The 72,089-nt window shown below is 42.5% G+C and overlaps 1 long non-coding RNA gene across 1 annotated transcript; it reads right to left on the reverse strand.

Moving 5' to 3' along the window:
* Positions 1-16,314: 16,314 nt before the first annotated feature.
* Positions 16,315-33,953, reverse strand: LOC141134658 (uncharacterized). The gene is made up of 3 exons (XR_012243262.1): positions 33,733-33,953; positions 22,722-22,890; positions 16,315-16,607 (listed from the first exon to the last, which is right to left on the reverse strand). It is a non-coding gene; the product is annotated as an uncharacterized lncRNA (long non-coding RNA).
* Positions 33,954-72,089: the final 38,136 nt, after the last annotated feature.

The raw sequence follows: 72,089 nt of genomic DNA on the forward strand, positions 1-72,089 counted from the left end.
AGCCAAACCATTAAATTTAGCGTTTGTAAGGTAGGATGGAATACCGGACCTTGTGAGAGAAGGTCTGGACGTGGTGGTAGGGTCCATGGTTCCCCTACTGCCATTCTTATGACCTCTGCATACCAGGATCTTCCAGGCCACGTTGGGGCCACAAGAATCACCGACTTCCCTTCCTGCTTGACCCTGCAAAGAAATTGCAGAAGCAGCAGAATAGGAGGGAAAGCACAAATCAGTGAGAACTGATTCCACGGGAACACCAAGGCATCTGTTGCATATGTTAGTGGATCCCTTGTTCTTGAAACAAAGTTGTCGATCTTTTTGTTGAACCTGGACGCAAACAGATCTACGTCCGGGATCCCCCATCTCCGGCATATTGCCAGGAAGACACAGGGTGAAGGGCCCATTCTCCTGGGAACAACTGCTGGCGACTCAGGTAGTCCACCTGCCAATTTTCTATTCCTGGAATGAAGACTGCCGATAGACAAGGTACATTGTTTTCTGCCCAAGTTAAGATATGATTTACCTTTCTCTGGGCCGCACGACTTTTCGTGCCCCCTTGGTGATTGATATAGGCCACTGCTGTGGCATTGTCGGATAGGATCCTGACAGTACAATTCTGTAACCTGAGCGTCCAGGCCCTCAGGGCAAAAGGTGCTGCCCAAATCTCTAGAATGTTGATGGGCAAGGTCATTTCTGATCTGGACCATTTCCCTTGGACAGTCACCTCCTCCAGGACTGCTCCCCAACCTGAAAGGCTGGCATCTGTTGTTACCACCTTCCAGGTAACTGGTAGGAAGGATTTTCCCTTCTGCAGATTCTTGGTTATTAACCACCAACTGAGGCTTCGGCGAACCCTTGGAGGCAGACGCATTGGGAAATCTAACGCTTGGAACTTCTTGTTCCAAGCCATTAGGATACTGTTTTGCAGCAGCCTCAAAAGAAACTGAGCATAAGGAACGGCCTTGAATGAAGCCGCCATCTTTCCCAACAACCTCATGCAAAGTCGAATGGAAAGATTTTTCTTTGCCTTGACCACCTGAATCAGTTCCTTTATGGCACTGATCTTTGCCCGGGGCAAGACTACCTTTTTATCTATGATCAGACCCAATTATTCTAATCTCCTTGATGGTTTTAAGGAGAATTTCTCTAGGTTGAGAATCCAACCTAGATATTTCAGGTAGTTGGCTGTGGTGATCATACTTTGGTCTAAGTGGGCTACCGACTGGTCTATCAAGTGTAGATCATCTAGATACGCTATAATCGCTATACCTTGGGTCCTTAATCTGGCTAGAGGAGGGGCCAGGACCTTTGTAAACACTTGAGGTGCAGTAGCTAGACCAAAGGCAGAGCTACAAACTGAAAATTAAGATTCTTTACCTCGAAGCGTAGGTATTTCTGGTGAGCGGGGAAAATTGGCACATGGAGGTATGCATCCTTGATGTCGATTGACACCAGAAGTTCTCCTCCTTGTAGGATGGAGACTACTGATCGGATTGACTCCATGCAGAAAGAGTGGATATTCAGGAACCGGTTTAGATCTTCAAGATTCAGAATGGGCCTGACATCCCCATTTGGTTTTGGCACCATGAAAAGCTTTGAATTAAACCTCAATCCCTGTTCTTGCATGGGGACTACCAAGATCACCTTTTGAGACAAAAGACGGTCCAATGCTTGAAAGAGAGACTTCTTTTTCTCTGGATCTTTGGGAACGTTTGATCTGAGAAAACGAGGAGACGGGGACTTTCGTAACTCTAGCTTGTACCCTAGAGCTATTGAATAAGTCACCCATTTGTCGCAACACTCTTCCTGCCAGATCCTTGAGAACTGCAGAAGTCTTCCCCCCACTCGAGCGAGCGGGGGTGCCCCTTCATAAGGAGGCTTTAGTATTTTGTTTTGTAGGTTTCCTCCCCCAGGACTTCTTTCGTCCCTGGGGTTGACCCTGAGGTTTACCTATTGAACCTGACAGTGGAGGCCATCGTGACTGCCTGGAGGCTGATGCCCCTGGCACTGGAGAAGGAGCTTGTTTAAATAAAACATGTTTACTCCTCTTCCTAACTGGCAAAAGAATACTTTTTCCACCAGAAATTCTTTGGATGTATTTATCCAAATCATCCCCAAACAGCCGTTCACCGTGAAAAGGAACACTAGCCAGGAACTTTTTGCATGGCGCCTCGGCTGACCAATTTTTAACCATAAGATTCTACACATATGCACCAGCCCAAGCGTAAGGCGCGAGACCTGAAGAATAGAATCTTTCATGGCATCTATTGCAAAACATAACACTGCTGGTAGTTCAGCTAAATCCTGGGCCTGCTGATCAGGAATAACCTTGAGCACCTGTTTAAACTCGTCTCTCAAGGATTGATAAACACCAATTGCTGCCAGCGCAGGCCGAGTCACTGAACCTGCCAGAGAAAAAGTGTTTTTTAATAGGAATTCCAACTTTTTGTCCATTGGATCCATAAGCATTTGAGCATTGTCTACCGGACAAGTCAAACTTTTATTCACAGAGGATATACCAGCGTCAATTGCTGGTATCTCCCACTTTTTAGTGAATTTTTCCTCCATAGGATAGAGTGTTGAAAACTTTTAGGAGGAAAAAAATGCTTATCTGGGTGATCCCACTCAGAATACATAAGCTTTACCAGCAATGAATGAACAGGAACGGCATGCACAGCTTGAGGAGGCTTTAGCGAACACAAACAAGAAGTGGGCTTATAAACCGACTCAGTTAAGGGTAGCAAAAATGTGGAACAGACCATCTCAGTAAGAGATTGCACCAACAATCTATCACATTGTGAAGCTGATCCTTCCGCATTTGACCCCTCAGAAGAGGAGTCATCAGTCTCTTCATGGTCCCCTGAGAGAAATTCATCTTCCCCCGCCCTGAGATCCTCAGTTTGAGAGTCCTGGGTAATGGAAGGGGACCTGTCGCGTTTCGTCCCACACTGGGGTGCGATTAAAGCCGCTAACCTATCTTCCAAACCTGCAGAAAAAACCTCTTCAGTAATATAGACAGGGGCTGCAGTGTTGGAAACAGGTGCAACATTTGATGGCCCTGATGGCTCACTCTGAACAGCTACCTCAGATCTCTCGGTGGAGGATGTCATTGTAGAGATGAGTTTAGGCTTTTTAGAGCTTGAAGAGTCCCTCTTGAACCCTTTTTTGGGGTGTTTCTACCTCCCCTTCTGACCATAGCCCAATGCACAAATGTAGAGGTACTACCAGAAGAAATTGCACCCACTGCTTGAGCAAATAGTCCAGCAACTGCCGCTGCTATTAGTGCTCAGCCTGGTGCTTTAGTAAATGTGCCAAGGGAATGCCTGTGTCACCACTTACATGCCCCCTTTTTGCTCTTGTGTCCCTCCGACAGTTTGCAGACAGCAAAATGGAGCTTTTTAACAGTTCTCCCATGCTGGACGTTGCCGCACGCCAACGCTGCGTTAAGCCACACCCCCTCCATATTCCCACCGTGCCCCCTCCTCTTTTTTTAAAAAAAAGAGCATTTCCCACGAGAGCATGGGCCTCCGATCTGAGGGGATCCGGGTGTGTGCGTGTGTGGGGGGGCTGCAAGGAGGCTGTGACAAACCACCATGCAGGTGGTGGAAAATGGATACGCAGATTGTTTCTGGCTTCCCCCTCTATCCAGAGAGAGGGGTAGAGCTTCTGTTCAGGTGGGGGGTGCTTTTTAGGAAAAAATCCCCCCCCCAACACCTTACCAGAGACCTGGGACTGCACGCTGGAGGGAAGACTGCAACTTCTGCTGATTACAGAGTTATCTGAGGAAAGCATGATAGGTACATGCTCTATACACCTCCCAGTGGTGGCTTTTACTCATGACAACATTTACTTTTTAAAGGAGACAATTAATAAGAGAATGTAAAATTCCTTAGAAATCTCCACTCACCTTTCCCGCCGCAGGGATTCTGTGGTAAAACCAACAGACCCAATCTTCACCCTTCATGGTGGGCTCCTTTAAAAAAAACCTTCAGGAACCGGGGCCCCTTTTTATCGGAGGATCCACACTCCTGGACCCATAAAGCACTCTGCCAGGAAACTTTATGGCTAAAAAAAACAAAGCACTGGATCCTGGGGTCCAGCTCTCTAAAAGAGAAGTGTTACAGGCTAAACATTGTTTCTTCTGCAACGAGGCCCGGATACCATTCAAAGTGTCTTTTCAGGCCGAATTGAATGGATCTGGTTGCATAGCCTGCCCCAGCAAGGAATATTCCAGTGGAGCTCAGCACAGCACAGCACATCTTTACTTGTGACTAGGGATGAGCCCAATGTTTGAGTCGAACGTAAGTTCGACTCAAACATCGGGTGTTCGCCGAATAGCGAACAATTTGGGGTGTTCGCGGCAAATTCGAAAGCCGTGGAACACCCTTTAAAAGTCCATGGCGCATTTTTCCCGTGTTTAGAACAGTCCCTACAAAAAATGACATTTCTAAAGGAAAAAATGTCATTTAAAACCACTCACGGCTATAATGAATTGTCAATGGGAGAAATCAAAACTGCTAATTTTAAAGGCTTATATGCATGGTATTGTCATAAAAAGTGTTTGGGGACCTGGGTCCTGCCCCAGGGGACATGTATCAATGCAAAAAAAAGTTTTAAAAACGTCTGTTTTTTCGGGAGCAGTGATTTTAATAATGCTTAAAGTGAAACAATAAAAGTAAAATATTCCTTTAAATTTTGTACGTGGGGGGTGTCTATAGTATGCCTGTAAAGCGGCGCATTTTTCCCGTGTTTAGAACAGTCCCTGCACAAAATGACATTTCTGAAGGAAAAAGGTAATTTAAAACTACTCGTGGCTATAACGAATTGTCAGGTCTCGGCAATACAGATAAAAGTCATTGAAAAAAACATCCCTTTGGGTCTGGTATGAATATTAAGGGGAACCCTGAACCAAAATTTAAAGAAAAATTGTGTGGGGGTCCCCCCAAATTCCATACCAGGCCCTTCAGGTCTGGTATGGATATTAAGGGGAACACTACACCAATTTTTTTTAAAGAAATGGCGTAGGGGCCCCCCTCAAAATCCATACCAGACCTTTGAGGGGTCTGGTATGGACATCCTGGGACAAGTTCCTTGAGGGGTCTGGTATGGACATCTTGGGACAAGTCCTTTATTAAAAAATAAAAAAATTAAAATGTCCCACAAAGTCCATTCATCTTCTTCTCTCACTCCGCCAATGGACCGTAAAAAACAAAAAAGATCCGCCTCCATGGGTGGCACCCGCCTTATGACGCTTCAGCTCCATGACAGTTCTGTTATAACTGAGGGTGGGGTCACCTGGTGACGTACCCGAGTGACCCTGCCCCCCTGACACACGGGGACTTCCCAATGGCTTCCCCATGGAATCAGAGGGGGAGGGGCCACCCATTTATGTACCTGGGTGACCCCACCCCCTCTTACGCAACGGGGAAGCCATTGGGAAGTCCCCGTGCGTCAGAGGGGGCTGGGTCACCGGGAAGGGCCTGGTATGGAATTTGGGGGGACCCCCACACATTTTTTTTTTTTTTTTTTTTTTTTGGTTCGGGGTTCCCCTTAATATTCATACCAGACCCAAAGGGCCTGGTATGGAGTTTTGGGGGACCCCCGTGCCATTTTTTTAATTGACTTTTATCTCTATTGCCAAGACCCTACAATAGCCGTGAGTAGCTATTTTTTTTTCTTTAGAAATGTCATTTTGTGCAAAGACCGTTCTAAACATGGGAAAAATGCACCACTTTACAGGCATACTGTAGACACCCCCTAGGTACGAAATTTAAAGGAATATTTCACTTTTATTGTTTCACTTTGAGCATTATTAAAACCACTGCTCCTGAAAAAACGGCTGGTTTAAAAACTTTTTTTTGCATTGATACATGTCCCCTTGGGCAGGACCCAGGTCCCCAAACACTTTTTATGAAAATAACCTGCATATTAACCCTTAAAATTAGCACTTTTGATTTTTCACATTCGTGTACTGTAGACTTTAACGGTGTTCGCGTGTTCAAACAAATTTTTTGCCTGTTCGCATGTTCTGCTGCAAACCGAACCGGGGGGTGTTCAGCTCATCCCTACTCGTGACCAACACCTAAGACACTGGCAAAAAAACTTAGGTACTCCCAGTAGTGGGAGGGATTATATAGGACTTCTTGTCTTAGGGTGTGCCAGTGTCCATCACCTGAAGGTGGCCTATAACCCACATAGTAATTACTATGGCTCTGTGTCTCATGATGTACGATAAAGAAAATGGCCTGGTCGTGAAGGGAGATAAATCTTTCGGTGGTCAAGTTGTTAAACAGACAGGCTCTGTACCATAGGTGCGCGCAGCCTATTGCATTAGGGTGTGCACCCCAAAGCTCAAACACGTAATACAGATCACTCATGATGAAAGAGAAGGGGCCGGTAAGTTACATATTTACCACCCCCTTCCCCTACTCATCCTAAAACATCCCCACAGCAACAGCCAGAGGGAGAGGAGAGTTGGGAAGCCGGCAGCACTGCGAGGGGAAGGAGGGGGGAGCCAGGGCAGTAGGGGGGATCTGTGCTGCACAGTGTGATTAGGGTGTGCCTGGGCACACCTGGCACACCCTGTGCGCACGCCTATGCTCTGTACTAATGTTAAAGTAGGTACTGTGAAGTTTCAAAGTTACAGCCTGCACCAAACTTCAACTTTCTTCTAAAAGTGCACTTGAACATTGCAAGAAATTATTTCATAACCAACTAATCTTTGTATGCCCAAACACCAACAGTAGAAGGAAAATGCATTTTATAATAGATAACTGCTTAAATCACATGAGTCACTGCCATCTCTGGTTCATATGTTGCGACAAAGGCTTAATGTATACAGTAATCAGTACAGCACTATGAATTCAGATTCCTGTTTTATGAAAGCTTTTTATCTTCCATACAAAGACTGTCATAGCAAAGCAATTTTAGCCTAAGGTCATTCACTTTTAAATTAGAGCTGCTCAACAGTGCTCATAAAGAAATATTTGAATTGAACATTTGAGCAAACAATACATGAGTAAATTTAGGTTATATATATATTATGCTCTACAACGGCAGTCCTCATATAGTGACGTGTTATGTGACTACCTGAAAATCTATTAACAGCTATAAATAATGTTTAAAGCAAAAAAAAAGATAAATGCCATGTTAGTGTACTTACACCTAGTGGGCCCCAATGCCCTTCACCATAATCCCTGGCATACCACATACTTACCTACCTCTACTTCACTGAGATTTTTGCTATGCGGCTTGTTTTGTGCCACATAGCCTCTTCCCAGTCGGGCCCTGCACATCCCACACATGGTCACCACACTCTTCATTCAATGGTAAGTATTGGAGAAGCCCAGACACACTCCATACTGTGTTTGGAGCTCTAAACTTGGGGTCTGGAAGACCCGAATTGGATAATATTGTTCCACTTGTGCAAGTTGAGGAATGTTTGCCTGCATACTACGTAATCACTTCAGCACAAACTTTATTAAGCCACTACTTACATAAAGATTTTGGGGCACATAGGGTTCCTTTCCTCAGGCAAACAGTATGCAAGCACTTTACTAAAGCAATTAAAGCCCACTTCAGCTCCGGAACGTTTATCCCCCTTTATGACCATGCCATTTTTTGCGATACAGCACTACGTTGCTTTAACTGACAACTGCGTGACCGTGGGACACGCTACCCAAATAAAACCTTTGTCCTTTTTTCCCACAAATAGAGCTTTCTTTTGGTGGTGTTTGATCACTTTTGCATTTTTTTATTTTTTTGCGCTATAAACAAAAAAAGAAAATTTTGAAAAAAAACTATATTTTTTACTTTCTGCTATAAAAAAAATGTAAAAAATCGAATTTCTTCATCAGTTTAGGCCAATATGTAATCAGCTACATATTTTTGGTAAAAAAATCCCAGTAAGCGTATATTGATTTGTTTTTACAAAAGATACAGAGTCTACAACTATGGGATATTTTTATTTCCCACAGTTTCTACACTGCAACTCCAGCCAAAGTTTACTGCAATGACAGCACACCCAAAGCCATGCCCCCAACATATTTCACCCACAGCAGGGCTTAATATTAGGGGTGAAACTTATTGGGGGAATGACTTTAGGTGGGAGTGAATGGTATGCTGTCATTGCAATAAACCTTAGCTGAAGTTGAACGTCTTCAGTGTGTGGCCCATTATTTGGATGGACAATCAAACCTTTGTTATGTGTTTACCTGTATGTTACATTGTGGTTTACGGTTCTCACTCTTGTCTTGCCGTGCACGAGTCCCAGGTTCAGTTTACAAAATTACACTATCTTCAGGGAGTTTTTGTCTACAAAGCCAAACCTAACTATCTGGCACCCAAGACTAGACGCATGCTTTGACAGTTTTTCCATTCATTATTAAATTTCAACTATACTCTAGAACTCACTCAAATAGAACTCATCTTAGCCTTTCTCCCAACCCCTTACATTATAATACCCCTACTTCACTCTTCTCGGTTTACCCTATTATTCTATAGCAGTGGCTTACAAACACACTTCTGAAATAAATCATACTAATAGGCTTTGCTGAAAATTGAGATGACATGAGTATATCCTTTAAAGAGTAAGTCCACTTTTGTTGAGAAAAAAAAACAAGAATTTTAACAAACTTTTGTTGCAGATTCCTGCCTTTTGTCATTCTGAAGAACTAGCTGTTTGTTTGTGTCTATGTGGGTTAAAAATGTGAATGGGAGTTATTTGATAATTTTCAATCAGCTGCTGCGCTTGCAGGGTTCTAATGAGGAAAATGGCAGGGTTTGCATTAAATTCTTTTAGAAGTGATTTACCTTTGGGGGTATCCCACCAAAATAAAATTTTTGTTGCAGGGGATGCCCAAACTTTCACATGCATCTTAGTGCAGACTTGTGGAAAAATCAGTGAGCCAATCACACAAGCAGGAAAAGATGTTTCTGGGGAAGTTCTGTACATCAACAGTGTATAGAAACATAGATAAGTGACGGCAGAAAAAGACAGAGTAATCCTTTGAGTCTGCCCATTTTTTTTGTATGGATCTATGTTTGTATGGATCTATGATTGTCCCAAGCATATCTGAAGCCATTTACTGTTGATTGTCTCACTACCTCTGCTTTTTTGCAGACATTGGTGCACTCGCCCCTGATGATGTGGTAGGAAACCACGAAACGTGAGTCGGCCAAGTTTGATGCGACGTTTCTTTTTTTTAGATGTTTTTATTTCATCCACTCTCAAGTTACCCCACCATGTTGCTTTTCAAGCGATTGTGTATGGCCAACTGTCTTATACCTGAATATGTCATCTCTAAGTTGCTATGATTGTTTTCATGAATATCTGCTTAATAATATGTGATTGATACAGTATGCTTGTTTACCATGCATGTACTCATTTTGCTATCACATGTTTTTTTTAATGTATTGAATAAAACATGTTTTCTTACATTGACTTATCTTTTAGCCATGCTAGACCTACCTCATTTAAAATCCCAAACCCTCTTTTTCTTGCATATAGATTTAGGCATGGAGATGTGTGATCTCACACACCTCATTTAAAGTCCCAGACCCCTCTTTTTGTCTCCGCTGGAAGTTTATTCCAAGCACCAACTACCCTTTAAGTAAAATAATACTTTCTAGAATTAGTTTTGAACTTTGCTCCAGTTAGTTTGAGGTCATGTCCCCGTATTCTTGATTTCATATTAAAAAAACTGCCATCCTAAACCTTATTCACCCCGTTGATGTATTTAAAGGTTTCAATCATGTTTCCCCTTTTACTTCTTTCCTCCAGACTGTACATATTAAGTTCCTGATCCTGAAGTTGCTCTGGATATGTTTTATTCCCCAGACCTTTCACCATTTTTAGTACCAATCTCTGGAGTCATTCTGTCTTATCAATATCTTTTTGTGAGGTCTCCAGAACTTGACACAATATTCTAAATAAGGTCTCACTAAAGATCTACAGTATATAGAGGAATCAGAACGTCCTTCCTCCTGCTGGTGATCCCTCTAGTGATGCATGCTAGAATTCTATTCGCTTTTCCCATTGCCTTGTTCACTTTGCAATCATCTGAAATAAGTACCCCCAAACCTTTTTCTTCTGTAGTGGTGACCAACACTGTACCCCCAATGTTGCACTCTCTCAAGGGATTCTTTTTCCCTAGGTGCATTATTTTACATTTAGAAAACACTAAACTGTTGAAGTTTCCACTGCTTTGACCAATCTTCCAGCAATGCCAAATCATGTTACATGTTACAGACACCTCCAGGGATATAAACCCTTTACACACCTTTGTATCATCAGCAAAAAGACATACCTTGCACAACAAATCTTTAGTTATATCACTTACATAAAGATTAAATAGAACAGGACTAGTACAGAGCCTTGTGGTACACCACTAGTGACTGGTCTCTGTTCTGAGTGAACCCCATTTACAATCACACTATGGTATCTATCCTTTAGCCAACTGCATATCCGCTGAACCATCCAAGGGTTAAGTCCTAGCTTGTACAACTTTTGTATTAGATTATTATGTGGAACTGTATAAAATGCCCTGCGCAAATCAAGATGTGCTATGTCCACAACACCACCCTGGTCCAAAACATTGGTAATATAGTCAAAAAATTCAGTCAGATTAGTCTGACATGACCTGCCCTCAATAAAGCCATGCTGCTTTGGGTCCAGCAAGTTGTGTTTTTTAGGTGATCAATGATCCTTCTTTTAAGGAGTAATTCCATTAACTTCACTACAACTGATGTTAAACTCACTGGCCTGTAATTGCCAACTTCTACCTTGCTGCCCTTCCTGTGGATAGATACAATATTAGCTGTCCACCAGTCATGTGAAAATTCTCCTGTTAGAAGAGATTGATTAAAAAGATCCATTAATCTTCAATCTTAAAGTTGATAAAGAGAGCATAATTTGTTTCCTATGTATCCTACTTTTTAAATACCAAATAATTTTTTTTTTGAAAGTTAGAAAAAAAAAAAAATATCGATTAATGGTCCAACAACTATATCACAAATTCTCTTATGCCTCGTGCACACGATAGGAATTTTCGTCGGAAAAACCTTGGATGGTTTTTCCAACGGAATTCCACTCAAGCTTGGTGTGCATACACACGTTCACACAAAAGTTCTCTGAACTTTCGACCATCAAGAACGCGGTGACGTACAACACTACGACGGCGCTAGAAAAGGGAAGTTCCATACGAAGCGTGCCCCCCTTTGGGCTCCTTCTGCTAATCTTGTGTTTATCTCGTGTTAGTAGAAATTTGGGGAGAGGCGATGCGCACTTTTCAGCCTTCATTCTTCTAGCATTATAAAGAACAAAATAAAGCACTGCATTAAAAGATCCAAAAATTTAAAGCGTGACTAATGTGCTATCTCCATTATGAACGTTAGTTTTACCAGACCGAGCTCCTCCGTCTCGTACTTAATTCTGAGCATGCGTGTTTTTTTGCACGTTGGAATTGCATACAGACGAACAGAATTTCTGATAGGAACTTTTTCCAATGGACCAAAAGTTCACATCGGACTTTTGCTGGCGGAATTTCCGATCGTGTGTACGTGGCATTAGAACTTTGGGATAAATACCATCAGGGTCCATTGCTTTATTATGTTTTAACCAAGCCAGTTCCTCTGCTACCTTTGTCTCCAGAAATCCTAAAAATGAGCCATCATTACTAGAAACAATATGATTCCCCAACTTGTTATTGTTAGTGCAATTTATTTCTGAGAAGGCTGAACAGAAATAATTTTTTAAATAGTTTGCTACATCCAGGTCTCCCTCAACATATGTGTTGTGCCCAGTTTTCATTTTAGTGATCCCATTGTATGTTTTCCTTCTATCACCAATGTACCTAAAAACAATTTATTTCCTTTCATAATAGATTTAGCAATTTCCTCCTCTTTCTGTGCTTTGACAGCACTGATAATGTGTTTGGCCTCCTTTTGTTCATTTTGAATTTATTCTCGGTCAGCTACACCTACAGTTTCTTTGAATCTTCTATATGCTTTTAAAAAGCCTTCAGGTTGCCATATATAAATTGGGGGTGATTTACTAAAACTGGTGAGTGCAAAATCTGATGCAGTTGTGTATGATAGCCAAGCAATCTCTAACTGACGAAGCTGATTTGTTTCTATGCAGAGCTGCATCAGATTTTGCAGTCTCCAGCTTTAGTAAATGAACCTCATCATGTCACAATTGTATTCACTATATATATATATATATAGTGAATACAATTGTGACATGATTATATATATATATATATATATATATTTTATTTCCTCCCCGATTAAAGTGGAGTTACCCTCTTAAATACACGTACAAGTGAATAAGGGGTGACCACCTGAGTTGGTATTTTTTCCATGCTTGAGACTATTTTTTGCATTGTCTGTGTTAAACGCATGCATGACAATGCTTGACAGAGTTCTGATGTAAAGTCCTATAATGGGTTGTTCACTCTGGGGGGTTTATTTACTAAAAGCAAATCCACTTTGCACTACAAGTGCACTTGGAAGTGCAGTCGCTGTAGATCTGAGGGGGACATGCAAGGAAAATAAAAAACAGCAATTTTGCTTGCACATGATTGGATGATAGAAATCAGCAGAGCTTCCCCTAATTTTGATCTTCCCCTCAGATCTACAGTGACTGCACTTCCAAGTGCACTTGCAGTGCACTTGTATTGCAAAGTGGATTTGCCTTTAGTAAATCAACCCCTATATCAGTTGAGAAACGTTGATCTGCACCAGCCTGCACTTGTTTTAGCATTTAAGGCTGGTGTAAATGAGCTCTAAGTGTTATGACACCATTGCTCTTCATACAATAACATCATTCTCATTTTAATTGCTTATTCTGCTTATGCTTGTCAAAGATCCTGACATTGTAGAAAAGTTTTTAAGTGGCTGGAAGGCTTACAAACCTGCTAACAGGAAGGCCAGTCATAAGTGGCTGCCCCCTTTTCCTCCCAACGGTGGTCCTAACTTGAACTTTTCCTGTGGTTTTCTTATCATGTCCTGTTGCATGCACAGGGAATGAGCCAATTTTTGCTAAAAAATATGGTACTTTAACATTCTTCTTCTTTCATATATATTGCCAGATTAACTTTGCTGTCAGCTAAACTGTCACATAAAATCAAAGACTTTGATTAAATGATTATTCAAAAAAATAACATACCCAGTTAAAACTAGGTTACTGGGGGAAAACCACAGTAAGCTCTTCTATTCAGCAAGTGTCTCTTCTCACTGGCATTTTCACAATAGACCGGCAGGTTCAATTAAGAGTGAAATTGTTGAACTCTCTGCAAGAAGAACCCATGTCATGGTTTGTTACCTGCAAAACACTGCAGGTCTCTGTAAAGACAGCGCTTGTGCTTTATTATTTCGTAGTCTTCAACTTCCAGCCCTGACGGGATTGGCATTTGCCAACAAAGGTCTGAGCTGTAGGGTGCAGGGAGAAGCTGTGAGATGACTGCGGAGAGAGCAGTTATATCCGGAGGGAACACAAGTTACCAGCCAGCAAGGCAATTCTACATTCTGAGCATCTGCTGCTTGCAATGAGCTGAACAGATAAGGATCCTAATCTCGGTGAAGTTTGAAAAAGCCTAAGAGTTTCTTGTATAGTTTTTAAATTGCCGACCTGGTTTAGATCATCGTGCCAGTTTCTTGTAATGGACATATTATACAGTAAAATGTGATGAACACATTCAGTTCTTGTGAAACTCTGGCCACTGCGTAATTTATGGCCTCAGCTTTTCTATTGTGATAGCATTACTGCAAACATTTAGAAAACATTTCATTAGCATTTCACTCCCTAGTCTCTGTAACTATGAGCAATGACAAGTCGCTGGGCAATGGAACACTGCTTGTAAATGATTGTTGATTATTGTGATAACAGATTGCTAAGAATAAGGTTTTAGATTGAAATAAAAATAGGATTTTACAGTTATAGCTAGTCAGTAAGGTAGAGCTTAAAAAATGTGACAGTCCCTGCAAATTTGTGTTAAAGTAAACCGCTGGCTTTTTATTTTAAACCTGCAAGGCAAAGTCATAATGTGCTAGTATGCATTGCAAACTAGCACATTATGTCAAACCTACCTTATAACGAAGCCCTCCGGTGGTGTGCTGTCTCTGCTGAAGGCACTTCCATCTTCACCAGGCCTTCCTTTCGGGTTTGCAGATTCTGACTGTGTGAGTGGCCAGAGCCGTGATGATGTCACTCCACGCAGGACCCTTTGTTTACGCCATAGGACTCTGAAGGTGCGGCACGGGTATACCGTTCCTTCAGAGCACATGCACCGGTGACGTCAACAGGCTTATCTACAGTAAATATCTCCTAAACGATGCACATTTAGGGGATATTTACAGTACCTATAAGTAAGACTCATTATAGGCTTACCTATAGGTAAAATTCATGTGTGGGAGTTTACTCCCACTTTACCTAGGTATTGTATTATGCAATATCTTTAAACCAGAAATAAATGATTTTGCCAATTACTACATGGCTGGGTCCATGCATCTGCAACTATTCGTTAACCTTCTCATGACCAGAAGTCACTAATGTCTAAGTGCCAAGGCCAAATTTAGTGCCAGCATTTACATACTAAATGTACATAAATCAATTTACATACATCAATATATATATATATATATATATATATATATATATATATATATATATATATATATATTAGGATATACTGTGAAAGGCTTTTATTTTTTTTCATATAAGACTCACTCTGTTATATTTATTATAGGCTGGAAAATTTAAAAACAAGCAAAATATTTTTATATTATTTAATACAGTGATCAGATTTGACAGTTACAGTATTTAGAATTGAATGCCACCTATTTTAAGCTTTAAGCCATCTGCAGGCTTAGGGCTTATATGTTAATGAAGCAGGCTTAGGGCTTATTTTGTCAATGAAACTTCTAGCCTTCCTGTGATCAACTGAGATAGTGACCACATAATGGGTAACCATTCTGATTGGTTTTAGTTGTCAGTGAGGACTGAAACTGTCAGTGACAGCCCCAATTTAGAACCACCAGCTGTGTAAGATGCTAGTTTGTGGCATTCATTTTCCTTTGAATGTCACAAACTGGCATCACGGGGCATTGTGCTGGGGATTGTTAATATACAGATTGTAGGCAGTAAAGGGATACTCCATAGCAACAACCACATTTTGCTGGTATTTACATCTCATTGATCTTGCTGGATTCACATCCTTGTGAACAGGAAACATGGCCCTTTGTCTTTACTACTAAACATATAAGCTGCAATATTGGATTCACAAAGCAATGTCTACTTGTAGCAGGATCTTTGTAATGTTTAATTTCAGCATGGGACTTGCTATCAGAACAGAGACTCCTGGTGCAGAAATAATTAAGCATGCCGATTTAAAAGTGGTTACTTTTTAAGCCTTAAATGTTATCTTAGACTGGTATTATGCTCACTGTAGGAAGTATGGTTAGAAGTGAGTTAAAGATGGTGATTTTGTTATATTCCTAGTACAATGAAATCACCATTTTAAAATCAAAATGTCAAAACATTTAAGAATGTAAGCATAATGGTTGTTGGGGGGGTGGTATTATCAAGATTGGAACAGACAGAATCTGGAGCCTCTGTGCATGGTAACCCATCAGTTTATATGTATTTTGTATATTCTATGTTTTTTTTTTCTTTTTATTTCTCTAGATGTGTAAGTATTGCCTAAGCCTTCACTTATTCATTTCATAGGAATAAGATTTTTTTTAGATGTTTGTTACTTGAATTTGGTGGCAATGATGCAGATTCTAAGCTAAAGCTTTTAATATACTCAGAGAAGAAAGTTTAGGTTGTTTGCAAACTTTAAGCCCTTGCAAACTCTGCTAAAGGAAAATAATTTCAGCTGACTTTCATTTGTAATCAAAACCAACATCCCTTGGCACATAAATGTGATTGGAATGGGGGAGCGGAGAACATTACTACTCATGAGATCCCTTGGTCAGGTGCGGGGATGTGTTTAAATAAATGGTTGGTGCAGTAAGTGACTACATACATTAACAAACAGCGATACATTTACTGGGTATAGAAAAGGTTTAGATTGAGGTTGGAAGTTTCAAAAGTTAAAGTCTACGTCAAGGCAAAATAAAATAAAAAATGTATATGTTTGAGAAATTCCCAAATAAATGTGTACCTGAAAACAGGGTGACACTGTAGGTACACAAGTAGCAATGTGACAATGTCCTGATATTGAACTTATGAAACCTTATCAACTAAAAAATGGACTTTGAAGGCACACAGGTATGCTATCTATAAAAGGTAAAATGGTTTTATTTGGGTATGGTCTACAAAGAATAAGAACAATTGATGCAAGTAAATACATAGAACAAAAAATATTAGCATATAATTAGTATTTTCTACCCTACAAACAACCAGGACACCACTTCATGTGATACAATGACGCATCCAGAAACAAGTGAGGAACAATTCCCAAGCAGGTGTTCCGATTGTGGATGTAAGTAAGCAGGTTGTGGGTCGGATTGTTGGTCCGGGTAGATGTATTCTTAATAGCTTGACATGTTGTGCGTATGAAAAACGCTTCTTCAGGAGCTAAGAAAGTTTCTGCTGGGTATACCTAAAATACATCAATAAATATATTATATATCAATATATAAACACAAAACATAATTAAAGTGGAGTTCCACGCAAAAATGGACCTTCCACTTTTTGGATTCCCCCCCCCCCTCCGGTGTCACATTTGGCACCTTTCAGGGGGGAGGAGGGAGCAGATACCTGTCTAATACAGGTATTTGCTCCCACTTCCTGGCATAGCTCACCGCGGCGCTTGCGGTGACCTATGCCACTTCTGGCGCCTACCCCGTCCTCCCCTGCTGTATTCTGTGAGACACAGAACACAGCAGGGACCTGAGAGGACGCGCAGCGCGACTCACACATGCGCAGTAGGGAACCAGGAAGTGAAGCCGCACGGCTTCACTTCCTTATTCCCTTACCGAGGATGGTGGCGGCAGCAGCCGAGAGCCGAAGGAGGAATCTGTTTCGGTTGCTGACATCGCGGGCTCCCTGGACAGGTAAGTGTCCATATATTAAAAGTCAGCAGCTACAGTATTTGTAGCTGTTGGCTTTTAATATTTTTTTTTTCAACGGGCCTCCACTTTAAGAATAAAATATGAAACATCACTTTAATAATAAGTGCAACATTTGCTCCAACCGAGTATGAGGGCCGCATGGAAACCCCATAAAGGAAACTGGTCACTTGGGGGCAGAACGGCAAAGCCAAAAAAAAAAAAAAAAAAGTATATGGTGTGTTTCTGTAATACATGCACATTTCCTCATTTTTTATCTCTATAAAGACCCTTGCTCTGCCAGAAATGCACTGAGCGCATAAATCCAGTTGTGGACTGACAACACACAGCATTTTTGTGGACTGAGTTGTCAGATGATTGTCAGTTGTCCAGATTATTTTGCTAAACTAGACCCACCCACTCTACTATCTCTACAATGTAAAGGCTTTAATTCTGTAGTTCAAGGTAAGAACTAGGAGGACTCTTGGAGATAACACAGGAAGTATGCAGAGGATACAGAACAGCTCTTCAATTCTGACATGATCAACAGTTTTTTTTTCTTTGCACTTACTGTATAAAACAAATATAACAAACACTTCAAATATATTAAACAGTACTTTAAATGGACTTTAATCCATATACATAAGCGAATGGTTTAATCTGGACAGGATTGTAGGATATACCATTTGTCTGAATTTGTTTTATCAATATCTGTAACTTTCTAAATAAGTCACTGTATACCAATGTACATGTATAGCGTAGCACATTTTAACTTTCCATAATTGTGCACGTTTGTCAAATTTGGATTGTCTTTGCAGCTGTTTAATTTATAGGTCCACAGCGCAGTAAATTATTGCAACTTAAAAATAAACAGACTAAAAGGGGCAATCACCCTAAAGCATGTTTCCACATTTGCAGACAATTTTGAGAAAGCACCACTATATTTTCGTTATGTGCTCCCATTCACACAGCATGTCTAATTTAAAAAATGTAAAAAAAATATTTCTTACCTTTTAGATGTTTCTCAGGAGGAGGAGGTGTTATAGTTGACTGCAAGGTTGTTTAAGTGAGCCTGTCCCAAGTCTGTCCTCATTAACATGCATTGCAAGAACCCTTTGTAAAAACAGACAGCATTCAAATCTAGTTATAAATGATAATGAAGACCTGCCTGCACAGTACAGCCAGTGCTAAAGTGGCTCTAAATGCAGAAGGTTTGTTTTTTCTTAATGCTTATCTTTATCTTAATATCTTTATCTTAAAGATAAAAAACCCTCTATGTGCAGCAGCCCCCCTAATACTTACCTGAGCCCCATCTCGATCCAGTGATGTTGCATGAGATCATCGGCAGTCTGGGACCCTCTCTCCTGATTGGCTAAGACACAGCATTGGCACCCGCTGCTGTCATTCAAAGTCAGTGAACCAATGAGGAGAGGAAGGGGGCAGGGCTGAGCCTTGGCTCTGTGTCTGAAAGGACACACAGAGCAGCAGCTGGGCTTGGGTGCCCCCATAGCAAGCTGTTTGCTGTGGGGTACTCAGCAGGAGGGAGAGACCAGGAGCGCTAAAGAGGGACCCAAGAAGAGGAGGATCTGGGCTGCTCTGTGCAAATTCACTGCAACAGAGCAGGTAAGTATAACATGTTTGTTATTTTTAGTAAAAAAATCAAGACTTTAATATCGATTTAATTATGGCAAACACAGCTGCACAGGACCCTTATAAACAAAGAGAACTACCTAGGAGTTTTTCCTCGCTGGAGGGTCCAGAATAGAAAATCTAAAAAAAGGTAAGCTGCAATTTTTTAAAACTTTTTTTAAGTTATGCTATGTGAATGGGAACATGTAACAATCATAAAGTAGGTGTTATCCCAATTTGTCTACAAAAGTGGAAATGCACGTTAAAGCTGAAGTTTAGTTAAAAATGACAACATTTTTGTTCTCTACAGTTGTAGTTATGTTACATAATATAATTGTAATAAAGTATGTCCTATGATGTGTATTCTGTAGAAATCTTCACTTTAAGCCCCGGTTCACACAGGGGCGGCACGACTTGCAGGTCGCCTCACCGAGGCGACCTGTACACGACTGCCACGGCGACTTGCAAAACGACTTCTGTATAGAAGTCTATGCAAGTCGCCCCAAGTCGCCCCCAAAGTAGTACAGGAACCTTTTTCTAAGTCGGAGCGACTTGCGTCGCTCCTATTAAAACGGTTCCATTGTACAGAACAGGAGGCGACTTGTCAGACGGCTAGGTCGCCTGACAAGTCGTCCCTGTGTGAACCGGCATTTAGGCTACCCTTTCCTCTTCCTGCTGCTGAACTTCTGGCACTGTGGGGATGACCAGCTACAGGTTTTGGGCTTAGCTGCACAAAAGATGATATGATGGAGACACGTTTCCCCTGTGTCACAGATAATGCTACACTGCTTGTAACATGATCTGTGAATGGAGGAGAGAATACTGTGACTGATCAGACTCCATCCACAGATCATGTTACAGGCAGTGTAATCAGTGAAAAAACTTTTTTCAATGGAGTAGAGGCATGGGCGTCCGTGGACTTTTTTCTGATTGTGCTGCTCTCTGACTCACTGAGACCATCCCTCCCTCACCCTCGATGTGATGGCTCGGGCCTCGGCTCGGCTGCTTGGCCGCTCGGCTCCAGTCCCTCCTGTGTACTGTGTAGAGAGAGATGTAGATCCGGCCGGCATGGACTGTCTGGAGGAGGGACTGTGCTGTGCAGCGGCCGCAGCCAGCGCAGGAGAGGGAACCGGAGAACAGGCATGCAGCCTGAGCTGAGGAGGAGGAGGAAGCAAGGAGGAATATATATACTATATTCTTTTGTACCATATGTTTTAAATCTATGACGTGTCTGTGGTGAATGAGCCACACGTGAAGAAATAAATACGTGGCGCTCCCTAAAAATATCAATCTCACCCTTTCCAGTGATTACATTACTCTACTAATGAACACCTATTTATAAGTGTATACCGCAAAAAACAATTATAAAATATATAATATTAGTGAACATCAAATAAATATACAGACAATAACCGTGCCAATACTGCTCAAATTTACATCTATATACAATCCTTGTATGGTGAAAATACAAAAAATGTGAAATTATTGTATATCAAAAATACAAAATACTGAACAAAATATATATATATAAGTGAACGTGATCCAGTGACACTAAATAATGTTCATGTACATTCGTGCCAGAAAAAGTTCTCCCAATTCCAAAAGTGTAATCTTCTTTCCAGAAATCCTTTCACCACACCTGAGTGTTCAGTGAACCCATTCCCAGTGAAAACTCACTCACCAGCTCCCAATGCCTCCACTTGTGTGTGAGGCTATATAGCATAGAGATTCAAATCATCTGGAATCAGTTAACCATATCTCCATCCGGGTACACGTTCCATATGTGAATTAAAAAAGAAGCTCCCAATAGTGTGATACCGTCACTCAAATTATTAGCACACACTTCATATGACACTTCAACAGTTCAGCTCACATTTGTAAAAAATATAAAAGCACAGCAAACTCCACAGCACACTGTATAAGCAGTATCCACCCCAGCAACTTCAATAAACCTCCTGGGGGGATGCGGTCACGGCGGACCCAAGACAGGCTGGCGTGTATGGTGTATCTCTCACCCTCTCCTCTCCCGTCTGCCTAAAGAGCCCGATCGCTTCCTGGGTGGGTAAACCGCAGTGCTCGCTCCTCTGTAGGTTACTCGTACGCGATGTTCACCGTAGTTTGGCCACGCAGAGAGCCTGGAGTGTGATGCTGCAGGAAAACCTGGGCATTCTATATAAAGGTGAAAAAAAGGTAAGTGTAAGAAGACTAAGTAAAGGGGATCTATTCTATGGGGGAACCTGGCCTGCTCTAAAGGAGGTCATGTTGGCTAAATATATATATTCTTTGCAGGTAAAGCCTGGAGTACATGGTGGTGCAGGAAAACCTGGTAGCACAGGGAATATAGGTGAAAAGTTAAGACTAAAGGGGGATCTATGGGGATCCTGGCCTGCTTTAAACGGGGATCTATGGGGGACCTTGGCCTGCTCAAATGGTTTCTCAAAACTTTATATGATAATGACTAAGCCCCTCCCCTTCGTGCCATTGTCAAAAAGGGGTGGAGCATGGGTGACCTTAAAATGATGCCTCCCCTTGAAAAAAGTTCTATGGACTCCTATAAGTAGAGGGCAGAAGGCATAAGGGGGTGTGTCCCTATTAGATCAGTTTTAGTGCCACTGAACTCCGAGACCTGAAGCTTTAACCCCCACAGTTCAGTAGTAGGAAGAGGAAAGGACAGCCCTGCAGTGAAGAGTTATACAAAATCCAGCAGGCTGCACATCTTGGGACACACTATAATAGATAAGTAATGCAACTAAAGCTGTAGTGAAAAAGAAAAGTTTTTTTTTTTTTTTTAGCTAAACTTTAACATGAGCTTTTCTAAAAAAAAAAAAAAAATAGTAGCTGCAGTATTCCTATCCAGATGCTGCTTCAGCAAATTCGGTGACTGTATCTGTTTACCATCTTTAATTTTTAGCTATTTATTTGAATTATACTGTATCTGTGGATGTCCTAGTACAGATAGTTTCTGAGCGGAGCAGGCAAACCATCTGCGAAAAGGAACCAATGATTTTACCCCAGGAGACACAGAGAGACAAACAGTAGCCTCAGTTGCAATGTAATATATCACAACATAGCATAACAATTGATTTGTAAAAATTGGAGAAAAGAAAAATTGAGAAAAAGTAAACCTGTTATTCCCCAGAAGCCAATCAGATATCATTTTTATTCAAATGGGAAAGAACTCACTAAATTCCCAAAAAATAATTTAATCAATTGTACAACATATCATATCCCCTCCAAGTGTCCTTTCAGCCAAGGATACACACATTTCGTCTAAACGTTAAATTATACCAAAGGATGGCCATAGAAAGACGGAACCTTTCCTCAAATATGATTTTAGGATTCCACCTTGACATCACTTTAAAATGTAATAGTATATTTGATAGGAAAAAGGTTGATACAATATCCTAATGAAAAACACTAGATCGACTAAGATGGAATTTTTCACTTTGACCACCGAGTTTGAAGCAGAATATGGCATATCATAGCAGCCACTAGCAGTCATCTTAAAAGTTTGCACTTCGGTTTCTTCCACTGCCATCTCCACCTTTTTTTTTTTGGTTAGTTAGTTTTGCCACTCCCTGTTTGACCATGTGGTTTGTTAAGCTGGCCATACATTATACAATGTTCTTGTTCAATTTCCTTTAGATTTACCTTCAGCTATGAAGTGCAGGGGCCTTCCTGATTGCATACAAATTGAAACTATTCAGGTTTGACCTCATATTATATGGTTTTGGTAAACCTAAAGGGAAATTGTACAAGAGAATTGTATAATGTATGGCCAGACTTAGTCTGGATCCAGTTAGTGTAGAGTATGGAAGCACAGGTGAAGATGTTCTTTTTACCACTTAAAGCTACAGGTTTCAGGCCTGTTTGATGATGTCACAGGGAATTCCCCTTCTTCCATGTGGCAGTGTATGGAAGTCTGTTCTTCTGGGGTGATTGGCATTTATGTTATGATGAGTGAGTGACCCTCAAACCAGCAGTGGGGGCTGATGGTATATTTTTTGCAGGGGGGGCAGCAATCCACCTGCACTTACCCCATCTAGGTCGTGGGCAGCACTTCCTCCAAGCGGTTGGCTCCGACTTCACCTTGCATCTCCTCCTCCTCTGCATCACGGCAACTTCCCCTGTGTCTCCCCCTCTTTGGCGGCCAATACGATCGCTTCTCCTCTCGGCCAATTGGGTGATGGATCTCAGGACCCGCTTCTTGATTGCCCGGGTGGAGAAGAGGACAGGGTTTTTTTATTTAAGATAATAAAGTGGCCAAAGGAAACTATAAGAAACTATAAAAAGCCATTAATTAATACACTGAAGTACAGATATACAGGCCCATATTAACCTTATACATTAGCAGGCCATTTTTTTCTGTTTCTAGCGCTGTGATACTGTGAGTGACTGACAATTAGTCGATCATGCAACAGTGTACTCAAATTAATTTATATAATGTTTTGACAGATAGAGCTTATGGTTTTATTAAATAACCACTGAACTTTTTTATTTTTTCTATGTCTAGGATAAATGATCAAAAACTTTGAAAAAAAAGATCCCTTACTTTTTGTTAAAAAAAAAAAACCCAAAATGTCACAACATTACGAACACTCCAAAAAAATAACTTCTTTTTCAAAAGTAGATGTCCTAAGGTGATCCTATTTTTGCCATGATTTTATGGAAATTAAGAAACATGTTGGCATTAATGGGGTTAAAACATAGAGATTGGTAATTGTTTTCTAGATAGAGCTCACACAGGTCATACACAGCAGAGGGGGTTATGAATGTGGTTATTATACTGGTCATGTACAGTGGAAGGATGGAAATGAAAGGGCTAGGGTGCAGATGTGCAGGATATAGGAAGTAAAGGATTAATATAGAAGCCACTTACAGAGGCAAGCTGAAGTTTAGATGTGTAGGAGAGTACGGTAGAAAAAAGGTTTCAGAAAATGATCCTTACTGCTGCTGCCATTATCTACTTACATCAGGAACTTATAAATGTCTATATCATTAGTACTTCCCCCCTCCACCATCATTTTAAGAGGAAAGCGAGGGCTCAGATGTAAACACAAGTCTGTACACATCTGTGATCATTGTGATGGGTCTCTTCTATGGCCAATTACATCACTCAGAAGGTACAGAGCTGTTCAGATTAGCTCTGCACACTGTGCCTGTGAATGAAGCCGTCTGATGATGACTCAGTTCACCAGCATCAGTAGGGATCACTTGCCACATAAGGGCTATTCTTTGAGTGATGTTTATAAATGTCACTGTAAGAATAGATGTCCACTTTCTGTCATTTTTTTTTTCTTTTATGAAATGGTGGTAGGATGGTGGTTAAAAACATAAAGGTTCAAAGGAATGATTTCCACATCTCTGCCCACCAGTGACATGATTGATAATGTGTATACTTTTATTCTTTTTTTTGAAGTGCAGCGCTATCCCTTATTAGAACATATTTTTTCATTTCATTATTTTCATTAATCAATGTCTATGTATTTTTATATCACATGATAATTGTGAATTGTTCAAGTTTATGATTTAACATGATGGGCTCAGTTTAACATGATGCTTAATGTTAATGAAAGAATTTCCTTTCCAACAGAACTCAACGACAAGCTTTGTTGGTCTGCCCCACACATTAGAGGTAAGACTTCATTGATCGCAGAATCACAGAAGGGGCTTCTTCAAGCAAACTATTGCCAAAAACATTATAACAGCTTTTATTTTTAATTATCAGACACACTGCGCAAAGCATCCATCTAACAAGAGTTTATGGATACCGAATGAACAGCAGCTGGAGAGCTACAGGTTGGTCCCTCTGTTCCAGAATATTAAGTTAAGTAATATTTCCATTTTCTCTATGCTATTTGAACCAGACGCTATTCATCAATTTAATGAAACCATTTAAAATGTAGATTTGACAGGATGTTTTGTTTATGTTCAAGAACGTGCTGTCTATATGTTTGGGTGAAGTTATTAGTGGGCGGTTTAATCTTGTCCTGAAACAAATATATCCCCACTGCTGAAGAGCCAGTTAGTAACTACCTTGTCATTTTTATTGGGTAATCATTCCGTCTCGGTTCTGCTAATTAATCAGCTACATAATTACCCATTTGTGCTTAGACAGCCCTGTAATGTGTGTGCCTAGTGGGTAATTAGCCTGTTCAATTACACGGTGAGATCATATGACTTCAGAAAACTTTTTTGAGACTATGCAAGCTGATTTTCCTTTGTTTGATACAAGACAGGAATTTCTCCATTTTATGAAAATAATTTTTGTTTTCTGAAAATATACACAAAAATCTAGAAGAAATCTTTTACCTAACACATGGGTCAATTTTCCTATTAATATGGCATACCACCTAAAGTCTGTTCTCAGTTAAATAACAGAGCAAATGGTAATATCAATAGTTATATACGGAAAGTTATATATATACACTACAGGAGCTTCTCTGAATTTGATAATGAAAGGTTAGTCCTTACATCATTCAGGGTTTCCAGATGTGAGATCTCTGTACCTGTAGTCCACCCACCTGCTATTTCATTATGAAAGGTCTTCCTCTTAGATGTTTCATTTATGTTATAGTATAATATAATATATAATAGAACAAAAGAGAGAACAGGGTCTGTGAAGCCAGGTCTGCAGAATCTTTTGGGAAATTGTAATATTAGATTTACATGGTGTAGCTCTTTGATGAAAGATTAAAAAAAAATATTAAAACCTTATATCTCATCATATGTACACACAAGCATTCCATTGCAATCTTTTTCTTTTAAAATGAGTTATGTCATTTCTGCACCTGCTGGAGTACTTGTACATACCTGCAGTGGGTGCTACATTGAATTCAACTATACTACATTTACTCAGGGAAGGCATGTTTGTAAAAAGAAGAGCGTACATATTTTCCTCTCCAGTAATGTTGTGGCGGTGAGCAGGAGAAACCAGTAGGAGTTGTGTGGCCCCACTCCTGAAAGTGCTGTTTTATGGTAGACCTCAAGGGATGATTTCTCAGCAATGGAGCAGCTCTTGTTGTAATGTGGCAGGTTGGCCCAGCTGCGCGAATCGCCGTAGCTGTACATCGGTCCCTTTAATAGCTATAGCAGGTACGTGTCGCCAGAGCTGATGCAAATTACAAGTGGCCACTACATCCACTGGCCACCCGCAATCGCTCCATTCTGATAGGGGAGTAGAGAGAGCTTGTCTGTTCCTTGTGAACAGTAACAGCGATCTCTCTTCTCCAGTCAGTACACTCCCCCCACAGTTAGAAACACCTCCCTAGGGAACACTTAACCCCTTGATCACCCCCTAGTGTTAACCCCTTCCACATTTACACAGTGATCAGTGGCTATTTTTAGCTCTGATCACTGTAATAATGTCGCTGGTCCTAAAAAAGTGTCAAAAGTGTATGATCTAGCTGTTGAAATATTGCAGTCCCGCTAAAAATTGCTGATCACCGCCATTACTAGTAAAAAACAAAATTAATAATAAAATGGCCATAAATATATCCTCTATTTTGTAGACGCTATAACTTTTCCACAAACCAATCAATATACGCTTATTGTGATTTTTTTACCAAAAATATTTACAATAGGAGAATACATATTGGCCTAAACTGATGAAGAAGTTTTTTTATATATTTTTTGGGGGGATATTTATTATAACAAAAAGTAGTAAATATTGTTTTTTTTTTTCTCAAAAATGTTGGTATTTTTTTGGTTATAGTGCAAAAAATGAAAACCGCAGAGGTGATCAAATACCACCAAAAGAAAACTCTATTTGTGGGAAAAAAAGGACATCAATTTTGTTTGTGTACAGCTTTGCATGACCGCGCAATTATCACTTAAAGCGATGCAGTGCCATAGCACAAAATGGCCCGTTCATTAAGGGGGTAAATCCTTTTGGGGCTGAAGTGGTTAAATTTGCTAAAGTGGGTATTTATTTCATGTACTTTACATACACTAGACCACCAATGTATCAATTTATGGAATCGTACTGTCCCTTTCCAGGGAGTGAGAGACCATTTTACGGCCATGATGCTTAACAAACAAATGTCTAGTATCCTTAATTATTAAAACAGGATTTATATAGTGCCAACAGTTTGCACAGCGCTTTACAACATGAGGGCAGACAGTACACTTACAATACAAATCAATAGAGGAGGAATCGGAGGGCCCTGCTCGTTAATGATATGAAAGCTAAATTCCTAAAAATGTGGGAACCATGGTTGACATATGCCTTCCCTGACAATCCTTTCGACCTTAGCAGGTGTCTCAGGTGATCTGGGGTCCCTACCACCCCCCCCCACACACTTTTCTCTTAACTTTCTTCCTTGTCTCTGCTTTCTGTCTCTTTTCATTACTTTGGCTCCTAATGCCTTGTACACACGGTTGGATTTTCCAATGGAAAATGTGCGATCGGAGCTTGTTGTCAGAAATTCGGACCGTGTGTGGGCTCCATTGGACTTTATCTATCGCATTTTCCGACACACAAAGTTTGAGAGCAGGCTATAAAATTTTCCGACAACAAAATTCCGACGCACAAAGTGCCACGCATGCTCAGAAGAAATTCAGAGACGGAACAGCTCGGTCTGGTAAAATTAGCGTTCAGAATGGATATAGCACTTTCATCGGGCTGCAATGTTTAAAATTGTTTAATGCAGCGCACTCTGTTCTTCTTTATAATGCTTGAAGAATGAAGTTGTTTTGCTGCTCATATTCACACAGACTTCTCACAAACTTCTTTCTTTATTATTTCTCGTGATTTCATAAATATATTTTGATTTGTCACATCTAACAAAAAGATATATGTTTTTTTTGGGGGGGGTGTATTTTTTTCAAGCCTGATCGTGTTTTTATTATTTTATTTTTTTTTATTTTACTCGAGAATATTTTTGGGTGTGTTTTGTGTGTCAAGTTACCACAACACCATTATTATCTTGTATTATTTAATCTCAAGGAGATTGCTTGGTGTTGGTGTCTCTTGTTAATTTCACATTGTATTTTAGAAATGTACCTGCCTCCTCACAAACAAACTGTCCTTTCTGAAGGAAAACACACATAGGCAAGTATAATTGAAACAAAAATTCCTTTATTAAGGGCTCATAACCAAACAAAGAGGGAGGCAACGCTGGAGAAACATCAGAAGTTGGCAAAGCCTTTGGCCCCCAGGGCACACATCAATTATTTTACTGCAAAATTGGTGGCCTGAGAAGTCCATATCTAAGGGAGTGCAGTCTGGTCCAGAAGTCCAAGAGATCATGAAAGTAGCAGATGACATGTATGTTCCCAGGCTGTGGTCATACAAGAGCCTGCATCTTTGGCCAGACCAGACTGAACCCAGGTCATCACTGTCTGGTCTTCCTTACATGCTTCCTTCCCGGCTGTGGCTATGGTGTTGGAGGTGTGGCAGGAGGAGGAGTAGGAGCTGGAGGAGGAGGACCTGGAGGAGGAGGACCATGGGTGAGCTGACAAATGTGGGTTTCACATGTGAGTTGGCCCCTCAACCCCTTATTTAGAGCTTCCAAAATTAAAAACTCACATAAGAGTCGTTCACCCTCCTCCATCTGCATCATTTTGCATGCAGTTAGCTCTGCAAAATCATCTTCCACACTGTGGGGTGTTCTGAGGGCCTCAGTAGCCTTCCAAAATAGGCCAATTGCAGCCTCCTCCAGGTTACTCCTCTTCCTGCCACTTTTTCTTTGAAGGCGGAGGGGAGGGACCTGGGTATTGGGCAGCCTGCTTGGCCCGGCCACCTCCTGGCTGAGACTTCCCTGTGTATGAAAAAGGGACATGGTTTTAGTTTTTGCTTCATCAATCACAATCATAAATTAGTACTCCAAACTAACATCTATTTAACATCATTGATTGGACAACCAGAAATATTTAGAAGAATGCTATACCTGACTCAAGCTGGGCTCCTCCACATGTTGTTGCCAGGAAGGCCCAGGTTGGATATCAGAAGCCTCAACTGGGGGGGAAGGAAGCGTGGAAGGAAGAGTGGAGAGTGCTGGCCTGGGTTCAGTCTGACCTGCCAGAAAATGTAGTCTGTTATAGTACCACAGCCTGGGGACATAAACGTCATCTGCTGCTCCTGATCTCTGGGAATCCTGGACCTTCTTGTGTTCCCTTAGATAAGTGCTCCTCATGCCACCAATTAGGATCTTCAAATAGGTGATGTCTGCCATGGGGATCACCGGCTTCACAAATTGCAGCAAATTATCCAGCGCTTTCTTCCTCTTTGTTTGGTTCTTATGTTCGGGGTGGTTTACCTGCCACAGACAAGGCAGCTCCCTGAACATATCTATGAAGATTGGCATAAAGTCATCACTGACTAGATCCATTTTCACTGCAAGACACAACACCAGACAAACCCTAATGTCAGCCTAAAGTCTTCTAAACTTGTCCAAATACAGGCCTCAATCTAGAAGCAGTATAGACCCAAATTTAAATCTTACCTTCGTTATCACGATCAGCGCCTCCGATACTCCTTCCTCCGCTCACAGATCGTACGTACTACGCAGATGTGTTACGCTTTATATACACTGCGCATGCGTGAAACTCCGCCCGCCCCTGACGTTCTTTCTAGTCTATTCCCCGCCCCTTCTCATTCGGCGCAGTGAGGGAAGAGCACATGGCGGAGACACAGCAGGTGCGTGCTAATTACAGCAATGAGGAGGAGGAGGAAAGCCCAGAGCCAGAAACGTCCCGATCCCGGAAGAGACGATTTAAGGCCTCAAATATGTCCTTTGGGGAGATGTTGGAGATGGTCAACATACTGAAGAGGGCCGACTATGATGGGAAGTATGGACCTCACCCCAACCCCAATGTCAGAAAGGCCAAGATAATGGCGAAAGTGGTCAAAAGTCTGCAGTAGAATTTCAGGGTACGACGATCCAAGGATCAGCTCAGGAGGCGGTGGTCGGACCTCAAATTAAGGGAGCACGATCAGTATAGAAGGATCAGGAGAGTGCTGCAAAAAAATAAGTAGTTATCCTGTGTACCTATTCTTTATTTTTCTAATGTTCGTGCTGCTCCATGTGGTTTTCTTTACTGTTGTACAGTTTAAAATGGCAACTTTCATGTTCATGGGCACATTGTTCGTTCGTATGAAACATTGTTCATTTGGCATAGAAAACCCCATTGTTTTGGCCATATGCAATTGAATACATTTTTTCGGGCCTACTTCTCTTAAAATAATTTTGGAGTCTAGATGGGTTTGTAACTAGAATGTAATGCATACTAGATTCTGTGTAAGGAGAGGACACTCAGCAGCTGTTTACACATCTGGACGCTGGAGCACTAGTGTGGGACACCAGAACACCCTTTTTATTAGGGGGCCCACACAGGTGCTCCAGTGTATACTATAGAGGTGTCTCCATCTGAGAAACTTGTACAAAACAGGTAAGTATTCAAGCTTGACAAAGGAAAAAAATATTTCTTCATCTTGGAACTCTGCCAAAACAGACAATTGTACCCCACTTCCAAGCAATGTTTCATATTCCTCTTTCTGTCATCAAATATCTGTGTGCTAAGTATACCTATTTTTTTTATATAGGGGAGAAAAGACTCGGAGGACACCACTCATCTGAGGAGTCAACAGACCCCCCACCTCAGGAAGAAGGTGAAATCCCTCTAAGTCAACAGGAGGAGGACGTGGGAGACGTGGTGGAAATTGTCACCACAACAGGTGAGTGTCTGCGACCACAGCCTCAGGTAAGAGATGGATGCCGGCATATTTATAATACATGGTATGTTTTTGTTTCTCTATTTTTAGGTGATTGTGATGTTGTGGATCCAGGTCATTTCACCAGTGAAAGTGCACAGATCCTGATCAGGGAGATCATGGGGTGTAATAGGGACTTGGAAAACATCCAGAAAAACATCAATGATGTTAAAAACAAAATGAAGAACATCAATAATGTTTTAGGGAGAGTTTAAAACACCTCCAACCCCCTTCTTTTTTGTGGTATTTGTAAAGTAAAAATTTTTAAAATTTTTTGCGATTTTATAGAAAAGCCAAATTTTGAAGATGCACACAGTGTGTCAACATGTGCTATCTCCCATCACTGGAGATCAATGTAGGTGTTTTGTGGGTGAAAATGTGATGTTAAAGGATAAAAATCTTACCTTAATATACTCCTTCTGCAGGACCTGGATGATGGCAGAACAGGTCTCTGGGATAATGATCCCCAGAGCCTGGGGGAAGATGCCTGTGGAGAACTTCAAGTCCTGCAGGCTTCTCCCCGTCGCCAAGTACCGCAGTGATGGCTTGCCTCATGCAGGTATCCTGCCTGCTAATATAAGGGGTCAGCAAAGCCAACAAACGGTGAAATACGGGGTCCGTCATCCGGAGAAAGTTCCTGAAATCATCAGGATTATTCTCACGGATCTCAAGGAGCAAAGGCATATGACAGAACTGGTCACGCTGAAGCAACCAATTCTTGGTCCATGAACTCCTCCCCACCCTGTTCATGGACTGGACTTGTGTCAAGGTAAGGACCCCAACACCAAGCGCCCGCAGAGCACGAACTCTACGAGGAGTACGTATACGCAACATGGCTAGAAAACGGTCGGCTGCTCAGAACGAAGTAACAGAACGCACTGAAGAACAGCAAGGCCTGTGAAGAGTGACCTGAAAAACAGCAACGAGCGGACAAGAACGCGCTGAATAATCAAATACAAACTCACTGCACGCACTGAAGACCAGATACAAACCCACAAGCACAAACAGAACAGCAGAAAACGATCTGAAAACCACGAGTCTGAAAAAGCGCGAATCGTCTCTCACCAAACTTTTAATAACACAAGATTAGCAAAAGGAGCCCAAAGGGCGCCACTCTTGGTTCAGAACTGCCCTTTTCTAGTCTCGTCGTACGTGGTGTACGTGACCGCGTTCTTGGCAATCGGAAATTCCGACAACTTTGTGCGGCCGTGTGTATGCAAAACAAGTTTGAGCCAACATCCGTCGGAAAAAATCCATGGATTTGTTGTCGGAATGTCCGATCAATGTCCGATTACAGGGCATTAGTCTCTTTAATTGATTATTGGCTTCCAGGATTACCTACATGGGGTCAATGGGGTCTGGGCAACTTTTGCAAAATTTGGGTTTTTGCCTGACATACAGTACATATATGGTATGTTTAGGTTTATTGTGATTGTTTGAGAATGAGGCCTTCCCTGCTTCGTTTTTATGCTATGTGTACAAATCTATGGAGCAGCTCTTGTTGGGGGAGAGAGAGAGACCTACAAATTCAAACATACTTTGTACGACTGCAGTTCAATGCAACCTATAGAATTCCCTTCCTCTGCATTTAACACTGATATTCTTTTTGTGTTGGGCAGAATGCAAAGATGAGATGAGGCCAGTGCTTGATATTTTTGCCCTTCTTTGTCTACAGAAAAACCATCATTTGGCAGTTTTTTCAGTGGAACAAAATGTATGTAATTCTATGTCTGTTCTATGTCTGTTCTTGTAAGGCTAAGATATTTAAAGGCCAACTCTAGCTTACCACTTAAAAAAAAAAAAAAAAAAAATGCCAGACACATGTAAATAAAAAAAGCAGCCCCAACTACAATACTCACGCTATCTCTAGCACATTCCCCTGCAGACTCAACATTCTGCATTTAGTGCCAGTCAACTTCCAGGCTTCCCACGGTTTCAAGGGACAGCCCACAGGGGAGCATCAACAAGCTGTCCGGGACTCATGAGAGAATGCTGCAGAGAGCTGCGCCGATTTTAGGAAAGAAGAATGAAGAATCCAGCCCCAGTCTCAGTTTAAACAATTTAATCAAAACTAACATTACATTTTTTTTAAACTAAAGAGTTTCCCCTCACTGTCTGTCCCATAGCAGAAATGGAGGGCATAGTCACGAAGGCACAGATTGTAAAGGCAGAAGGTTTTTTATCTGGATGCATTCTATGCATTAAGATAAAAATCCTTCTGTGTGTAGCAGCCTCCCCAGCACCCCCTAATACTTACCTGAGCTCCATCTCTCTCCAGCGATGTCCACGAGTCCCTTACCTGTCCGAGACTCTCCCTCCTGATTGGCTGGGACACAGCAGTGGCGCCAATGGCTCCCGTGGATGTCAATCAAAGTCAGTTAGCCAATCAGGAGACAGAGGGGGCAGGACCGAATGGCATTTCCATCTCTGAATCGACACACAGGGCTGCAGCTCAGCTCGGGTGCCCCCATAGCAAGCTGCTTGCTGTGGGGGCACTCGACAGGAGGGAGGGGCCAGGAGCAGTGAAGAGGGACCCAAGAAGAGGAGGATCCAGGTTGCTCTGTGCAAAATCACTGCACAGAACAGGTAAGTATAACATGAAAGTTTTTTTTTGTTTTTTTAATTCAAGACTCTGCAATCACTTTAACCTCTGCTCATTTTACAAAAAATATGTTATTTTTGTCTATGTCCCCCTTTGAAGAGATTTCCTGTTGCCCACTCTAACCAAACCAAATAAAAATTGATTGGTCTTTAAATGTTGTCCTAGCAGACCAAATAGTAATAATTGCTGGCTGCCCACTCTTCCTGGCAAATGGCCATGTGTGCAGTATGTCCAGACTTGACTATGTGGCCAGGACCGTATTGTGCACAAAAAAGCAGTATAGAGATTACATTTCTGTGGGTAAGGTGCCTTTAAAATCCTTACCTTTTATCAGATGTTTACCGTTTTTAACAGCATATTTCCATCTATCTGTTTTGCTATAAACAAAATAATTACTGTCTAGTAGCAGTGTTGTAAATAAATATTACAAGAATTTCTTCACTTTTTCTGTTTATTTGTCGCTTTTCCCAAGATGAAACAAAATCTTTCATGTCTTTTTATGTAATGGCACATTTTTATGAAAAAATAAAGCAGGGGGAAGATTAACACTTTTGTTGTTTATTTTTTGTAAACTACTGAAATAATAATTATGTATTCACTAGTGCTCAATAAATATTTGATGACATTCTGCAATTCGGTTCCCTTGCAGGAGAGGCAGATTAGTAGCTTTTAGTTTAATTACACTCCGTAGAACCCATGCAAAATAAATACAAAGAATAAAATTGTGACTTACTTGCCATGTTGTAATTTGCGGCTGCTTTTTTTTTTTCTGGGTCAGTATTAGCTGGAACACAACTCCGCAGCACAGGGTAGGGATAATCTTTCAAGCTGCAAACGCTTGGATAACCATTAAAAAAAAAAAAAATAAGTATCTGTAATAAAACCTTAGATCCTGCTGAACCAATGTACGGCTCAGGAACTAATCCGGAGATCTTCCAGTAATAGCACACAGGTGTGCCTGCTAAGACCTTGATACGTAGGGCCACACTTGCCATATACACAAAATGCAAGATTATATAAGAACATAAGGAATGGTCAATATTATAACCCATACTGTATAATAGAAATATGTAGCAACTACATGTCTCTCACTTTTTTAAAGGGCTAGTTCACCTATAAGTGATATTTTAGTTATAGAGGTACTGTATGCATTGGTATAAATACAATGTAATTAACTACTGTGTTAGAAATTTCTATATGCAGTATGCATTTACTGTATGTTTTATTGTAAACTAATCACTAGGACTAATTAAAAGAATGGATTTTAAAGTATATACAGTTTATGTCACATGGTCATTTTGGGTTATATTCTTCCTCTTTAGTAAATTTAAAGTCCTCTTTCTTTTTGCTTATTATATAGCATATATACATTTGCTTTATATTGTTTAAAGAATAGTATAATTTTGGAGGAAGTGAGATAGAGAGTATGCATATTCTACTTCTCTCCCTTTTTTTCCTTTCATAAAAAGGTTGTAAACCCCCCCCCCCCCAAAAAAACAAAAACAAAAAAAAAAAACATGCTCCTGTCCCTTTAAGGCATGAGCTATAGCATAGTGCTTTTGCCTTGTTAACTGTCCCTTTCTATCTTCTACAATACCTGGCGGATCCTGCCTGGTCCTGTCTTCCCCTCTGAACCTGGTGGGCCATATCAGGGCTAGTTTAATTATATGCCTTGAAAAGCCCAACAGTAAAGTCTCCGTGACATAATTCCTGACTCTGCTTATGTCCACCATTGGGTATTCCAGTTTCTTCTGTTACATTCTTTGTGCAACATAACAGTGGCATAGTGGTTAGCATTTCTGCCTTGCAGTACTGGGGTCCTTAGTTTAAATCTGTTTGCATGGAGTTTGCATGTTCTCCTTGTGCCTGTGTGGGTTTTCTTCACATACTCTACATACATGATGATAGATTAAGTGGCTGCTTTGCAAACTAGCCATAGTATGTGTGTGTGTGCGCTTATGTAATTCAAGTCAATTGTAAGCTCCTTGTGGGCAGGGACTAAAGTGAATGAATAGAATGTAAAGAGCTGTGTAATAGACAGGGCTATATATACTGTGTATATACAGTATCTCACAAAAGTGAGTACACCCCTTACATTTTTGTTAATGTCTAAACCGCTGGCAACAAAAGTGAGTACACCCCTAAGTGAAATATAGGAAAAGGATTTCCCCAGGTGGGGTTTTTAGGCAGCGGGATTTGAAATATTAGACCAATGTTGTGTAAAAAGAATAATGTTTATTATACAAAGAATAAATTTACACAAGGATTGTTAAAAAAAAAAATGAGCTCTGATATAGAGTGTTTACAAAACTAGTAGAGGCAGACACGCATAAAGGTTGAAACGCGTCAGCTCCTTTTTTTCAATATTGATAATATCTATATGATGTTGTTATGGAAAATGATGTCTGTATAAATGCGTGTCTGCCTCTACTAGTTTTGTAAACATTCTATATCAGAGCTCATTTTTTTTTTAACAATCCTTGTGTAAATTTATTCTTTGTATAATAAACATTATTCTTTTTATACAACATTGATCTAATATTTCAAATCCCGCTGCCTAAAAACCCCACCTGGGGAAATCCTTTTCCTATTTTTTGCCTTCATAATAGGGGTGAGCAGCAATTTCTTTTCCCCTCCCCCAACTGTGTCTCCTTCTTGCCACCCCTAAGTGAAATTGTCCAAATTGGGCCCAAAGTATCAATATTTTGTGTGGCCACCATTATTTTCCAGCACTGTCTTAACCCTCTTGGGCATGGAGTTCACCAGAGCTTTGCAGGTTGCCACTGGAGTCCTCTTCCACTCCTCCATGACGACATCACGGAGCTGGTGGATGTTAGAGAACTTGAGGTCCTCCACCTTCCATTTGAAGATGCCCCACAGATGCTCAATAGGGTTAGGTTTGGGGACATGCTTAGCCAGTATATCACCTTTACCCTCAGCTTCTTAAGCAAGGCAGTGGTCATCTTGGAGGTGTGTTTGGGGTCGTTATCATGTTGGAATACTGCCATGTGGCCCAGTCTCCAAAGGGAGGGAATCATGCTCTGCTTCAGTATGTCACAGTACATGTTGGCATTCATGGTTCCCTCAATGAACTGTAGCTTATCAGTGCCAGCAGCACTCATGCAGCCCTAGACCATGACACTCCCACCACCATGCTTGACTGTAGGCAAGACACACTTGGCTTTGTATTCCTCATCTGGTTGCTGCCATAAACGTTTGACACCATCTGAACCAAATAAGTTTATCTTGGTCTCATCAGACCACAGGACATGATTCCAGTAATCCATGCCCTTAGTATGCTTGACTACAGCAAACTGTTTGCGGGCTTTCTTGTGCATCATCTTTAGATGGAATGACAGCCATACAGACCTATTTGATGCAGTGTGCGGCATATGGTCTGTGCACTGACAGGCTGACCCCCACCCCTTCAACCTCTGCAGCAATGCAGGCAGCACTCATACGTCTATTTCCCAAATGCAACCTCTGGATATGACACTGAGCAAGTGCACTCAACTTTTTTGATCGACCATGGCAAGGCCTGTTCTGAGTGGAACCTGTCCTGTTAAACCGCTGTATGGTCTTGGCCACTGTGCTGCAGCTCAGTTTCAGGGTCTTGGTAATCTTGTTATAGCCTAGGCCATCTTTATGTAGAGCAACAATTCATTTTTTCAGATCCTCGGAGAGTTCTTTGCCATTAGGTGCCATGTTGAACTTCCAGTGACCAGTATGAGACAGTGAGAGCGATAACACCAAATTTAACACACCTGCTCCCCATTCACATCTGATACCTTGTAACACTAATGAGTCACATGACATCGGGGAGGGAAAATAGCTAATTGGCCCCAATTTGTACATTTTCACTTAGGGGTGTACTCACTTTTGTTGCCATTAATGGCTGTGTGTTGAGTTATTTTGAGTGGACAGCAAATTGACACTGTTATACAAGCTGTACACCCACTACTTTACATTGTAGCAAAGTGTCATTTCTTCAGTGTTGTCACATAAAAAGATATAATAAAATATTTACAAAAATGTGAGGGGGTGTAATCACTTTTGTGAGATACTGTATATACAACCCCTGGCAAAAATTATGGAATCACCAGTCCCTGAGGATGTTCCTTCAGTTGTTTATTGTTGTAGAAAAAAAGCAGATCACAGACATGGCCAAAAACTAAAGGCATTTCAAATGGCAACTTTCTGTCTTTAAGAAACACTAAAAGAAATCAAGAAAAATAATTGTGGTAGCCAGTAACAGTTAGATTTATAGAACAAGCACAGGGAATAAATTATGGAATCACTCAATTCTGAGAAAAAAATTATGGAATCGCCCTGTAAATTTTCATTACAAACACTAACACCTGCATCAGATTAAATCTGCTTGTTAGTATGTAGGTAAAGCGGGTAAATCTTAAATCCAGAAAGTTGCCATTTAAAATGCCTAGTTTTTGGCCATGTCTGTGATCTGCTTTTTTTCTACAACAATAAACAGCTGAAGGAACATCCTCAGGGACTGGTGATTTCATAATTTTTGCCAGGGGTTGTACTTTATGTGTGTGTGTGTACGGTGTATATATATATATATATATATATATACACTTCTGCTTAAAATCCAGTTTTACATATACCATGTAGAAACCTGTGTTTGTATTGTTCTTGCATGCCTATAATATATGTAATCCTGAAATATCAAAAAATGTATCTTTGCAATGGGGCCACACCCCACTGCAAGGGCTAAATGCTTGTTACGTCTAGGGGTAGAGGAATAAAGAGAGATATTTACCTTTTTTTCGTTCCAGCACAGCCCCTCCAGCAGTCCCCGGAAGCTGCCTCTTTAAGTCGAGACCAGCCAAGATTGCACTCCAGTTTCTGCACTATACAATCTAGGGTTAATGTCACATTTTTAAGTGATGACACGGAGTCTTCGCCAACAGACCAGAGGAGCATGCCAGAAGAGGCTGGAGTGGGGAGACAAGTAAGTGATGGAGCCCGCACTGTACCCCCCTAGACATAGCATGCATTTAACTCTCGCAGTGCCGGGGGAGAGGGAGCCACTGCAAGAGTGAATTTTGGCTATTTCTGGAGTTAGGTTTTAAAGGAAGGAAAGGGTTTCTCAAAAGCTATTATTCGAGTTAAAACTTTTCCTAATGTGCACATTACAACTTCACAATAATTAAGATTTTTTTTTCTCTGACTGAGAGCCACTTTAACAGAATTTTGTTGGTTTTCACCTTTTTACTTTCCTCTCTACTGCAGTCAAAAACAATAGTTGATTTGTCCCCATCAGTCATTAGAAAATCTAATTTTTCTAATGAAACTCTAACCATTTATGGCAAGTTTTACATTCCTTCTTTGTATATATTTTTATTCTAGCTCTCTGGTCCTTGCAAAGAGAACCTTTCCTTGTTTCTGCAGAAATCCAGGTTCATTTTGTGCATACAAGGAAAATCGGAATGAGGTCAATGCATTAGGCATTCCTAGGCACAGCTGGCCATTCGGTTTTCTAACTGTAAAGTAAACAGAGGCCCAGAGGTATTATTTCCCAGCTCACCTCTGTGCCATGTGCTTTCCGAGGGAATCTCATATCTCCGACTCACAACCTTCATTCGGGTCATTCTTGTAGAGCGCAATGAAATGTCAGTGCCTCTGGCTTTTAAACGCACAATCATTTGCCTTTATCTCTAGCTCTCAGAGCAGCCCTGTGATGTTGAATGAACGGAGAGGAAGGTAAATATACACAGTGCTGGCCACGCTTTATTTTCAGATGTCTTCGGAGACATGACACTTGACAGAGGAAAAGGCCTTGAAGAGGTCCTGTACACACTAAAATCCAATAAAAACATTTCATAACAATCAGGATATACAGTAGTTAATATTATGTTAAAATATGTTTTACAGCTGTCCAGACCTGTATTTAGTCATCTTTAAGAGTCTGTTCACGCCATATATGTGTTTTGCTGCTCTGGGCAGTTTTGCCCAAGCACAGTCTCAATGCAAAGACAAGACAATTTGCTTTGCTTTCCTATGAAGGCAGTTCACACCACTGTGTTGCGGCCCAGAGACTGGTATCTTTGAAATTGAAATATTAAAAAAAAGATAATTTAGTGATTAAAAAAAATGGATTATTTCATCCTGATAGTTAACCTGGATTGTAGTTGTGGTAAGCAAATGTTCAGAGTAGATCCTTGATCCTCTGGATCAAATGACATGCTTCTCCAGTGAGTTGTTAAAGGGGTCTAAGGAATGTCTTAACAGTTCACCAAGTGAGCAAGTAAATGGGATCAAAGGAGGCCTCAGAAACTGACCAAAGGGGTGTGGGTACTGTTCAAATATTTTAAAAGATTGAACACATGTAAGTAATGACCAGGGCATTGGATGGGGGGGGGGGGGGGCAAGGACCACCTGCCTGGGGCACAGTGTTGAAGGGGGGGTGAGGACCTTCCTGGGGGCACAGTGTTGAGGGGGGACATGTTGGGAGCTATGGCTATTCCTGCATCTCAGCGACAGGACCAAACCTGTCAGTTTCTGTCCCCATCTGTCACCTGTAAGTCTTTATTCTTAGATCTGCTTGGGCAGTCCTGGGACTTCCTGCATCCTCTGTCGGCTTCTGCTCCCACCTGCCGGTCCAGCTATTACCTGTAGCACTTCCCTAGACTTTGTGCTACAGGTCTGTTAGGTGGTGGGATGGCCATGCATAGCAGCCAACAGTAGATGCAGAGTGGATACAGTAGTAGGTAGTGCAGTTTATGGTCTGCTCTTTTCAGCTGAATTTCATTTGCTACTGGTGATGAAGATGTGCAATCTTTTTTTTTTTTTGGGGGCATTTTCTTTTAAATCTGAATCTGACTTGACATATTGATCATTGGTGCTGATAAAAGTAAGGGGCAATTGTAGACGTAGTAGGTATTGATTTATTATGCAGTAATTGTCAGTAGTGTTTGGTGTGAGGCCTTCAACACCCTTAATTCCTCCTATATATAATATAATATAATATAATATAATATAATATAATATAATATAATATCTGTCTCTTCTGCATAACATTTTCTTACCTGCCTCTACTACTTGTACACTGGGCTGCACACACGCAGCTCAGTGTACATTTTTGGCAAGAAGAATGAACTCCTGCACATGCATAGGATTGGCATCTTCTCATCCCCATCAATAAAACTGACTGAAGACCAGTACCTGGAAGCCAGCCAGACAAAAATGTCAGCAGCCATTAGGGAGTTCCAGGACATTGCACTTGAGAGAAGGTGAGTATATTTTTACTTTAAGGATTCTTTCTGTCTCTCTGAGAAGCTGCTTTTATTCCCAGTGGGTGCCATGCTGAGATTGAAGTGTGAATTTTGAGTACATATGGGGGTGGGGGTGCTCAAGAGGTACACTATGTCTCTTCTTCTAAATTTTCTTACCTGCCTCTACTATTTGTACACTGAGCTGCACATGTGCAGCTCTGTGTATAATTTTGGCAATGTCAAGATGAATGAACTCCTGCACATGCACAGGATTGGCATCATCTTAGCCCCACCAATAGGAATGACTGAGGATCAGTACCTGGAAGCCAACCAGCAAAAAATGTCAGCAGCCAGTAGGGAGCTCCAGGACATTCAATTTGAGTACACATGGGGGGGACATGTTTGCCATCTTTGCTCTGGGCGCTGGATGACCTTGTCCCAGCACTAGTAACGACTGTCAGAGGCTGCTTGCATGTTACATAAGACTGACAGAAACTGCTTTCAAAGTAGACCACCCATGTGTTAATACACACCATCATTTTTCCATTGACATATAAATATTTCTGTAGAAAGCCACAGCTACACAAAGTCAGCACCATACCAATAATAAAAAATAGTGTATACCAAAAACATATTAGGCCTCTTTAAAATGAGGCGGACTCCGCTTCCACGGAGTCCGCCTCAGTCCGCCGGCTCAGCGGGAGATCTCTCCGTTGATCTCCGCTGAGCCGGCGGATGACAGGTCCCTCTCTGCTCACTGAGTGGGGAGGGGCTTGTCAAGCGCCGCTGCTGCCTATGGAGAGATTGGATGTCCGTTTTCATCAGATCTCACCCGATCCGATCTGCCAGCAACGGATCTGAACGTAGGGCCAGCCGTCCGCTGACATCTGTCACTCCATAGGCTAACATGGAGCGCCCGTTCAGGTCCGCCGCCAAAACTGACAGGCGGACCTGAACGGTCTGATCGTGTGAAAGGGACCTTATACACAAGAACGCTTGTATGAAATGGGTACCAGTTGTGTTTCAGACCTGATTAGTACATACACCACAACTATCTATTGCCCATGGAACTTTTATTGAGTCGCAGCATCGAGGTAAAATATAAGAAAATTTATTACATGAAAAAATACATATATTATTATAAAACACATATCATTATACATGTATATCAACAGTGAAGATACATAATCAAATGGCATTCAGAAACCTTCAAGTTTGAAAAGACCTGACATCAACATATGACAACTGAGTTGATGTTGTTCATCAATCAAGATGGTCTGTGCTTAGATCCTGTAAACGTTTGGCTTCCTCAGGAGAAACACACAGGGATACAGTGGGGCAAAAAAGTATTTAGTCAGCCACCAATTGTGCAAGTTCTCCCACTTAAAAAGATGAGAAAGGCCTGTAATTGTCATCATGGGTATATCTCAACTACGAGAGACAAAATGTGGAAACAAATCCAGACAATCACATTGTCTGATTTTTGAAAGAATTTATTTGCAAATTATGGTGGAAGATAAGTATTTGGTCACCTACAAACAAGCAAGATTTCTGGCTCTCACCTGTATCTTCTTCTTTAAGAGGCTCCTCTGTCCTCCACTCATTACCTGTATTAATGGCACCTGTTTGAACTTGTTATCAGTATAAAAGACACTCCATTATGGTGAAGACCAAAGAGCTGTAGAAGGACACCAGAAACAAAATTGTAGACCTGCACCAGGCTGGGAAGACTGAATCTGCAATAGGCAAGCAGCTTGGTATGAAGAAATCAATTGTGGGAGCAATAATTAGAAAATGGAAGACATACAAGACCACTGATAATCTCCCTCGATCTGGGGCTCCAAAGGCTATCATCAGTAACACACTATGCCGCCAGGGACTCAGATCCTGTAGTGCCAGACGTGTCCCCCTGCTTAAGCCAGTACATGTCCGGGCCCGTCTGAGGTTTGCTAGAGAGCATTTTGATGATCCAGAAGAGGATTGGGAGAATGTCATATGGTCAAATGAAACCAAAGTAGAACTGTTTGGTAGAAACACAACTCGTCGTGTTTGGAGGAGAGAGAATGCTGAGTTGCAACCAAAGAACACCATACCTACTGTGAAGCATGGGGGTGGCAACATCATGCTTTGGGGCTATTTCTCTGCAAAGGGAACAGGACGACTGATCCGTGTACATGAAAGAATGAATGGGGCCATGTATCGTAAGATTTTGAGTGCAAACCTCCTACCATCAGCAAGGGCATTGAAGATGAAACATGGCTGGGCCTTTCAGCATGACAATGATCCCAAACACATTGCCTGGGCAATGAAGGAGTGGCTTCGTAAGAAGCATTTCAAGGTCCTGGAGTGGCCTAGCCAGTCTCCAGATCTCAACCCCATAGAAAACCTTTGGAGGGCGACAGCCCCAAAACATCACTGCTCTAGAGGAGATCTGCATGGAGGAATGGGCCAACATACCAGCAACAGTGTGTGACAACCTTGTGAAGACTTAAAGAAAACGTTTGACCTCTGTCATTGCCAACAAAGGATATATAACAAAGTATTGAGATGAACTTTTGATACTGACCAAATACTTATATTCCACCATCATTTGCAAATAAATTCTTTCAAAAATCAGACCATGAGAATATCTGGATTTGTTTCCACATTTTGTCTCTCATAGCTGAGGTATACCTATGATGACAATTACAGGCTTCTCTCATCTTTTTAAGTGGGAGAACTTGCACAATTGGTGGCTGACTAAATACTTTTTTGCCCCACTGTATATAGTTATGGAATCTATCCAAAAAGTAGTGTAATTAACCTATAATTAAAATCCCTACTCTCTCCTCTCTCTCCCCCCTCTCATTTCTACCCTTTTCTTTTCCTCTCTTCTGTTATTTGTCAGGATGATTTATCAAGACAATGTTTTGCCAGTTTTTGTTCAAACCATAGTAGGGACCCCTGGGAGTCTCGCTACCAGGGTAAGCATACGACGTAGGTTTTTATTTCCTTGTTCGTTGCCAAGAGATCTGTAGTGTTAACTAGGGGGGTGCTAGGGGATAGTTGGAGTGCTCCGTTCAGGCACAGTGTGTTCCCTTTTGGGGTGCAGGCGGTCTCTCTTCCCCCCCCCTCACAACCCTCTCAAGTTTCAGGGTTCTATGGTTTAAGTGAACGAATTTTGGTCCATAAAGGTATTAATGTAAGGTCACAGACCAGAGACATACTCATATCTACTGTCGTAAGTTGGACTTGTAACCCCAAGGGGGTGCAAATTATTTTGCTTTACATTCCCTCATTTAACGCTGATGATTTGTATGCTTTTTCTTGAAAATTCAATAAAATATTTTGAAAATAAAATAATTAAAATCCAATAGATGAACCTTCCAAATGTATAACAGGCCAGGGGGGGGGCCATCCCAGATGCACATTAGACTCTACCCGGGAGTTGTAGAGAGGCAGGGAAGATGGAAAGGACAGATACCCAATATATGATTCTCCAGGCGTTCCAACAGATCATAATGAAAGACAAGAACCAAAAAATCCAAACCGTCACATCAAAAATGACCTAATGGAGATGTGTGAAAAAGGCTGGAGCCACACATGCACCGTCCACTCCCATCTGCAGCTGTTTCGGCTTTGCAACCACTTTAAGCGTACACTTTCCAAGGGATTGGTAAGGCTCCAAATGATACACATCTTTTAGGTTGTAAAAATTCATGAGAATTCCACCTCTGCTTCACCAAATATCTTTTGTTTTTTTTTTTTAATTTTCTTTTGGGTTTTAAGACGTAGCAGCAATTCTTCAGCGTGAACTCTACATGTTTATGCAATACAATTTTTCCAAGGCTACAGTATACAACCGATGTATCTGCCCGTGACAAGCACTCTTTATCACACAATGAAACAGAGTGGGTCTCCTTTTCTATTTTGCAAAAGGAATGGGTATTTCACTGCACGTGTGACTGTTGGCATTGTAAACCAGTAAATCGGTGTAGTTGGAGAGACGGTTCCATTGAGTTCCAAACGCACAGTACAACAGCTAAGACATCCACCAGTCTTAGCCAGCCCAGCTTTATTTTAAGCTTGAGTGTGCAAAGCAAATTAACTAAAGATTCGCCATGTTTACTAAAATGGAAATTCCTCAAAACTGAGAACTGCAGCAAATTTAGTGCTAAATTCCACAGCAAAGAACTTGTTTAACAGCTTTGGTCTCATACATCTCACCTCTTATTTTACTTGTTTACTTCTATTAAATAAACAGAGTGAAAAATGTACAAAATACATTGCAACATGCAGTGCATTGCTGCTAACCGGAATGTCCATTGATCAACGTCAGCATTTCAGCATTTGGGACAGGCTTTTAAAACACAGAATTCAGTGGGCAATTTATTATTGCTTTCCTGAGCAGACAAATCAGCTATGGCAGCAAAGAAAAATACATTAGAAAATTGTGGGGACCTGAGGTACAGGAGTTTTGGAAAGAAAAACAATCTGTATTACAATCACTAACCATATTCTTTTTTTTTATTTCAAGGGATACTTACAGTATTTTGTTTTTGTTTTTACTAAAGCTAGAGAGTGCAAAATTAGTCACACTTCTGCAGCTTCCAGATTTTATTGCCAAAGCTTAAGTAAACAAGCTGAGGCTAGAAGCTGATTGGTTTCTCTGCAGAAGTGTGACTGATTTTGCACTCTCTAGCTTTAGTAAATAAACCCCTTTGTTTAATAACCCTGTTGCCTCTTCTGCCTCATTTCACTTCCACCACTTTCTGTCTGGCTATGCTCTAACTTAGTGGTTCTCAACCATCAAGCCATGGCTGGCTGCTGGGCCTCCAGCCACCTGCATATCCCCTATCCTTCCACAGTGTCTTTCATCTCCAATAGAGATCCCCCAACCCATACCTCCCAACTGTCCCGGAATCCGCGGGACCGTCCCATGATTTAAAGTCAGTCCCGGGGTCCCGCGGATCAAGGCTGGAGTCCTGGATTTCCAGCTCCCCACAGCTCTGCCCCCCCCGGCTTCAGTGTAGGACACCTCCGCCTTCAGCTCCAGTTTCCTGCCTGGTAAGAGGAGCCGTGTAGCAGGGGCGTAGCCTGTGTGGCCCCCCTGTGCACCTGGAAAGGAGGAGTGGCTTGGCTGCATATGGATGAATCAATCTCTCCATATACCTCCTGCAGCCACTGAATGCCTGCGGGAGGGAGAGGAGAAGGAGCAGGCATTCAGCAGATGCAGGAGATATATGGAGAGATAGATTCATCCATATGCAGCCGAGCTGCTCCTCCTAACCAGCTTCCTTCCGCTGCAGAAGAGTTTCGCTACCTCTGGAGCCTGCCCTGTGCTTGTCAGTCTCTGGTGACAGCATTCCACCCTCGGCATCTCCATGGGGTCCACCCTCCCTTCTCCAGCACTCTGTAGTGATCCCAATGAGTGTGCTCTCCCTAGTTGTGCCGCGACCACAGAGTGAGCTCAAAGCTGGAGGCAGAGCCACCTCTACTGCCTTCTGCTGTTCCCAATATGTGCCAGTGGGAAGAGAAATGACTGCCCAGCCTCGGAGATCCCGCCGGAAATGTTAACAACTACATTAGTTCTTTCCAGGATGTGTATGGGAAGGTAAGATGGGGGGGGGGGGCACAGAAGGGAGGTGAGTGTGCAGAAAGGTGGTAGGAAGGTGTTTGCAGCTAACATCAGTTGCTGCCTCTTTGCATGATGACACTGTCCAATGGGCCTTGCAGAGATGGAGCATTGAATTAGGGCTCATTCACACCATCTACATTCATACCCCCTGCATGTTGCACTCCTCTCCTGTGTATACTAACCACCATACACACCGCACTCCTCTCCTGTGTATACTAACCACCATACACGCCGCACTCCTCAACTGCATATACTGAGCGCCATACATGCCGCACTCCTCTCTTGCGTATACTAACCGCCACACATGCCACACTCCTCTCCTGTGTATACTAACCGCAGCCATACACTCCGCACTCCTCTCCTGCCAATACTAACCACCGCCATACACTCCGCACTCCTCTCCTGCACATACTAACCGCCGACATACACTCTGCACTCCTCTCCTGCATTACACACTCCTGTACTATATACACAGTACTGTACATTATATACTTCTCACCCAAGTCTTCATTGTCTCAACAGTTGCTGGTTGCTATGCAGTTCCTGACCATTTTAATGAAGTTCTTCTTTAACCACTTCAGCACCAGAAGATTTGGCTACTCAATGACCAGACCACTTTTTACAATTTGGCACTGCGCTGCTTTAACTGGTAATTGCGCGGTCATGCAATGCTATACCTAAACAAAATTTGCATCCTTTTTTCCCCACAAATAGAGCTTTCTTTTGAAGGTATTTGATTGCCTCTGCAATATTTATTTTTTGCGATATAAACGGAAAAAGACCGAAAATTAAAAAAAAAAAATGATATTTTCTACTTTTTGTTATAACAAAAATCCAATAAACTAAATTTTAGCTATACCTTTAGGCCAAAATGTATTTAGCCACATGTCTTTGGTAAAAAAAAATGTTAATAAGCGTATATTTATTGGTTTGTGCAAAAGTTATAGCGTCTACAAACTAGGGTACATTTTCTGGAATTTACGTAGCTTTTAGTTTATGACTGCCTATCTCCTTTCTTGAGGTGCTAAAATGGCAGGGCAGTACAAACCCTCCACCCCCCCCCCCCCCCCAATGACCCCATTTTGGAAAGTAGACACCCCAAGGAAATTGCATGTTGGGCCCATTGAATATTTTATTTTTTGTTGCAAGTGATTGAAAAATGACAAAAAAAAATGAAAAATTACACAAAGTTGTCACTAAATGATATATTGCTCACACATGCCATGGTTATATGTGGAATTGAACCCCAAAATACATTCTGCTCCTTCTCCTGAGTATGGGGATACCACATGTGTAAGACTTTTTTGGAGCCTAGCTGTGTACAGGACCCCAAACACAAATCACCACCTTCATGATTTCTAAGGGCGTAAATTTTTAATTTCACTCCTCGCTACCTATCACAGTTTCGAAGGTCATAAAATGCCAAGATAGCACCCCCCCCCCCAAATGACCCCATTTTGGAAAGTAGACACCCCAAGCTATTTGCTGAGAGGCATGTTGAGTCCATGGAATATTTTATATTTTGCCACAAGTTGCGGGAAAATGACAAACTTTTTTTTTTTTTGCACAAAGTTGTCACTAAATGATATATTGCTCAAACATGCCATTGGCATATGTGAAATGACACCCCAAAATACATTCTGCTGCTTCTCCTGAGTTCGGGGATACCACATGTGTGAGCCTTTTTGGGAGCCTAGCCGGGTTTAGGACCCCGAAAAACGATCACCGCCTTCAGGCTTTCTAAGGGCGTAAAATGGTGATTTCCCTTCCTCCCTACCTATCACAGTTTTGGAGGCCATGAAATGTCAAGATAGCACAAAATCCCCCCAAATTACCCCATTTTGGAAAGAAGACACTTCAAGCTATTTGCTGAGTGGCATGTTAAGTCCATGGAATATTTTATATTTTGCCATGTGTTGGGAAAGTTGTCACTAAATGATATATTGTTCAAACATGGCATGGTTATTAGTTGGATTTCACCCCAAAATACATTCTACTGCTTCTCCTGTGTATAGGGATACCACATGTGTGGAACTTTTTGGCAGTCTAACCACATACAGGACCCCAAAAACCAATCACAGACTTCAGGCTTTCTAAGGGCCCAAATAGCACAACCCCCCCCCCCCCCCAAATGACCCCATTTTGGAAAATAGACAACCCAAGCTACAGTGCCTTACAAAAGTATTCACCCCCTTGGCTTTTTACCTATTTTGTTACATTACAGCCTTTAGTTCAATGTTTTTTAATCTGAATTATATGTGATGGATCCGGACACAATAGTCTAAGTTGGTGAAGTAAAATTAGAAAAATATATACATAAAAACTATTTTTCAGAAATAAAAAAATGATAATTGGCATGTGCGTATGTATTCACCCCCTTTGTTATGAAGCCATAAAAAGCTCTGGTGTGAAGGTGCGCATGCGCGGGTCTCCCAATATGGCCGCATAAGCCAGGAGCTCCGCTCTGCCCGAGCCAACGAGTCGCACTAGCGCAGGAACCGGTCCCGAAGGAAGCCCGCTTCAGACGGGGATAGCACGGGGAGCAGTCCTAGCACACCGGGATGTCCAGCAGCTCAGTCCGCCGTGACCTGGGGCCACAATTCCAAGATGGCGCCCGCGTCTCAGCCACGAGACTCACAAGCAGGAGGATACTCGGAGCTCAGGCAAGTGATTAGCCCAGCCACATTATCATTCACCCCCCAAGCAAATCAATGCACATTTGAAAACTACATGCTCTCTCCTATAAACAACACTCCAGGCCCAGGGAACGCTAACACTCGCGAACATAAACGACCTGGAGGATGGGATAAACAGTTCAATCTCTGTATTTGCAGACGATACTAAGCTAAGCAGGGCAATAACTTCTCCGCAGGATGTGGAAATCTTGCAAAAAGACCTGAACAAATTAATGGGGTGGGCGACTACATGGCAAATGAGGTTCAATGTAGAAAAGTGTAAAATAATGCATTTGGGTGGCAAAAATATGAATGCAATCTATACACTGGGGGGAGAACCTCTGGGGGAATCTAGGATGGAAAAGGACCTGGGGGTCCTAGTGGATGATAGGCTCAGCAATGGCATGCAATGCCAAGCTGCTGCTAATAAAGCAAACAGAATATTGGCATGCATTAAAAGGGGGATCAACTGCAGAGATAAAACGATAATTCTCCCGCTCTACAAGACTCTGGTCCGCCCGCACCTGGAGTATGCTGTCCAGTTCTGGGCACCAGTCCTCAGGAGGGACGTACTGGAAATGGAGCGAGTACAAAGAAGGGCAACAAAGCTAATAAAGGGTCTGGAGGATCTTAGTTATGAGGGAAGGTTGCGAGCACTGAACTTATTCTCTCTGGAGAAGAGACGCTTGAGAGGGGATATGATTTCAATTTACAAATACTGTACTGGTGACCCCACAATAGGGATAAAACTTTTTCGCAGAAGAGAGTTTAATAAGACTCGTGGCCACTCATTACAATTAGAAGAAAAGAGGTTTAACCTTAAACTACGTAGAGGGTTCTTTACTGTAAGAGCGGCAAGGATGTGGAATTCCCTTCCAAGGCGGTGGTCTCAGCGGGGAGCATTGATAGCTTCAAGAAACTATTAGATAATCACCTGAATGACCGCAATATACAGGGATATGTAATGTAATACTGACACATAATCACACACATAGGTTGGACTTGATGGACTTGTGTCTTTTTTCAACCTCCCCTACTATGTAACTCCCTCATGTAACCAGAAGCAGGCCTTGGATCAGACACAAGACATCCCCCTAAACGCAGGGGATCTATTCATTAAATTTTCTGAACTGCTTGATTGATTGCTTGCTATTACAGCCAGCAAGATCACCACAGATATAAGAGCAGACTTTCAGAATTTGGGCTCTAGAATGGAAGCCATAGAACATAAGCTAGACATAACGGTCTCCAGGGCTAATCAGAATACAGACCATATCCAAGTAATACAGGACCAATTGGAAGTAGCGTTAAACCGCATTGATGACCTCGAGAATCGCTCCAGAAGAGACAATTTTAGGGTGAGAGGTATCCCTGAATCAGTAACTGACGCACCTAAAGCTATACAGGACCTCATACAATTCTTAATCCCTGCTATACCGCCACACAAGCTGGAACTGGACAGGGCACATAAGTCACTGGGTTCCCCTAGGAGAGACAGGAACCCCAGGGATATAGTAGTAAAACCACACTATTACAGTGTGAAGGAAGAGATTATGAGGATATCCAGGAAACAGTCAAGCATCTCATTCCAAGGTCAAGATATTCAGATCTTTGCGGACATTTCCCCGATGACCATTCAAAGATGCAGAGCATTAAAACCATTTCTACTCGTTCTCTCCCAGAAAGAAATAAAATATTGGTGGGCCTTTCCTTTTACCCTTAAGTTTACCTTTAACGGTAAAACTTACTCTTTCTCCACCTTTACAGAAGGAGAACAAGTCCTTTTGGCCCTGAAACTCATCGCTCTGGAGTCTGGAGATATGGACACATCTAACCTGCAGGCAAGTTCCTCCAAAAGATCATCACCAGCCAGCCCCCTCTCTCCACTATGGAAGGCGACCAAAACCAAGCGAGCGAAGGATCAAATACCCACCTGAAGATTGACTTTGCCATCTCTCCTTTTACTTTTATTTTTCCTCAGGGCAAGACCCTGACGGGAAACACCTCAGAGACCCTCACATCATTTTTGGCTGTCCCGCTTATCTAATAGATAAGATTGCAGAGATCATCCCACAATAGGGGTCAGGAATTGATCCTATTGTTTTAAGCAAGACGGACTTCATTAAACCTGGGCATCATACATTCGGATACCCAAGGACTCTGTTACAGAAGACACACATCATTTCGGGATATTTTACTTGCATAATGAAGTCCCTTCTTTTTTGATGGTTTTTTTTTTTTTTTAATATAAATATCCCTCCTCTTCCACTTTTTGTTTATAATGTGATATGTCCTGACGGTTCAATTCCGTTTACAATTTTTCTTTTATACCTATGGACTCTGATACAAGTTACATCTTTTTTATAAGCAAGGTTTATAGAGTATCATAGCCCTTAGTCGACTGTGGCTCGGGCAGCAGTCATGCGTGCCCTCCCATCCCCCCAATATAGCTTTTCTGTATTTGGGTGATGGGGTGTCAGCCCTCTCAGAGGGCTGCTCAATGATGTTACTCACTAACGTAGGAGGGGGCTTTCCCCCCTTTCTTCATTATAGGCCTATGTTTGGCCTTCTTGTTTCTCTTCCTTTTTTTCCTTTCTATTCTTTAACTAACTTTTTCCTTTTGATTGCCAGCACTCGGTGGATTCTCTTTTGTCCGGAGGCTCTAGGTCCCAGGTTTCACCACACTACTATGTCAAGGCTGATCACATCTAGGCTTTATGGGGTAAGTATTAAATACATGGATACATCTCTTCTCACACCAATTCATGCCTCCTAATACCGTAAACTCGCCATCGCTTAGAATTGTCTCGCATAATGTGCAGGGACTAAACTCGGCGGTTAAGAGAAGGAAGGTACTGCAGGAATACCGCTCCCAGAAAATGGATGTGGTGTTCCTACAGGAAACACATTTTCCAATACAGTATAACCCTTCCTTCCTGCATGCCCACTATCCCCTGTTCTACTTAGCAAACGCTCAGGACAAAACAAAAGGGGTGGCAATCCTGTTTGCTAAATCCTGCCAATTTAAGACTACTCAGGTTTACAAAGATACGGAGGGTAGATTTGTCATGGTGAAAGGAATGCTAAATAATCAAATGTACTCCCTGATCTCGTACTATTCCCGCAACAGAGGTCAAGCTCAATTTTTTCACCTTATGTTCCAAACGATAGAACCACTGTTGGAGGGAATAATCATTTTGGGAGGGGACTCCAACATAGCATTTGACCTATCCCTAGATAAATCTAAGCCTCTTTCATCTCAACTGACGCGCCCCCAAAAAATTAGTACTAAAATTGCTAAAATGATCTTTAATCAAGGTCTTGCAGACATCTGGAGAGAAACCAATCCGACCTGCAGGGACTACACTCACTTTTCAAACCCCCACCAATCCTATTCTAGAATAGATCACATTTTCATTTCAACTCATCATATCCCTTTAGTTAAAAAATCTTTCATCAAAGACTCCTCCCTTTCGGATCACTCGATGGTTATCCTAGTGATACGAGGGCTTCAACTTAAATCCCCCCCCCCTCAATGGAGACTTAAAGAATCCATCCTTAAAGACCCTATCCAGGTCACTATTATTGAGAAAGCTCTTAAGGAGTTTTTTATTCTAAATGACTTGGAGGGAACCTCGGCTGAAACAGTTTGGGCAGCCCATAAGGCCACGATCAGGGGAAAGCTGATCCAAATGACATCACAAATCAAAAAAGAGAAAACCTCTGAGGTTGTCAAACTTGAAAATAACTTTGAAGCTTTATGTAAGCAACATAAAACAGACCCTTCTAAGGTCAATACAGCACAACTAGATGCCGCTAGGGTGGCATTAAACTTAGCCCTTACGGTTAAAGCCGAGGTCTCCCTGCGTTGGACAGAAGCAAAATTTTACCAGCATAGAGATAAAATGAATACAATTTTGGCCTCCAAACTATCCCCCAAAACACGTACTTTCACCCTCCCTAAGATCAGGCAACAAGACGGTTCGTTCTCTCTAAATCCTCAACGTATTCTACAATCGTTTCAGGATTTTTATACAAATTTATACAAAAAGGGAAATCATGTAGGGGAGGCCAGATTTGATGCATTCATGGCGGATCTAAAAATTCCTCGCCTTCAGAAAAGTCATGTTGAACTGATGGACGCAGCTTTCTCTACAGAGGAAACCCTAGAATTAAGAATTTAAAAGTTAACTCCACCCCAGGCCCAGATGGCTTTTCCAACATTTATTACAAAACATTTGCAGTCACCCTAGCTCCTCATCTCACCAAATTCTTTCATTCTAAAAGAATGGGCGAAGCCATTGAAACCCATGCAAACTCAGCCTTCATCTCAGTTATCCCTAAACCTGACAAGGACCCATCCCTAGTAGAAAACTATAGACCCATCTCCCTTATTAACAATGATTTGAAGATACTAACCAAAATATTAGCCAATAGACTAAGCTCGTTCATAGGACAATACATTCATAGGGACCAAGTAGGTTTCATCCCAGGGAGACAGGGCCCGGACCAAGTTAGGAGGGCGACGGATATTGTTTCAATCCTTCAATCTGCCTGGGATGGATCCCCTCAGCAGGAAGGCCTTCTGTTATCATTAGACTTAAGGAAGGCTTTTGACTCGCTTTCATGGTCATACTTGTTCTCTACCCTTCGCAGATGGTGTTTTTGGGAACATTTTTTGGGCATCCTTCAATCTCTTTACTCGAGTCCGGTGGCCAGGGTCAAACTTCAGGGCTTTGTCTCTAATCCCATTCCGATCTCTAGAGGGACCAGACAGGGGTGTCCTCTCTCCCCAATAATCTTCGCTATAGCGACTGAATCATTGGCCATTGCAATCAGAACAAATGTCAACATCCACGGGGTTAGGTGCGGAAATTCAGTCCATAAATGTGCCCTTTTCGCAGACGATATTCTGCTCTTTGTCACGTCCCCAATCACATCATTACCCAATATTAATAAACTCTTAGACTCTTTTGGGGATATATATCGGGCCTACAAGTAAACATAGCTAAATCACAAGCACTGAATGTTTCTCCTCCCATAGCCCTAGTTGATCGACTGAAACAGTCCTTCAAATTTAAGTGGAGCGACAATTCAATTCATTACTTAGGGATAAATCTTACCTCAAAATTTGAACTCTTGTATAAGGCAAATTTTCTCCCCATGTACCGTAAACTAGAGAAAGATCTTCTCATATGGTCCCAGCACAAAATTTCATGGATTGGCAAAATCAACTCCATTAAAATGACCCTACTACCCAGATTACTCTACCTTTTCCGTTTCCTCCCAATACCTATTAGGAAAGATCATTTAAAATAATTTCAAGGCAAAATAATTAAATACATTTGGGGTAAGAGAGGCTATAGACTAGCTAGAAAAGTCCTTTACAGCCAAAAAACAAAAGGAGGACTGGGTCTTCCAGACCTTTTCAAATATTACCAAGCAGCCAGATTAGCCCAACTCTCAACGATCTACTTTTAACACGAAATCCCAGACTGGATCAACATAGAGAGACATGCGGTCCCTACATACACGTTAGACTTCCTTCTTTGGTCCCCTCGCAAAACTAGACCCCCTATCATTTCCGCCGCTCTATCACATTCCCTGAGATTATGGGATGATATAAAAAACTCACCCTCCTTGACGTCTGATTTTCAACCGCTGTCCCACATCTTCCATAATCCCCTCTTCAGACCGGGTATGGATATCAAAACATTTCAATGGTGGTTAGATAAGGGGATGTACAGGATTGGACACTATTTCACTCCTTCGGGCCCCATCTCCCTGAAATTCTGTATGGAAAAGCTTGAAATCCTGGTCTCAAAAAAATTTAGGTTTTATCAAATTTCCAATTTTCTCCATACAATATGGAAAAACATATTTTTATGAACGCTGGTGTGACCAGGGTACAGAGCAAAAAGGGGGCATATCCATAATATACTCTTCCTTATTAGAACCCACCACCAAATTCTCATATATGGAAGCCTGGGAGAAGGACCTACAAGAGACCTGGGACCTAGAGACATGGCACAGAAGAGGAATCAGAGCTCACAAAGGTATAATGAACATTTCATTAACAGAAGCCAATTGGAAAGTGATGACCAGATGGTATTTGGTTCAGTTAAGACTGAACAAGATGTTCCCCTCCTCATCTCCTCTATGTTTTAGGGAATGCCAAGCCCAGGGTTCCATGCTTCATATTTGGTGGGAATGTCCAAGAATTAGAGGTTTTTGGAATAAGATTTTTAATCTTATCTGCAAAGTAACAAACCTACCGATACCTAAGACCCCACAAATTGCTCTATTGAATGAGCAAATCCCCAAGATTCCTAAGGTTTCTCACCGTTTGATTTCTTTCATGCTTTTAGGAGCAAAAGTTACGATCGCTAAAGCCTGGAAGACACCAAAAATGTCCTATGTAGCGGCTAAGAGAAAAATCTCTTGGATAATGTCCCAGGAGAGACTAGTAAGCAAAATTTTGGATAACATCAAAACCTTTGAAGCAATATGGGAACCCTGGGCAGGGCATATAGGTGTATCCCTGGTTCCTGGGATCTCCTAGTCTGGATAGCTTAACATGAGCTAAGTGCTGGCTCTCTCTCTCTCTTTCCCTTACTTCCTTTCTTTTCTTTCCTTTAACCCCTTCTCTATTTCGTATACTTTACAGATATTTTAAGAATAGATGACTATGGTTATTTCGACAATTTAAGTTTATGTTCGTTTATTTTCTAATTTTGTACAGGATATTATATACTACTCTGTTACAAGAAGTAAGGGTTCACCCTTGGGGATCGGGGCAGTCTCTCCGTTGCGATACAGTGGCTCCGGGGGGGCGGCTCATGACCCCTAATGGGTAGGGCAATATTTATCTAAATCTTTACAAGGTCTAGACCAGGACACAGTGTGATCCCGTCAGGGGTGCCTGGTCAGTCCCTAGATTATAACGCCCTATGAAGCATTAAGATACAACATTGGTGATAATGTTTATATGGCTCATTTCTATTTTTATATTATGTACCCTTTAAGTTTTTGATATAAAGAGACATTGTTGTTTTTTAAGCTCTACCTTTTGATGGACATCTTTTGTTATTGTAAGTTATCTCAATAAACATGTTAAACTTCAAAAAAAAAAAAAAAAAAGCTATGGTGCAACCAATTACCTTCAGAAGTCACATAATTAGTGAAATGATGTCCACCTGTGTGCAATCTAAGTGTCACATGATCTGTCATTACATATACACACTTTTTTGAAAGGCCCCAGAGGCTGCAACACCTAAGCAAGAGGCACCACTAACCAAACACTGCCATGAAGACCAAGGAACTCTCCAAACAAGTAAGGGACAATGTTGTTGAGAAGTACAAGTCAGGGTTAGGTTATAAAAAAATATCCAAATCTTTGATGATCCCTAGGAGCACTATCAAATCTATCATAACCAAATGGAAAGAACACGGCACAACAGCAAACCTGCCAAGACACGGCCGCACACCAAATCTCAGACCGGGCAAGGAGGGCATTATTCAGAGCGGCAGCACAGAGACCTAAGGTAAACCCGGAGGAGCTGCAGAGTTCCACAGCAGAGACTGGAGTATCTGTACATAGGAAGACAATAAGCCTTATGCTCCATAGAGTTGGGCTTTATGGCAGAGTGGCCAGAAGAAAACCATTACTTTCAGCAAAAAACAAAATGGCACATTTTGAGTTTGCGAAAAGGCATGTGGGAGACTCCCAAAATGTATGGAGGAAGGTGCTCTGGTCTGATGAGATTAAAATTTAACTTTTTGGCCATCAAAGAAAACGCTATGTCTGGCGCAAACCCAACGCATCACATCACCCAAAGAACACCATCCCCACTGTGAAACTTGATGGTGGCAGCATCATGCTGTGGGGATGTTTTTCAGCAGTCAGGACTGGGAAACTGGTCAGAGTTGAGGGAAAGATGGATGGTGCTAAATACAGGGATATTCTTGATCAAAACCTGTAGCACTCTGTGTGTGATTTGAGGCTGGGACGGAGGTTCACCTTCCAGCAGGACAATGACCCCAAACACACTGCTAAAGTAACACTTGAGTGGTTTAAGGGGAAATATGTAAATGTGTTGGAATGGCCTAGTCAAAGCCCATACCTCAATCCAATAGAAAATCTGTGGTCAGACTTAAAGATTGCTGTTCACAAGCGCAAACCATCCAACTTGAAGGAGCTGGAGCAGTTTTGCAAGGAGGAATGGGCAAAAATCCCAGTGGTAAAATGTGGCAAGCTCATAGAGACTTCTCCAAAGCAACTTGGAGCTGTGATAGCCGCAAAAGGTGGCTCTACAAAGTATTGACTTTAGGGGGGTGAACATTGACTTTTTCTGTTATTTTTTCCTATTTGTTGTTTGCTTCACAATAATAATAATAAAAAAAAAAATCTTCAAAGTTGTGGGCATGTTCTGTAAATTAAATGATGCAAATCCTCAAACAATCCATGTTAATTCCAGGTTGTGAGGCAACAAAACATGAAAAATACCAAGGGGGGGGGGGGGTGAATACTTTTGCAAGGCACTGTATTTGCTGAGAGGCATGTTGAGTATTTTGCAGATCTCACTTGTTGCCACAAAGTTTTGAAAATTGAAAAAAGGAAAAAGAAAAAAAAATTATTTTCTTTCTTCATTTTAAAAAACAAATGATAGCTGCAAAATACTCACCAAAATGGGGTCATTTGGAGGGGGGTTTTGTGCTATCTGGAAAGTTCAGGGCCTCCATAACTGTGATAGGTAATGAGGAGTAAAATAAAAAATTTACGCCCTTAGAAAGGCTGAAGGCGGTGCTTAGTTTTTGGGGTCCTGTACGTGGCTAGGCTCCCAAAAAGTCTCACACATGTGGTATCCCCATACTCAGGAGAAGCATCAGAATGTATTTTGGGGTGTAATTCTACATATAACCATGGCATGTGTGAGCAATATATCATTTAGTGACAACTTTGTGTTAAAAAAAAAATTAAATTTTTCCAAAACTTGTGTCAAAATATAACATATGCCATGGACAAAACATGCCTCTCAGCAAATAGCTTGAAGTATCTTCTTTCCAAAATGGGGTCATTTGTGGGAGTTTTGTGCTATCTTGACATTTCATGGCCTCCGAAACTGTCATAGGTAGTGAGGAAGTGAAATCATCATTTTACGCCCTTAGAAAGGCTGAAGGCGGTGATTGGTTTGGGTCCTGTACATGGCTAGGCTTCCAAAAAGTCTCACACGTGTGGTATCCCCATACTCAGGAAAAGCAGCAGAATGTATTTTGGGGTGAAATTCTACATATGCCCATGGCATGTTTGAGCAATATATCATTTAATGACAACTTTGTGCAAAAAAAAAGAAGTTTGTCATTTTCCAGAAACTTGTGGCAAAATATAAAATATTCCATGGACTCAATATGCTTATCAGCAAATAGCTTGGGATGTCTATTTTCCAAAAAGGGGGTCATTTGGGGGGGGTGAACTGTCCTGGCATTTTATGCACAATATTGGAAGCTTATGTCACACATCACCCACTCTTCTAACCACTTGAAGACAAAGCCCTTTCTGACACTTTTTGTTTACATGAAAAATGTTTAATACACACATACAATACAATACATTTTATACATACAATAATACATACATTTTTAAAAGCCTTTAAAAGCCTTTACAGGTTACCACTTTAGATTTACAGAGGAGGTCTACTGCTAAAATTACTGCCCCTGATTTGATGTTCGCAGTGATACCTCACATGCATGGTGAAATTGCTGTTTACATTTGACACGAGACCGACACTTGTGTTTGCCTTTGCGCGTGAGCACGGGGGGGGGGGACAGGGGTGCTTTTTTTATTATTTTCCTTTTTTTATTTTATTTTTAAACTGTTCCTTTCATGTTTATTTTTTTAATCATTTTTATTGTTATCGCAGGTAGTCCCCTATGATAGCAATAGGTAGTGACAGGTACTCTTTTTTGAAAAAATTGGGGTCTCTTAGACCCTAGATCTCTCCTCTGCCCTCAAAGCATCTGACCACACAAAGATCGGTGGTAAAAAATACTTTGCCAATTTCCCAATGGTGCTGTTTATATCCGGCAAAACCTAAGTAATGAAATGCTTGTAGCTTCTGGTTTCTTAGGCCATAGAGATGATTGGAGCCATTCTGGTCTCCTATCAGATCTATGGTCAGCTGGGGGAACCACCGGCTGCATTCTCGGGTTCCCTGGTGGGACAGAGAAAAGCATGGAAGACGGCGGGGGGACGACGACATTCCCTCCCACTGCTTGAAAAAGCAGTCTAGAGGCTAATTAGCCACTAAGATTGCTTTTACATGAAAGCCGACCACTGGCTGAAAAGAATGATACCAAGATGATACCTAAACCCACAGGCATCATTCTGATATAACCATGTAAAGTCCAGCAACATACCAGTATGTTGCTGGTCCTTGTTGGGCATATATTGTAATGTTCTTTTTTTCATGCAGCCTGTGGGCTCAACATGACTGTCTTTTCCCTCGTAAACCATAGAACTATATGTATAGCCTGTTGCCCTGTCACAGAGATCATACATCTTGACCCCATATCTGGCATGCTTCTGGGAAGATACTATTTGGTAGACAAGCGGCCAGAAAATGTAATCAGGGACTCATCAACGCAGACAACTTGATCAGGAAAAAACAAGGCTGCAAACTGCTGGTTGAAGCGGTTTACGAGGGGCCGAATTTTGTGGAGCCAATCGTATCCAGGGTCACCCCGAGGACGACAGAGTTAATTTTCATTGAAATGCATGAACCACAAGATCTGCTCATATTGTGTCCTGGTCATGGAGGCAGAGAACACGGGCATATGGTGAATTGGGTCAGTAGACCAATATGACTGCAACTCACTTTTTTTAACTACGCCCATGAGGAGGGATAGACCCAGGAAGGTCTTAAATTCAGATACCGTAATAGGTCTCCAATCTCTGGCAAGGGGCACCTGGGGATTAGCGGAGATGAATTGACCAGCATACAAATTGCTTTGGTCCACAACAGATCTATAGAGATCTTCCTGAAAAACAGTGAATAAAAATCTAATGATGTAAAATCAACTGTTTCCACCTGAATTCCAGATTGGCCAGTGAATGGGGGAAGTACGGGTGCTGCAGAAGTGGTGGGCTCCCAATTCGGATTGGCAAATGCAGCAGGAAGGGCACTATGGGCTCGATGGCCTGTCTTTGTCTTCTTGGTGGCTGCGGGACACTAGTTGTACTAGCCACCTAACCAGCTTGAACTGCACTTATGGGACTTGCCATGTCACCAAGTGTTACTGCAGTGCTGGATGTATGACCAGGATGTACTAGGTTGCTGGTGCTTGCCAGTTCACCAGAAGGATGTAGTAGTACTGGCTCTCTGCTCCATATGAGAGCCCTGCGGTTCTTGCACCTCAACAACAGCAGAAGAACGGGGTCGGGTACGCCTAGGCCTGGTAGTCAGATTGCCCCACAGCGGGTGATTCTGCCAGTTTCCCCCATTCTGGCCGCGTTGGTCCGCGACGACGCCATGGCGGATCTGGTGTTACAGGTGTTTCTGCTGGGTTTAAAGGAGTTGGTTAAACGGTTTGAGCCGGGGCCGAGCGGGGTCACATCGCCGGCAGCTGCATGGGTAGCTCACGGGGAGGGGGGGCCACGGTATCGGTAAATCCCGTAACAGGGGTTGCACCCACGCCTCCCACAGCAGCGGCAACCCACGGTGGGTGTAACAGCGGTGGAAGAACAGGATGAGTCTCCCAAGAGTCTCCCAAGATGGCAGCGGGGGATACGGCAGGGGAGGCAGCTAAGAAACAGGATCTGGTCAGGCTGGCAGATGTTGCTAAGTGTGAGGTTTATGTGTGTTTTGAGGGGCCTCTTGGGGCGTACCTTAACCCGGTGCGGAAGAAGATATGGAAAGGTGAGTATGTGGAGATATTCGCACTACTGCCACTGGAGAAATTCAATTTAGACAGGGTGATGCCTGAGGATCATAAGAACAAGGGTGAGGAGAAGAAGAGATACAGGCTGATTCTCGGACTTTCCAGAATTGGCTCCAGGCTTTCGCCATAATAGCTAGCCCAATTGGAGAGAAGAACCCGGAACATTGATCGGCGCTGTTCTATTATTTGGATGCTGTGGGTGAGGCACATAGAGTCTACGTGGGAACGGCGTGGTTGCGGAACAGTTCCAGCAAAGGAGGGCGATACGGTGGGATCATAAGGATATTAGCCTGTGGATGCGACTTATGTGTCGGCGAGGACAACGAGTCAGTTTTTTCCAGGGGGGGGCGGTGGCTCATCCAACCCCGGACAATCAGCCACAAGAAAAAAGGGTGTGTGCTGGCAATATAACGAGGGTTCCTGCAAATTTGGGGGCTCTTGCAAGTACAAGCACGAATGCTCAGGATGCGGAGGTGCGCATCCATTGTCCCATTGCTTTAAAGTGGATGTAAACCCAATGTCATCCTTTCTAAACTACTGCCATAGGGGTTATCTATAAGGATATACATGCCTCCTGTATGTATCTTTACCTGTCAAATGTCTCCCCTCTGTCTGTTATGAGACCCCAAAAACTGCAGTTTCTGTGGGTGGGTCTGTTGTCTGGAGCTCGGTGGGTGGAGTCGTGATGTCAGTAGACTCCCCGCCCACCTCTACACTCCCCTTGTCAATATGCATTTTCTCCTGTGTATTTCTTACACTGAACTTCTGCTATGATCTCTAACATCCAGTGAAAAGACCGGAAAGTAACCACATGACTTCAGCATGCCAAATCATGCTGAGGTGTGGAGCAGCCAATCCTTGCAGAGCTGCTGAAGAAAGGAGTGGGGGTGGGAATTAAAAAATAATGCATGTCTTAGGCTAGTGCACAAGATATGTAAATCACCTGTCACTCACAGCAAGGGGGAGGATTTGTCAAGTTTTATCGCACTGAACAATAAAAGAGGATTGCTCAGAGCTGGATTAACTCTTTTTGGCAAGACTGGGCTCAAATGATAGGAAATATTATACTCTACATTATGACATAAAAAAAAAAATAATACATTTTAGGTTTACATCCACTTTAAGCAAGGAAAGGGTCGTGCTGGGGAGTCTGTTAGTAAAAGGGATGAATCCGGTGAAAGTGGAAAGGATGCAGCCTTTTCTCAATAGGTACCCAGATAGCGGGGCAGCACGGTTGTTGAGCCTGGGATTTTTAGAGGGGTTTAGGATTCCGTCAACCCTGGTCGATGCACCTCCTGTGGCTGGTAACCTGCACTCAGCCTTGCAACATGCGTACATAGTTTCAGAGAAACTGCGGAAGGAGGTGGCTTTGGGCCGCATGGGGGCCCATTCACTAGTTTGCCATTACCGGATTTGGTGGTCTCACCTCTGGGGGTAGTGCCAAAAAAGGAGCCTAATAAATTTAGGCTGATCCACCATCTGTCCTTCTCAAAAGGGGATCTGTCAACGCTGAGATTAACCCGGAAATGTGTGCTGTATCGTACATGTCTTTTGAGGCGGCTGTGTTTTGGGGCCCATATGGCAAAAGCCGACATAGAATCAGCTTTTAGACTGTTCCTGTGCACCCGGATAGTTTTCGGTTGCTAGGTTGTCATTGGAAGGAGGAGTTCTATGTAGAACCCTGCTTGCCTATGGGTTGCTCTATTTCTTGTGCTTTGTTTGAACAGTTTAGTTCATTCGTGGGGTGGGTGGTTCGAGACGTCGCGGGAGTGAATTCGATCATACACTACCTCGATGACTTTCTGTGTGTGGGCCCGGCCTCGTCTGGGGTTTGTGCAGTCCTGTTGGCTACGCTGGAACACATTGTGGGTCGTTTCGGCATTCCCTTAGCCCCAGTGAAGACGGAGGGGCCGCCGACGGTGCTGAGTTTCTTGGGCATTGTCCTGGACTCGGACACCATGGAGTGCAGACTACCAGAGGATCAGCTGGTGGCACTGCAGGGTGAGATTCTGGGGATAATGGGATTGCACAAGGTGCGACTTCAGTCTCTGCAGTCACTGTTGGGTAAGTTGAACTTTGCGTGTCGCATCCTCCTGATGGGGAGAGTGTTTTACAGATACAAATGAATAGGAAGTTGGGACTTTAAATGAAGCGCTTGGGTAGTGGAGGTAAAATAAACCGTCTATAAATTGCATTATGAAATATTTATTGATTGTAAAAAATATAACACACAGTAAAAGAGTATTGATTTCATATACAATTAAATAATTAATTACATACATGTATAAATGATGTACACAAAGTATAGGCATAATAAAGAATATACACGAATAGCAGCACATGATTTGATGTTGATAAAAGAAATAGAAAAGCATGATGTTGCTAACAGCAACATGCCTGATATCGATACATGCACCCACATTGTAAATGTGCATTAACTACGTAGAAAAATAGTTGATGTAGTCAAAGGAAAACAAATAGTATAAGTAACTATGGTTCCATGTGAGATGTAGCTAGGGCATCAAATGGCAAAGCTCGATGCGTTTCGTTATCCCCACTTATCGGGAACTCATGCAAACAAATTTTCATATAGAGTATGTATAAAAATATAATGAACCATAATGTCCATATAAAAAATATAGATAAATGAACACTGAATATATAGAGCAGGTTCTGCTAAACGCACTCACCGACTCAGGCAGCAAGTGCAGTGCACGGTGGTAGGAGCAAGGTGGGCCGGGACATAGCCTTTCCACGGGAGCCGAGGCGGCGTAGGTATAGGTGCGACATCGGGCAGGCAGAAAAGAAACACAGAGTGTTTTGCAGACGGCTATTGGCAAGTACGACGGGCATTACGGCCCCCACTTATTATGTGCAACTGAGACGGGAGCATAGGGAAGATTTGAGGATTTGGCATGTGTTTTTGGGCGATTTCAATGGAAGGGCACTATAGATGTCAGGGCCGGTTAGCAATTTTGATCTGGAACTGTACACAGATGCTGCTGGATGGGAGGGTTTTGGGGTCTTCTTTCAAGGTAAGTGGAGTGCGGGGCCTTGGCCAGGATTTGTGGAAAGAGGCAGGTTTGTTGAAGAACATGTTGTTGCTGGAGCTGTTTCCAGTAGTATTGGCAGTTGAGTTATGGGGGGAGTCATTCTCACTTGAAAGTGCATTTGCACGGGGATAATCTGGGGGTGGTGCAGGTCATCAACAAAGTATCGGCTGCATCTCCACCGGTTATCCGGCCACTCAGACACCTAGTTTTGCTTTGTCTACAGCTGAATGTTTTTATTTATGCTGTTCACCTCCCGGGAGTGGAAAACGTCATTGCTGATGCTCGCTTTCAGTGGGAAAAGATACGCGAGTTGGCACCGGAGGTGGAGCAATGTGGGGTTCCTTGTCCCGGAGGGCTGTGGAGAGTTGCCTTGGAAGAGTATCCAGAAGGATACGACAGTCGCTGAGCTTGGCGATGTGGGCGGCTTATAATAGGGTATGGCGCTAATGGTTGTCCTTGTTGCAGCAAGTCACAAGTGGTTGGGAGGAGCAGGACTTGAGATTGATGGTACTTTACTTTGTTTCGCGTAATTTGGAATCTGGGATATCGGTATCAGGGTTGGAAAAGAACTTGTCGGGGTTGGCTTTTTGGTTTAAATTTCAGGGTTGCCCAGACTTGACGAAAGATTTTTGGGTAAGGCAGACAATGAAGGGATATCGGCGCTCTATGCCAAGTAGGGACGCTCGGCGCCCCATTTCTTTTGAGCTATTGGGTAGGTTATTGGGGCAGTTTGTTCATACGTGTTCTTCCCAATATGAGGTGGTGTTGTTCAAAGCGGCATTCTCCCTGGCGTTTTTTGAGGCTTTCCGGATTAGTGAGTTGGTTAGCCCTTCCAAGAAGTTAAAGGGGGGTTTAGGGGCGGCCAAAGACATCTGTGGTGATGATCGGTTGTCCATATTGGTGTGCAGATCAAAAACGGATCAGCGGGGCAAGGGCAAGAAAGTGCAGGTTTTTTCAATACCGGGTTGTGCCCTTGTGCCCAGTGAAGTTGGTTAAAGGATTCCTTGTGGTACGTCCAGACATGGCGGGCTCCCTCTTAGTACACAGGGATGGCAACTCGTTATCAAGATTTCAGTTCATTGCAGTTTTTAAAAAATGTTTGACTGCCCTAGGGTTGGGAGATCAGAAATTTTCATCCCATTAGTTCCGCATTGGAGCTGCTACGGAGGCGCTCAGATGGGGGTTGGACGAGGCAGTGGTAAAACGCATTGATGGGAGTCATGGTGGTTCAAGTCATATGTTAGACCCCACCTGTTAGCTGGGTAGTGGGGTGCATAGGATGTGTGGTCTTCCATATACCGGCTCAGGTGAGCAATTATTGCTACATGGGTTGTTTTTTCTTCTCTTTCAGGAGGAACCCAAGGACCGGTCTGGATATTTGCCCATTCATATGTATTTTGGGGGACAAGGAGGGCAGATGTGTGGCCCGAAGGTAGACAATTGGGCATTTCAAGAAGGGAGGCTTGTATTCGGTGGCTGGGGGTACCCGGGATGCTATGGAGCGGGACCATTCCAGAAGTGCACAGATTTGCGCGTTTGGATAGGTCGCCTAACATTCTAGTTGTGCGAGATTTCAAGTTTGATTTCTTGCGGCTCTGCATTGCCTTTTCAGAGATGATGATAGTGTGGTCTGACATTGTGGCACGGACGACTTGGCGATTAGTGAGGTCAGTGGAGCGGATTAACAAGGCCAGGAAGAAAGTAAACAGGGAGGTCAGCAGATTTGTAGACATTTGGAGCTGGAAGTTGATAACTGGCGTTACCTTCGTGGTGACGGGGTGCACCTCAATGCTGTGGGGATTGATATGTGGGTTCTAGGTTTACAGGATTAGATATAGAGAGCGTTGAGGGTTTGGCGGGGCACACAAGGGGAAAGGTTTTCCCCTTGTTTGTTGTGGCAGGTTGTTGATCTTTGTGGGTGAAGGAAGAAACCTCAGATACAGAAGAGTTCAGGACCCATCGGTGGTATGGGTCCCGTTGGTGGTATTCCAGCTAACGGTGGTTTAGCTGGAATTTGGTTAACGTGTGCACTGCGGTCAGTGTTTGGTTGTCTCCGAGCTAGTATGTCAGCTGGAGACCTATTTAAGTTAAAGGTACTGCAGTGCTGGATTGGATCATGTGACAAGCTTGAGGTTTTCCTGCAAAGACCAACGCAAGTATGTGACTGATGGGTGGTGGTTTAATGATTGTTTTTATAAAGTTATGTAAATTTACTTGAGTTGTTAATAAAAATGTCTGCTACGGCCAATATTTACTCCAGCTTGGTGTGGTCTCCATTCATGGGTAAGGTAAAAGCTTAGCTGGGTATTGGTCTGGCAGAGAGATGGTTATTATGTAACATCTGTTATACAATGTCAAGAGCACCTAACTGTCAGCGACTGCTTTAAACGCTACCAAAAAAAACTGTTAGCGTTCGCAGGGATCAGGCTTGACTCTGCGAATGCTGCAGTTATGTGTTAAGTGTTTTGTAAGTGACAGTGATTGATTGATACTGCACTTGGGTGGGCTGGGCTTGGCGGAGGGGCTAAACGCAGGTGCTAGCAGGTATCTGGGCTGATCCCACTAACGCTGCTTTCTTGGGAACCCTAAACTACTGAGGACATATCAGGAACCATGAATCAGACCGAGACAGAAGTATAGTTAAATCACACTAGTTTAATAATAATAAGGTAAACAGAGAGTAAATGTAGTCAAAACAAGCCAAAGTTCAGTAACCGGATCGAGTAGTTAGCCAAGCAAATGTCAGAGAGCCAGAGATAAATGTAGTAGTACAGCAAGCAGGATCAGGAGCCAGAAGGAACGTCAGCCGAGCAAGTCTTCAACAGGAACGCAGGAGAAAGTCTCTGTGATGTTGATAAAGGTGAAGGCAGAGATCCAGTGAGCAGAATCAACAACAGCTGGGTAACTGTGGAGAGAGATGGGAGCTGGCAATTAGCCAACAGCTGAGCGGCCAGCTCAGAGAAGGAAGGGCTGAGCCCAGCCCTGACAGGACACTAATATAGATCTGATCAGATCAGATATTGATCCGTTCAGACACTATACTACTAAGGGAGGTGTATGGTGCGTACGTGCGTGTTAACGCTACTGGCCCTAATCTGACGCTGCCTGGGGCGACGCAGACCCTAATTGATGCTAAAACCTAATTGATATCACCTGCCAGGTGATCAGGGGGTTAAACCTTTTATTAGGTAATATACGGCGGGTGCCCTGACTCTATAAAAAAATAACTATCTAACCAGCGTCGACCATAACACTAATACGGTAATCACTGGTGGCAGGGGGTGATCAAGGGGTTAAACCTTTATTGGGGGGGTTAGGGGGTCCCTAGACCTATCTGGTGCTACTACTAAGTACCCTAATGCAGATTAGTGTCACAAATGACACCAGTACAGGGATCAACGAAAAATATGAACACTGCCCTGGGTGACACAGTGACAGGGAGTGAAGGGGTTAACTGGGGGGGTGATCAGGGGGGTGATGGAGGGGTGAAATATGTGCCTATGTGTACTGTGTCAGTGTAGTGTTGGTGCAACTCTCGTTTGGATGTCCTCTCTCCTCTCTCTGTAATGGAAAAGAATTCCAGAGAGGGAGATGACATCACTTCCCCTGTCTGTGTTTACACTCACACAGGCAGGGGAGGATTTCATTCATCAGGACTGATCAGGAGGTCCAGGCCAGAAATCATTAGCCTGGGCCAGGAGACTGATCGGTTCTGAAGCGAATCTGATTGGCGCAGCTGCCGTAAGGTAATGTCGATTTGCACAGCCAAGCCAACCGGCCGCAGTATGACTGCAGCGGCTGGTCCGGAAGTGGTTAAGGTAGGCTCAGAAAAAGCAATCAAAGCATATTTTTAGGTACAATGAAGCCTGGGCTTAAGCCACTTCCACTGGTAAGACCTTGGCATCCACAGTTTGCCGCAGCGTGCTTAGCAGGTCACTCCTTCCCTTAAGTGTCTTTCATTCTGAAGTTCAAATGTTGGGAGGTATGCCCAACCATCCATAGTGCACCGCTGTGCTCTCCAACATCCTACAGTGTCTTAAAGGGATTGTAAAGGCAGAAGGTTTTTTCTCTTAATGCATTCTATGCATTTCTTGAAGGCACAAAAGTTAAATTTCTAGTTCTGAGAATATTTACAAATTAAGGCATTGTGTGTGCTTTAAAAAAGAAGGGGAGGAAGGCATTTGTATTAACTATTTAAGGTTACTGGGGGCACTGGTGCATGCTCAATCCCGAGCCCCACTCTATGTGTCCATAAGACACATACTGCCTCGGCTTGTCCCCTCCCCCTGATCTCTCTTTATTGGCTCACTGGCTGTGACTGACAGCAGTGGGAGCCAATGGCTTCTGCTGCTGTCTCAGCCAATTGGGACAGCCGATGCTCTTGTGTACATTGCTGGATCGAGAGAGGGCTCAGGTGAGGATTAGGGGGGCTGTGGTCATAGCAGCACACAGAAGGCATGCTACAGAAGGCAACTTTTATGTATTTTCTTCTTTTAAAATTTCAACTGGCATTAAAAATGGAAATAAAAGAATTTTCACTAGGCACCAACCAAAAAACATTGTAACAAGAAAAAACATAACAGTACAATGAAAATAAGCTTACAGGCTTTTTCATGCAAACCCCCTTTCACACAGACACTGTCCAGTCAATTTAGCAGGGTATCTATGAACAGCTGAATTGAAGCAGAACGTAAGTTACTTTTGTGACACGTCACACATTCCAGGAGGCTGCGGGACCAGTCCCACATGGCTTCTGAGCCTCGTGCATGCACAGTGGAGAGCTAGCTGTGAGACTTCAGAAAGTCACAGCCAGCTCTCATATCCAGGATGACAGTATCGGAGAGCTGAAGCCCTGTGAAGAATCAGTTTCAGGGAAGATGGTGTCAGAGCTACAATATTTGTAGCTGCTTTTATTTAAAAATAAATAAAGTAAAGGTCCTCTTTAAGGTAATCTACAAATCAACAATTTGAATTGCGTGCTTGCTGACAATACGCTATTTTTTTTACACTTTAAAGCAAGACTATCATGGAGGATTTTTGTTTGCAAGGTATAGTGTTGAGCACTTAGCCTTTTCATTGCCTTATTCCATTAATCACACTTTGCTTTATCCTGGCTCAGTTGGAGGGCTGGAATTGACGTGCCGAGTACACAAATAACGCAGGACGAATACCAGTTATTAGAGCTGCCACCGAACCTTCAATTTATTTGTGTTACTACATCTTTTTTTCTCCAGAAAATTAGAAAAATAAAAACAAACATGAAATAGAAAAAAAAGTAAATGCCCCTTATATTGCTAGCAATGATTAAGCCGCTTAGCATCTCTAAGGTGGTGTTAATGAATTTCAGATGTTGTAAGGCACCTAATGAGCAGGCTACAAGTGCACCATAATCTCATTTATGCAGGCAAGTACTTTATTTGCGCTGGTAAATATTAACCCCTTCCGCACATGCACTATATTATAAATGATTTCTGTAGCATGTATCCAGGTTCTCCTGTACCAGAGGGCACTGCTGTAATTAGGTCTCCAGGGTGTATAATGTTCTAGGCTTCAGGGATGTCATAGAGGAAATAGACATGAAATCTACCTTTAATTTCTCCCAATAACTTCACAGCTCTGCTTCCTATCAACTCCTGGCATGTTTTCCACAGACATTGCTGAGCAGTTAGCACTACCATTTTCTTACCTGTCTGAGCAACAGGTGTATTGAAGAGTTACATTTTTCCCAGGGGACAATCTTGCTCTGACTGATAGTGCCAAGAACACAGCTTAGCATATTGTTCAGTGTAGAGGGATGTGCTTGGCTAGCCACTGATGAAAGCTGGATCATTCAATTTTCAGGGAAAAAAAGATTATAAGTAGGGCTGAAGGATCCCCTGTTCGGTTCGCACCAGAACTTTCGAACATCGCGAAAGTTCAGACCCCAATAACAAACTGAACTGAAGTCTACGGGACCTGAATGTGGAAAATTAAACGTGCCCACTTTGAAGGCTTATTTGCAAGTAATTGGACATGCAATGGTTATGGGGGTCTGGGTACTACACTGGGGGACACGTATCATTGAAAAAAAAGTTTGTAAAAACTTCATTTTTAAATGAGCAGTGATTTATTGATGCTTAAAGTGAAAGCATAAAAATGAAAAATTCCTTTCAATATAGTGCCTGGGGGCCCCCTTAGTCCACCTGTAGATTGGCAAATATGTACTGTGTATAGAAGCTGCTGCAGCAATAATTGCATTTATGAAGCCTAAAAAAATTACATTTCCCTGCAAGATTTCTTTATTTTGTAAGCAACGGCTTGGGGAGCCAGTCTGTATGATGCGGCTCCAATGTAGAGCACTGGGAACAAGATTCAAGATTTTTTGGATAAATCCTGGTGTATCTACCACAGACTTTGGATAGAAGTAAGAGGTGTGAAAAAATTGGTCTTTGGGTGTCAGTGGCGCCTTCACACCATAACCCTATAGAGGTACTCTTGATGAAAGCAAGAATTGATCTTGCTGTCAAAAATTGCAATGATATGCACCTGTCCAACAGGTGTCGAAAAATAGATCTTTGGGTGGTGATGGCACCTTCACACCATAACCCTATAGAGGTACTCTTGATGAAAGCAAGACTTGGCCTTGCTGTCAAAAATTGCAATGATATGCACCTGTCAAACAGGTATGGAAAAATAGGTCTTTGGGTGTCGGTGGCGCCTTCACACCGTAAACCTATAGAGGTATCTCTTGATGAAAGCAAGATTAGCCTTGCTGTCAAAAAGTGCAATGACATGCACCTATCAAACAGGTGCGGAAAAATTGGACTTTGGGTGTTAATTGTGCCCATGAAACCTGCCAAAAACATTCTTCCAAAAGAAATCAACACCCACAACACTAGGCAGCCTAGAAGTCCTGCAGAGATTCCACATCCCAAAAACACTTAATCGGCAACTGCATCAGGGGCTTCAAAACTGCTAGTAATCCAGGACTGATTCATTTTGATAAAAGTCAGACGGTCCACGGAGTCTGTGGACAGGCGCATTCTAATATCAGTAACAATACCTCCAGCGGCACTAAATGCCTGTTCAGAAAGCACGCTGGATGCAGGGAAGCCTAGCAGCTCAACAGCATACTGGGCAAGTTCTGGCCAGTGGTCTATTCTCATGACCCAGTAAGCCAGTGGATCATTGACTGGAAAGCTCTCCATCTCTGTTTTCATCCATAGATAATCATCTAAAATGTGATGCAGGCACTGCCAATGGGACGTGGAAGCTGACAGCCCTAGGCAGTGAGGACTAAAAAATTGAGAAATGCATCACTTAGAAATGCCGCCTTCTCCACCGCTCCTCTCTTGACCAACAGAAGCCTCAAAACTTAGTTTTCCATGACACTGTAACCTACCAGAGTCGTGAAAAATGTTCGATAAACTCCTCTTTAAGGTGTCCTCAAAAGATTTCATCTTCTGCTTTCTCTGTGGGGACGGGATGAGTCCTGAGAATATTCCCCTTATAACGGTGGTCAAGGAGGGTTGCCAACCAAAACTGATCCTTTTCCTTTACATCACGTATTCTTGGGTCCTTTCGCAGGCTTTGAAACACGAGGGAGCCCATGCACCGCAAATTTGCGTAGGCATGAGAAGCAGAATCCTCACTGAGGATTACAGTATCTGGAACTGCCTCCTCCCAGCCACGTATTACTCCCAAGGGTTCTGGGGATGGAAAACCATCTCTTACTGTTTGACATATGCCTTCCTCTGCTTCAATGCCTCCAAAACCACCAGAATCCTCCTCCTCCTCTCCCTACTCTTGTGTGTTCTGTGGCATAGGAACAATGGTGTCTGCATAAAGTGGGCCTTGAGAGGAAAGGAAGTCCTCCTCTACATTCCCCTGCTCTGCCTCGAGTGCCCTGTCCATAATGCCACGCAGAGTCTGCTCCAGCAGGAACACAACAGGGATTGTGTCACTGATGCAAGCATTGTCACGGCTCACCATCCTTGTGGCCTCCTCAAATAGTGGCAGTGCGGTGCATGCATCATTTATGAGCAGCCATTGGCGTGGGGCCTGAGCCTGTCGTTGTGCCATACTCACACAGGTACTCGTTGATGGCCCTCTGCTGCATGTCCAGCCATTGCAGCATTGCCAAAGTCGAGTTACACCTGATGGGCATGTCACAAATCAGGCGGTTTACGGGCAGGTGGAATTCCAGCTGAATTTCAGCCAACTGTCACTGAGCACTGGCTGTGTATGATTGCCTGAAATGGCTACAGACTTGTCTTGCTTTAGCAGATCTTCCAACCCTGGGTACCTATTTAGGAAACACTGTACCACCAAACTGAGGACATGTTCAAGGCATGGCACATGTGTCAACTTTCCCTGTCTAAGGGCGGATAGGAGGTATGTGCCATTATCACACACCACCATTCCTAGCTCCAGCTGGCATGGCATGAACCACCACTGGGCCTGTCTCTGCAGAGCTGCAAGAATCTTTGCCCCGGTGTGTTTTCTTTCCCCTAGACACACCAGCTGAAGCACTGCATGGCACCTTTTAGCCTGACTCATTAAATAGTCATTTGAACGCTTAGGTGGTACTTGAG

The sequence above is a fragment of the Aquarana catesbeiana genome, linkage group LG03, assembly GCF_042186555.1.
Source record: "Aquarana catesbeiana isolate 2022-GZ linkage group LG03, ASM4218655v1, whole genome shotgun sequence".
Taxonomy (NCBI): domain Eukaryota; kingdom Metazoa; phylum Chordata; class Amphibia; order Anura; family Ranidae; genus Aquarana; species Aquarana catesbeiana.